The sequence below is a fragment of the Dromaius novaehollandiae genome, chromosome 21, assembly GCF_036370855.1.
Source record: "Dromaius novaehollandiae isolate bDroNov1 chromosome 21, bDroNov1.hap1, whole genome shotgun sequence".
NCBI classification, from domain to species: Eukaryota; Metazoa; Chordata; class Aves; order Casuariiformes; family Dromaiidae; genus Dromaius; species Dromaius novaehollandiae.
The window spans coordinates 12,697,999-12,770,087 of NC_088118.1; positions in this window are offsets into that span (position 1 = coordinate 12,697,999).

The following is a 72,089-nucleotide window of genomic DNA, read 5'->3' on the forward strand; positions in this document are numbered from 1 at the left end:
TAGCTTACACCACATGGATGGAATGGTTACGCAAGCGGACCTGAAGCGCCAAATGGCGAGAAAGAAAGGATGTCAGTGGTGTTACAGGGCCAGGATTAGGAGTTCTAAATAGCATCGATGCTGAGGCATTAGTGAATAAGCAAGTGCCACAAACAGAGATGTGTCTAGATTAGACAAAGCAAAGCCATTACGATCATCTCTGTTACCTCTTGGACGTAATCAACGGTGCTCCTCTCAGATTTCTACCTCAGTGGGAGCTCAAAGAAGGCAAGCTCATCAGCTTCCTTAGTTGCAGCAGGAGGAGCTCAAACTAATGTTTCTTTGGCGGTCCATTGTATCCAAGCCAAATGGACACAATCCGGACCAGTTGCAACAACTCGGGCAGGTGAGAAAGGGCTCCTACCCAGTGAAATTCGCAAAGCAGGACTCCTTCCAAAGGAGTTCAGTGTTAAGGAATCTTGGACTGCCACCATCTAGAGTTAATCAGAGTCAGGCTAGGGCAGCCCCATGACATTGCCTCCCGCACCCCCGGTCGACAATAACACCAGGCCTATTCCCACCTTTCTCCTAAGAGTGCAAAACTGCTCAAACTCTCCCACCTATCAGTTCACATGGATCAGAGGTCTGGGCCCACCAAGCTTGCCTCCGGCAGCCCCACAAGACACGCCCATCTCGCCATCCTCCCCTGTGGACACTTACACCACGTCCACTCACAGCTGCCTCCTAAGAATGGCCGCCTGCTCAGCTGCCTGTCCGAACAGCTGACGCTGACAGGCAAGAGCTGTTGCCAAGCAAGTTTGACCTGCATGCGCAGGGCAGCCCCATAGCACTTTCACAGCTGCCTTCCTCGCCGGTTGACACTTACAGCAGGGCTATTCCCTCCGAACGCCTAGGAGTGCCACACTGCTCCAATGCCTCCACTGACAGTCAGGGCTCACAGGCAGGAGCTAGTCCCAGCCAAGCTTCCCCTGCATGCCTAAGGCAGTCCCACAACAGGATAACGGCTTGCCTTCCTTTCCTGTCGACATTAATAGCACCGCTACTCCCGCCTTCCTCCTAGCAATGCCACGTTGCTCAAATGCCTGTCCAACGAGCGAGGGCTGCTGGGCAAGAGTGCGGGTATGCGAAACTAGCCTTGGGCAGCCCCACAAGATGTACCCATCTCGCCTTCCTCCCCCGTCAACAATTACAGCAGGCGTACTCACAGCTTCCTCCTAAGAATGCTCAGACGCCTGTCCGAACAGCAAGGGCCGCTAGGCAAGAGCTCTGGGCATGCCAAGCTTCCCTTTGCCAGCCCACAACATATTCCCTGCTCTCTTCTAGGTGAGGGCCTTTTGGCCTTTACACCCTGGCTACTCCCAACTTAGTCCTAAGAATGCCAAAATGCTCAGACGCCTTTGCGAGCAAGCAGGGCTCAAAAGCAAGAGCTCATCCCCACCACACAAAACCTGCTAAGCCATAGCAGGCCCACAACACGTTCACAGTTGCCTTCCTCTCCTGTCCACACTTAAAGGATGCGTACTCACGCCTTACTCCGAGGCGTGCCATATTGCGCAAACGCCTCTCTCACCTGTCAGTCCTCACAGGCAAGAATTCTGGACACGAGCTGGAAAAGAGCTTCTGGCAGCCGCACAGGATATGCGCAGCTCACCGTTCACGTGTGTCGCCGATCACACCAGGCGTACTCAGCGCTTCCTCAATGAATGCCAGAATAGTCAGTGGCGCGTCCGAGCAGCCAGGGCTCACAGGCAAGAGCCTTCATCCCTAACGCCACCGCACAATATGTTCCCGAGTGGCCATCCTCTCCTGGCAAAACAGAGGGGCTTGCTCGCTCTAAGTGTGGAGGGAAGAGGCGGGCAAAATGCGAACCTGTTGTAGAGCTGCCTCAGATATGCAGCTCAAGCCTGTGAGCGCTGGCTGTTCGGACAGCCGTCGGAGCAGTCTGTCGTGCTTAGGAAGAAGCTGTGAGTACGCCTGCTGTAACTGTCGACAGGGGAGGATGGTGAGCCCGGCTCGTTTTGTGGCCCTGCCAGAGACAATCTTCTCCTGCCCAGATCTCTTGCCTATGAGTGCCGGCTCTCCGGAGAAGCCTCTGAGCACCCTCTTAAGAGTAAGCATGGTGTAGTTGTTCATGGGGGAGGATGGCAAAATGTGACTACCTGTGGGGCTTCCAGAGACAAGCTTGTTATGCCAAGAACGCTCGCCTGTGAGTAATGACAGGGGAGAAAGGCATCTGAGCAGTGTGCCACTCCTAGCAGTAGGTTGGGAATTGGCGCGCTGTAACTGTCAGCAGGCGAAGAAGGCAAGCAAATGTCGATGGCGGAAGGATGGCGAGACGGGCTCATTTTGTTGTGCTCCCAGAGACAAGCTTGTCGTGCCCAGCGCTCTTGCCCGTGAGTGCCGGCTGCCAGACAGGTGTCTGAGCAGGCGAGCTTTCTAAAGCGTAAGCCTGGTGTAATTGTCGACAGGTCTCACAGGCAAGAGAGCTGGACCCCCCCACCCAGAATTGTTCTGCATGCTTAGGGCAGCCCAACAGCACATTCACGGCTCGCCTCCTTTGCCGGTCGACACTTACGAGCTTTCTTAAGAGTAAGCATGGTAGAATTGTCGGCAGGGGGCACAGGCAGGAGAGCTATCCAACCAAGCTTCCTTTTCATGCTTAGGGCGGCACCGCAACACATTCACAGCTGCCTTCCTCGCCGGTCGACACTTACAGCAGGGCTATTCCTTCCAGACGCCTAGGCTGCCACACTGCTCAAGCGCCTCCACCGACAATCAGGGCTCACAGGCGGGAGCTAGTCCCAGCCAAGCTTCCCCTGCATGCCTAAGGCAGTCCCACAACAGGATAACAGCTTGCCTTCTTCTCCTGTCGACATTAAAAGCACGTCAGCATCCACCTTCCTCCTAGCAATGCCACGTTGCTCAAATGCCTGTCCAACGAGCAAGGGCTGCTAGGCAAGACCCCCGGGTAGCCTTGGGCAGCCCCGCAAGACGTACCCATCTCACCTTCCTCCGCCGTCGACAAATACAGCATGCGTACTCACAGCTTCCTCCTAAGAATGCCAGAGTGCTCAGACGCCTGAGCGAACGACAAGTGCAGAGAGGTAATAGCTCTGGGCATGCCAAGCTTCCCTTTGGCAGCCCACAAAATATTCCCTTGCTCTCTTCCTAGGTGCGCCCCTTTTGGCCCTTTACACCACGGCTGCTCACAAGCCTTATTCCTGAGAATGCCGGCCGGCTCCGACACCCATCGTGGCAGAAGTGGATTCAGAGGGGAGAGCTCTGGGCACCACAGGCTTGCCTCGGGCAGCCTGACCAAAAACGTCCAGGTCTCGCTTTCCTTCCCTGTGGACACTTACAGCAGGACTCTTCCCAGCTCACTCCTGGGATAGGCACAGGTAGCACATGTCTCTCCCACTTGCCAGCACTCACAGGCAAGAGCTCTGGGCACCCCAAATTGGCTTCCGACAGCCTCGCAAAAAGTCCCCCTCTCGCCATCCTTCCCCTCGATAAGAAGACCAGGCCAACTCAAAGCTTCCTCCTATGAATGCCAGAAGACTCAGATACAGCCAAGGCTCACAGGCAAGAGCTCTTCCCAAGCAAGCAGGCCCTTCATCCCTAAGGCCACCGCACAGCACGTTCGCAAGTGGCCTTCCTCTCCTGGCGCCACTTACAGCGGGGCTTGCTTGCACTAAGTGTGGCGAGGAGAGGCAGGCAAAGTGCACATCTGTTGTAGAGCCGCCTTAGATATGCAGCTCAGGTCTGTGAGTTCTAGCTATTCGGAAAGGTGTCAGAGCAGTCTGGCATTCTTAGGAGGAAGTTTTGACTACGCCTGTTGCAATTGTCGAGGGGGAGGAGGGTGAGATGGAGGTTTCTTGTGAGCTTCGAGAGACAAGCTTGTCATGTCTGGAGCGCTTGCCCATGCGTACTGACGAGGAGAGAGCCGTTTGAGCAGTGTGGCACTCCTAGCAGTAAGGTGGAATAGGCCTGCTGTACGTGCCGACAGGCAAAGAAAGGGACCCGGGAACGTATTATTGGGCTGCCCTGAGCATGCGGAGCAAGCTTGCTGGGGCAGTGCTCTTCCTTGTGAGCGCAGTCGACAATTACAGCAGGCTGAATCTTAAGAAAGCAAGCCTGCTCAGACGCCTCTCTGGACTGGCGGCAGTCACAGGCGAGCGCTCTGGACACAACAAGCTTCTTTCTGGCAGCTCCACAAGAAGTCCACATCTCGCCTTCCTCCCCGTCGGCAATTACACCAGGCATACTCAGAGCTGCCTCCTAAGAATGCCAGACTGCTCAGACACCTGTCCGAACAGCCTGGGCTCTGGCCACCGCACAGCACGTTCCCGAGTGGCCGTTCTCTGCTGGCAGCACGTAAAGCGGGGCTTGCTTGTTCTAAGTGTGGAGAGAAGAGGTAGGCAAACTGCGAACCTGTTGGAGAGCCACAGATCAACGTTGTGAGCTCTGGTTGTTCGGCCAGCCGTCTGAGCAGTCTGGCACTCCTAGGCGGAAGCTTTGAGTATGCCTGGTCTTATTCTCGATGGGGAGGATGGCGAGACGGACTCGTCTTGTAGGACTGCCCGAGACAATCTTGGCATGACCAGAGCTCATGGCTGTGGGAAAAGACAAGGGAGAGACGTTTAAACAGTGTGGCACTCCTAGAAATAAGGTGGGCATAGCCCTGTGTAATTGTCAACACAGGAGAAAGGCGAGACGGGGAACTTTTTGCGAGACTGCTCGAAGCAAGCTGGCCTGCCCAGAGCTCTTGCCTGTGAACGCCTGCTGGTCCAAGAGGCATCAGAGCAGCCTGGCATTCTTAGGAAGAAGCTGTGCGTGTACTGTTGCAATTGTCGACGGGCGAGATGGAGGGGCTTCGAGAGACAAGCTTGTCGTGCCTACAGCGCTTGCCTGTGTGTACTGGCGAGGAGAGAGGTGTTTGAGCAGTGTGGCACTCCGAGCAGTAAAGTGGAATCGGCCTGCTGTATGTGTCGACGGGCAAAGAACGCGAGCCGGGAACGTGTTGTGGGACTGGGCTAAGCATGCGGAGCAAGCTTGGTGGGGCAGCTCTCTTGCCTGTGAGTGCAGTCGACAGTTACACCAGGCTGACTCCTAAGAAAACCATCCTCTCGGACGCCTGTCCAGAGAGCCGGCACTCATGGGCAAGAGGTCTGGGCACGCCAAGCTTGTCTCTGGCAGCCCTGCGAGACAACCCGGCTCTCCGTCGACACTTACAGCAGGCGTACTCAATGCCTCCTTCTAAGAATGCCAGACTTCTCAGACAACTGGCCGAACACCCAGGCCTCGCAGACGCTGTCGACACTGCAGTTGCATGGCACTGCTAGGCGTGCAACTCTGCTCAAACGTGTCTCTCGCCCCTGTCAGTACTCACAGTCAAGCGCTCTGGGCACGACAAGCTTGTCTCTCGAAGCTCTCCCCATCTCGCCATCCTCCCCGTGGCCATTTACACCACATCCACTCACAGCTTCCTCCAAAGAATGCCCGCCTGCTCTGCTGCCTGTACGAACAGCCAGCGCTCACAGGCAAGACCTCTGGGCAGGACAAGCTTCCATCTGGAAGCCCAGAAGAAGAGCCAAATTCCCATATTACCCTTGTTTGACAGGTATACAAGCCTTACTGCTGAGAATGCCAGCCTGCTCAGACAACTCTCCGAATAGAAAGGGGTTCAGAGGCAAGAACTCTGGGCACTCCAATTGTGCTTCCGGCAGCCTCGCGAAACGCCCCTTTCTCGCCATCCTCCCCCTCGATTGTAAAACCAGGCAGATTCAAATCTTCCTCTTATGAATGCCAAAATGCTCAGACGCCTGCCCGAACAGCCAGCGTTCACAGGCAAGAGCTCTTCCCCAAGCACGCTAGACCTTCATCCCTAAGGCAGCCGCACATGCCGTTCACGAGGGGGGCCTTCCCTCTCCTGGCGACACTTACAGCGGGGCTTGCTTACGCTGTGTGGAGGTAGGCAAAGTGCAAACGTGTTGTAGAGCCGCCTTCGATATGCAGCTCAAGCCTGTGAGCTCTGGCTGTTCAGACAGGCAGCTGAGCAGGCTGGCATTGTTAGGAGGAAGGCATGAGAACCCCTGGTGCAATTGTCGACGAGGGAGGATGGAGACTCAGCCTTGCCCATGGGCCGTCCCGAGACAAGCTTGTTGTGTCTAGAGCTCTTGCCCATGAGTGCCCGCTCTCCGGACAGGCGTCCAAGCAAGCTTACTTTCTTAGGAGTCAGCCTGGTGTAACTGTCGACTGCGCTCACAGGCAAGAGAGCTGCCCCACCAAACTTGCTCCGCATGCTCAGGGCAGCCCAACAACACGTTCCCGGCTCCCTTTCTTTGCCCGTCGGCACATACAGCAGGCCTATTCCCACCTTACTGCTCGCCGTGCCACACTGCTCAAACGCGTCTCTCCTCGCCAGTACTCACAGGCGAGCGCTCTGGAACTGACAAGCTTGTCTCTGGCCGCTCCACAAGACGAACCCGTCTCGCCATCCTCCCCATCGACAATTACACCAGGTGTCCTCATAGCTTCCTCCTTAGAATGCCAGACTGCTCATCTGCCTGTGCGAACAGCCAGCGCTCACAGACCCGAGCTGCATAGCTAAGCCAGCTCTCCAACAGTTTCGCAGTCTGCCTACCTCGTTTCCCAACACAGAGCAAGCAAGTTCCTCTGTAATCCCGCCAGGAGAGGACGGCCACTCCTGATTGTGTCGTGCGGCTGCCTTAGGGATGGAAGTCAAGCGTGCTTGGGAAAAGCTCTTGCCTTGGAGCCCTGGCTGCTGGGACAGGGGTCTGAGACCAGCAAGCTTTCATAGGAAAGAGCTCTGGGCATGCCACGCTTTCCTCAGGCAGCCCCGCAGAACGTGCCCTTGACTACCACCCCACATCGACCTGGTCGAAACACCACTTCTGCTCGCACCTTATTCTGAAGACTGCTAAAATACTCAGACACCTGTCCGAAAAGCAAAGGCTTACAGGCAAGCGCTCTGGGCCAGGACAGCTTGCTTCAGGCAGTTTCGCCAAAATTCCCAGTCTCGCCTTATTCGCCTGTCGACGATAACACAAGGCCTTTTCCACCTTACGCCTATTTGTTCTACACTGCTTAAACGCCTCTCCCACCTGTCAGAATGCACAGACAGGAGATCTGGGCACGCCAAGCTTGTCTTGCGCAGCCCCATCAGATGAGCCCGTCTCACCATCCTCCCCCTTGACAATTGCACCAGGCGTACTCACAACTTCCTCCTGAGAGTGCCAGACTGCTCTGACACCTTTCCGAATAGCCAGAGCTCACAGACTTGATCTGCATATCTAAGGCGGCTCTACAACAGCTTCGCACTTTGCCTACCCTCTTCTCTCCTCGCCACAGAGCCAGCAAGCCCCGATCTATGTGTCGCCGGGATAGGAAGGCCCGCCCCCCCCCCCCCCGCCAACATGCTGTGCAGTGGCCTTAGGGATGAAGGGCCAGCTTGCTTGGGAAGAGCACTTGCCTGTGAGCCCTGCCTGCTCGTACAGGCATCTGAGTCTTCTGGCATTCATAGGAGGAAGCTTTGAGTTGGCCTGGTCTTATCGAGGGGGAGGATGACGAGAGGGGGACTTTTTGCGAGGCTGTCGAAAGCCAGTTTGGTGTGCCCAGAGCTCTTGCCTGTGCGTGCTGACAAGTGGGAGAGGCGGGTGATACCTGTGGCATGCCGAGGAGTGAGGTGGGAAGAGGCCTGCTATAAGTGTCCACAGGGACGGAAAGCGAGACCTGGATTTTTGGTCAGGCTGCCTGAGGCAAGCCTGTCGTGCCCAGAGCTCTCCCCTCTGAACCCATTTCTGCTCTTTGGACAGGCGTCTGAGCAGGCTGGCATTCTTAGGAGCAAGCCTTGTGTAATTGTCGACTGGGGAGGATGGTGCGATGGTATGTCTTCTGGAGCTGCCAGAAGCTCTTTTCCAGCTGGTGTCCAGAATTCTTGCTTGTGCGTACTGACGCGGAGAGAAGCATTTGAGCAGTGTGGCACTCCGAGCAGTAAGGTGGGAGTAGGCCTGCTGTAAGTGTTGACAGGCAAAGAAGGCGAGACGTGGACGCATTGTGGGCTGCTGTAAGCATGAAAACATGCTTGGTTGGCGTATCTCTTGCCTGTGAGCCCTGCTGACAATTACATCAGTTTTACGCCTTAGAAAGCTCACCGAATTGGAGCCTGTCCGGACAGTGGGCAAGCACAGGCAAGAACACTGGGCACGACAAGCTTGTCTCTGGAAGCACAACAAAATCAGCCCATCTTGCCATCTTCCCCTGTTTCCACAAGACGTACTCACGCTTCCAGATTGCTCAGCTGGCGCTCCGAACAGCCAGGGTTCACAGGCCAGGAAGCTGCCCCCACCAAGCTTGCTTTTCATGCTTATGGCAGTTCCACAACACGATCACAGTTTGCCGTCTTCGCCTGCTGACACAGCCTGCCTGTTCCAACCTACTGCTAGGAAGGCCACACTGTTCAAACGCTTTTCTCTCCATCAGTATTCACAGGCGAGCGTTCTGGGCACAGGACAAGCCTGTCTCTGGCATCCCCACAGGACGTCCACCTTTCGCCATCCTCCCCATGAACAATTACACCAGACTAACTCCTTAGAAACGTCGCCTAATCAGAACCTGCTCCAGAGAGCGAGCACTCACGGGCAAGAGCGCTGGGCACGACAAGCTTGTCTCTGGCAGTGCCACAAGACGAGCCCGTCTCGCCATCCTCCCTCGTCGACAATTACACCAGGCGTATTCACAACTTCTTCCTAAGCACGACAGACTGTTCAGTGGCCCATCCGAACAGCCAGAGCTCATAGGTTCGATCAGCATAGCTAAGGCAGCCCTACCAGAATTTTGCTGTTTGCCTGCCTCTCCTCGCCACAATTAGAGCAAGCAAAGGCCGCTGTAAGTGGCGCCAGGAGAGGAAGGCCCACCTCGTGAACATGCTGTGCGGCGGCCTTAGGGATGAAGATCAAGCTTGCTTGGGAAGAGCACTTGCCTGTGAGCCCTCTCTGTTCGGACAGGTGTCTGAGTCTTCTAGCATTCTTAGGAGGAAGCTTTGAGTTGGCCTGGTCTTCTTATCGATGGAGGAGGATGGCGAGAGGGGACTTTTTGCGAGGCTGTCGGAAGCCAGTTTGGTGTGCCCAGAGCTCTTGCCTGTGAGTGCCGACAAGTGGGAGAGACATGTGCTACCTGTGCCTATCCCAGGAATGAGATGGGAAGATCCTGCTGTAAGTGTCCACAGGGAAGGAAAGCGAGACCTGGACGTTTTTGGTCAGGCTGCCCGAGGCAAGCCTGTGGTGCCCAGAGCTCTCCCCTCTGAATCCACTTCTGCCATGACGGGTGTCGGAGCCGGCCGGCATTCTCAGGAATAAGGCTTGTGAGCAGCCGTGGTGTAAAGGGCCAAAAGGGGCGCACCTAGGAAGAGGGCAAGGGAATATTTTGTGGGCTGCCAAAGGGAAGCTTGGCATGCCCAGAGCTATTACTTCTCTGCACTTGTTGTTCGCTCAGGCGTCTGAGCACGCTGACATTCTTAGGAGGAAGCTGTGAGTACGCATGGTGTATTTGTCGACGGCGGAGGAAGGTGAGATGGGTACGTCTTGCGGGGCTGCCCAAGGCTACCCGGGGGTCTTGCCTAGCAGCCCTTGCTCGTTGGACAGGCATTTGAGCAACGTGGCATTGCTAGGAGGAAGGTGGGAGTAGCGGTGCTGTTAATGTCGACAGGAGAAGGCAAGCCGTTATCCTGTTGTGGGACTGCCTTAGGCATGCAGGGGAAGCATGGCTTGAACTAGCTCCTGCCTGTGAGCCCTGATTGTCGGTGGAGGCGCTTGAGCAGTGTGGCACGCCTAGGCATCTGGAGGGAATAGCCCTGCTGTAAGTGTCGACAGGCGAGGAAGGCAGCTATGAACGCATTGCGGGGCTGCCCTAAGCATGCAGAGCAATTCTGGGGGAGTCCAGCTTTCTTGCCTGTGAGACCTTTCGACAATTACACCAGGCTTACGCTTTAGAAAGCTGTCTGGCAGCCGGCACTCACGGGCAAGAGCGCTGGGCACGACAAGCTTGTCTCTGGGAGCACAACAAAATGAGCCCGTCTCGCCATCCTCCCCCCGTCGACAATTACACCAGGCGTACTCACAGCTTCTGCCTAAGAATGCCAGACTGCTCACACGACTGTCCGAACACCCAGAGCTCACAGGCAAAAAAGATGCCCCAGCAAGCTTGCACTGCATGCTTAGGGCAGCTCCACAACACGTTCACGACTTGCCTTCTTCGCAAGGCGTGAGTACGCATCCTTTAAGTGTGGACAGGAGAGGAAGGCAACCGTGAACGTGTTGTGGGCCTGCTGTGGCTTAGCAGGTTTTGTGTGGTGGGGACGAGCTCTTGCTTTTGAGCCCTGCTTGCTCGCAAAGGCGTCTGAGCATTTTGGCATTCTTAGGACTAAGTTGGGAGTAGCCGTGATGTAAAGGTCCAAAAGGCCCTCACCTAGAAGAGAGCAGGGAATATGTTGTGGGCTGGCAAAGGGAAGCTTGGCATGCCCAGAGCTCTTGCCTAGCGGCCCTTGCTGTTCGGACAGGCGTCTGAGCATTCTTAGGAGGAAGCTGTGAGTACGCCTGCTGTAACTGTTGACGGGGGAGGAAGGCGAGATGGGTACATCTTGTGGGGCTGCCCAAGGCTAGTTTCGCATACCTGCGCTCTTGCCTAGCAGCTCTCGCTCGTTGGACAGGCATTTGAGCAACGTGGCATTGCTAGGAGGAAGGCGGGAGTAGCGGTGCTGTTAATGTCGACAGGAAAGGAAGGCAAGCCGTTATCCTGTTGTGGGACTGCCTTAGGCATGCAGGGGAAGCTTGGCTGGGACTAGCTCCTGCCTGTGAGCCCTGACTGTCAGTGGAGGCATTGGAGCAGTGTGGCACTCCTAGGCGTTCGGAGGGAATAGCCCTGCTGTAAGTGTCAACCGGCGAGGAAGGCAGCTGTGAAAGTGCTATGGGGCTGCCCTGCGCATGCAGGTCAAACTTGCTTGGCAACAGCTCTTGCCTGTCAGCGTCGGCTGTTCGGACAGGCAGCTGAGCAGGCGGCCATTCTTAGGAGGCAGCTGTGAGTGGACGTGGTGTAAGTGTCCACAGGGGAGGATGGCGAGATTGGGCATGTCTTGTGGGATTGCCCGAGGCAAGCCTGGTGTGCCCAGACCTCTGATCCATGTGAACTGATAGGTGGGAGAGTTTGAGCAGTTTCACACTCTTAGGAGAAAGGTGGGAATAGGCCTGGTGTTATTGTCGACTAGGGGCGTGGGAGGCAATGTCATGGGGCTGCCCTAGCCTGACTCTGATTAACTCTAGATGGTGGCAGTCCAAGATTCCTTAACACTGAACTCCTTTGGAAGGAGTCCTGCTTTGCGAATTTCACTGGGTAGGAGCCCTTTCTCACCTGCCCGAGTTGTTGCAACTGGTCCGGATTGTGTCCATTTGGCTTGGATACAATGGACCACCAAAGAAACATTAGTTTGAGCTCCTCCTGCTGCAACTAAGGAAGCTGATGAGCTTGCCTTCTTTGAGCTCCCACTGAGGTAGAAATCTGAGAGGAGCACCGTTGATTACTTCCAAGAGGTAACAGAGATGATCGTAATGGCTTTGCTTTGTCTAATCTAGACACATCTCTGTTTGTGGCACTTGCTTATTCACTAATGCCTCAGCATCGATGCTATTTAGAACTCCTAATCCTGGCCCTGTAACACCACTGACATCCTTTCTTTCTCGCCATTTGGCGCTTCAGGTCCGCTTGCGTAACCATTCCATCCATGTGGTGTAAGCTATATTTAAAAATGGCAGACAGGATGGCTTAATCATAGACATGTTCTCTTGCCTGAGTAACGCTACAGGTTTTAGAGACCACAAAGGGTTCAACAGTAACTTTTGTGTTCCGGTTGATTTAACTGCGTGGGAGCTCTGCGGAGATGGTCGGGCTGTTCCTGCAGTGACCGCAGGGAAAGTTAAAATGGAGAGCATTGGGGAAGTGGTTAAAGCAGGAGAGAGTGTTGAAAGCCTGCTCCTGAGAGTGCAGGGTAGAACTAATGGCGTAGACTTACAAGTTACACTCCCATTACAAGAGCGTTCGTTAGAACGCATCACCGGGGTCTGCCGGGACCCGGGCAATGGAAGGCGGAAGTTTTCAGTGCAATCGTCTCTCCGGCACCAGGCGAGAGTCACTACAATTTGTAGTTAGTGACACACTGGACTTCTCAGTTTGGGTAATGTCTTGGTCCCATTTCTAGCCATATGGGATGCTCCTCCAGGGCTTTTGCCTCACCTTCAACGTGGTAGGCACTGCAACATGCTGTCAACTCTGTGGATGCGCTATTTGATACAAGTAGGAACAATAGCGTTCCTCATTTGCTTCCCAAATTGCTTCTCCTCGATTTTGGCTACAACACATTTTACTCGCAGGTTGGTTTTTTGCTAGGGCGGTTAAACAATACTCCAGTGCAAGCACAAATGTCATGACAACAACTAACAACACAAGCAAGTGTTACACGCCACACTTTGTAACATTTAATGTCCAGTACGGCTTAGCTCATGTGGTGCTTCCAAGAGCTTCCGGTCCACTCAGCCGCTTTACATCTGACTAGAGCCAATTTTCTTTACCTGGAAGTTTAACAGTGAAATAAGAACTCAACAATACAGTGTAGGGGCCTCCCGAGATTTGGTTGCACTTCAGACTTTCAGGTGACTATCTGTACCAACCCCTTATGTCCAGGCTGGATAGCGTGTGCTTGCACGCCACCTGGTACTGAGTGGGCCCACTGAGCTTTTCCCCTGCCTTTTGTAAGTGTAATTCGCTCATCTCCACCCAAGCGGTTGCTTTTAGCCTGAGTTGCCCACTGTGGCTAAAGGTCTCCCCAAAAGAATTTCCACTGGCAATAGTCTTAGAGGCTGTCACGGAGGATTCTGAACATCCCATAGTGCTAAGTTTAGGGCTGCTGGTAAAAATGACCTCACTACCTCAGCAAGCAGCTATTGGCCTGCCACTTGCCAATCAGGCACTGAGGCAGAAGTGAGCTCAGAAGCGCAGGTAGGACTCATGGCGCTCTGAGTGCCTCATCAGGCACTGAGGTCAAAGGGACCTCACAAGCACAGCCAGCAGCTCTGGGCCTGCCATGGCGCATCAAACACGGAGAAAGAAGGGAACACCCAAGCAGACCAGCAGCCATGGGCGTGGCAGTGCATGCCCATGCATGCAATGGCATGCAGGTCAAAGTGACATCATAAGACACAACCAGCAACCATGGGCCTGCCACTGCCCTTTTTGGCATGGAGACACAAGTATCCTCACAAGCAAAGCCAGGAGGCATGGCCCTGCCACTGGCCTATCAAGCACAGAGGCAGAAGCAACCTCACAAGCAGAGCGAGGACTGATGGGCCTGACTGGCCTACCAGGCCGTGAGGCAGAAGTGACATGACTATCTCATCCAGCAGTGGTGGGCCTGACAATATCATTTCAGGCAGTACAGGTAAATACAGGTTGAGTGCTAACACAGAACGTTGAAGGACCATAACAGAAAAAAGGCACTTGGAGGCCTGAGCACTGGAAAAAAGGGCACTAGGAGGACATGCACTGCAAAAAATATGCACATGGAGGACACTATACTGGAAAAAAAGGCACTTTGGGAGCCTGCATCGCAAAAATAGGCACTTGGAGGCTGCTAGACTGGAAAAAAAGGCACTTAGATGCCCCTTCACTGCAAAAAAAGGCACTCAGACAGCAGTGCACCTCAAAAGGAGGCACTCGGAGGCCCCTGCACCACAAAAAAAGGCACCCGGACAACAGTGAATCACAAGAAAAGGCACTCGGAAGCCCCTACATCACAAAAAAAGGCAATTGGAGGCTAGTACACTGCAAAAAAAAGGCACTCGGAGGACCATGCACGGCAAAAAAAGGCACTCGGTGGCCCCTACAGCACAAAAAAAGGCACTCGGGGGCTGCTACAATGTGAAACAAGGCTCTCGGAGGCCCCTGAACCACAAGAAAAGGCACTTGGGGCCACTACACCACAAAAAAAGGTACATGGAGGACCACACACCCCAAAATAACAGCACTCGGAGGTCCCTGAACCACAAGAAAAGGCACTCGGTGGCTCCTACAGCACAAAAAAAGGCACTCGGGGGCTGCTACAATGTGAAACAAGGCACTCGGAGGGCCCTGCACCACCAAAAAAGGCACTCGGAGGCTCCTGCATTGGAAAAAGAGGCACTTGCAGGCCTGTACACTGGAAATAAAGGCACTTGGAGGCCCCTGCACTGGAAAGAGAGGCACTTGGAGGCCTGTACACTGGAAATAAAGGCACTCGGAGTCCCCTGCACCACAAAAAACGCACTTGGAAGCCCCTACATTGCAAAAAAACGCACTTGGAGGCTACTACACTGCAAAAAAGGCACCCTGAGGCCCCTACATTGCAAAAAAAGGCACTCAGTGGCCCCTACAGCACAAAAAAAGGCACTCGGAGGCTGCTACAATGCAAAAAAAGGCACTCGGATCCTGCTACACCAGAAAAAAAGGCACTCGGAGGGCCCTGCACCACAAACAAAGGCACTCGGAGGCTGCTACACCGTAGAGAAAGGCACTAGGAGGGCCCTGCACTGGAAAAAAAGGCACTTGGAGGCCAGTACACTGCAAAAACAGGGCACTTGGAGGCCTCTACACTGGAACAAAAGGCACTCGGAGGCCCCTGAACCACAAGAAAAGGTACTCGGTGGCCCCTACAGCACAAGAAAAGGCACTCGGGGGCTGCTACAATGTGAAACAAGGCACTTGGAGGGCCCTGCACCACCAAAAAAGGCACTCGGAGGCTCCTACACTGGAAAAAGAGGCACTTGCAGGCCTGTACACCAGAAAAAAAGGCACTCGGAGGGCCCTGCACCACAAAAAAAGGCACTCGGAGGCTGCTACACTGTAGAGAAAGGCACTCGGTGGCCCCTGTACTGGAAAAAAAGGCACTCAGAGGCCAGTGCACCACAAAAAAAGGCACTTGGAGGCTGCTACAATGCAAAAAAAGGCACTCGGAGGCTCGTACACCACAAAAAAAGGCACTCAGTGGCCCCTACAGCACAAACAAAGGCTCTTGGGGGCTGCTACAATGTGAAACAAGGCACTTGGAGGGCCTGGCACCACCACAAAAGGCACTCGGAGGCTCCTGGACTGGAAAAAGAGGCACTTGCAGGCCTGTACACCAGAAAAAAAGGCACTCGGAGGCTCCTGCACCACAAAAGAAGGCACTCAGAGGCCCCTACACCACCAAGAAAGGCACTCGGTGGCCCCCACATTGCAAAAAAAGGCACTTGGAGGCTACTGCACTGCAAAGAAATGCACCCTGAGGCCCACGCACAGCAAAAAAAGGCACTTAGTAGCCCCTGCACTGCAAAAAAAGGCACTCGGAGGCCTGCACACCGCAAAAAAAGGCACTCGGAGGCCAGTGCACTGAAAAACAGGGCACTTGGAGGCCAGTGCACCGCAAAAACAAATGCACTCAGAGGCCCCGACACCACAAAAGAAAGGCACTTGGAGGACCACACCACAAAAAAAGGCACTCGGCTGCCCCTACACTGGAAAAAAAGGCACTTGGGGGCCCCTACAGCACAAAAAAAGGCACTTGGGGGCTGCTACAATGCAAAAAAAAGGCACTTGGAGGGCCCTGCACCAGAAAAGAAGGCACTCGGAGGCCCCTGAACCACAAGAAAAGGCACTCGGGGCCACTACACCGCAAAAAAAAAGGTACGTGGAGGACCACACACCCCAAAATAACAGCACTCGGAGGCCCCTGAACCACAAGAAGAGGCACTCAGTGGCTCCTACAGCACAAAAAAAGGCACTCGGGGGCTGCTACAATGTGAAACAAGGCACTCGGAGGGCCCTGCACCACCAAAAAAGGCACTCGGAGGCCCCTGCACTGGAAAAAGAGGCACTTGCAGGCCTGTACACTGGAAAAAAAGGCACTCGGAGGCCCCTGCACCACAAAAGAAGGCACTCGGAGGCCCCTGCACCACAAAAGAAGGCACTCGGAAGCACCTACATTACAAAAAAAAGGCACTTGGAGGCTACTACACTGCAAAAAAATGCACCCTGAGGCCCCTGCACCGCAAAAAAGGGCATTCGGTGGCCCCTACACCACAAAAAAAGGGGAGGGCCCTTTACTGCAAAAAAAGGCACTTGGAGGCTACTACACTGCAAAAAAGGCACCCTGAGGCCCCTACATTGCAAAAAAAAGGCATTTGGTGGCCCCTACACCACAGAAAAAGGCACTCGGGGGCTGCTACAATGCAAAAAAAGGCACTCGGAGGCCCCTACACTGGAATAAAAGGCACTCGGGGGCCAGTGCACCCCAAAAAAAGGCACTTGGAGGCCTCTACACCACAAAGAAAAGGCACTAGGAGGGTCTTATGCTGGAAAAAAAGGCACTCGGAGGCCAGTACACTGCAAAAACAGGGCACTTGGAGGCCTCTACACTGGAACAAAAGGCACTCGGAGGCCCCTGAACCACAAGAAAAGGTACTCGGTGGCCCCTACAGCACAAGAAAAGCTACTCGGGGGCTGCTACAATGTGAAACAAGGCACTTGGAGGGCCCTGCACCACCAAAAAAGGCACTCGGAGGCTCCTACACTGGAAAAAGAGGCACTTGCAGGCCTGTACACCAGGAAAAAAGGCACTCGGAGGGCCCTGCACCACAAAAAAAGGCACTCGGAGGCTGCTACACTGTAGAGAAAGGCACTCGGTGGCCCCTGTACTGGAAAAAAAGGCACTCAGAGGCCAGTGCACCACAAAAAAAGGCACTCGGAGGCTGCTACAATGCAAAAAAAGGCACTCGGAGGCTCGTACACCACAAAAAAAGGCACTCAGTGGCCCCTACAGCACAAACAAAGGCTCTTGGGGGCTGCTACAATGTGAAACAAGTCACTTGGAGGGCCTGGCACCACCACAAAAGGCACTCGGAGGCTCCTGGACTGGAAAAAGAGGCACTTGCAGGCCTGTACACCAGAAAAAAAGGCACTCGGAGGCTCCTGCACCACAAAAGAAGGCACTCAGAGGCCCCTACACCACCAAGAAAGGCACTCGGTGGCCCCCACATTGCAAAAAAAGGCACTTGGAGGCTACTACACTGCAAAGAAATGCACCCTGAGGCCCACGCACAGCAAAAAAAGGCACTTAGTAGCCCCTGCACTGCAAAAAAAGGCACTCGGAGGCCTGCACACCGCAAAAAAAGGCACTCGGAGGCCAGTGCACTGAAAAACAGGGCACTTGGAGGCCAGTGCACCGCAAAAACAAATGCACTCAGAGGCCCCGACACCACAAAAGAAAGGCACTTGGAGGACCACACCACAAAAAAAGGCACTCGGCTGCCCCTACACTGGAAAAAAAGGCACTTGGGGGCCCCTACAGCACAAAAAAAGGCACTTGGGGGCTGCTACAATGCAAAAAAAAGGCACTTGGAGGGCCCTGCACCAGAAAAGAAGGCACTCGGAGGCCCCTGAACCACAAGAAAAGGCACTCGGGGCCACTACACCGCAAAAAAAAAGGTACATGGAGGACCACACACCCCAAAATAACAGCACTCGGAGGCCCCTGAACCACAAGAAGAGGCACTCAGTGGCTCCTACAGCACAAAAAAAGGCACTCGGGGGCTGCTACAATGTGAAACAAGGCACTCGGAGGGCCCTGCACCACCAAAAAAGGCACTCGGAGGCCCCTGCACTGGAAAAAGAGGCACTTGCAGGCCTGTACACTGGAAAAAAAGGCACTCGGAGGCCCCTGCACCACAAAAGAAGGCACTCGGAGGCCCCTGCACCACAAAAGAAGGCACTCGGAAGCACCTACATTACAAAAAAAAGGCACTTGGAGGCTACTACACTGCAAAAAAATGCACCCTGAGGCCCCTGCACCGCAAAAAAGGGCATTCGGTGGCCCCTACACCACAAAAAAAGGGGAGGGCCCTTTACTGCAAAAAAAGGCACTTGGAGGCTACTACACTGCAAAAAAGGCACCCTGAGGCCCCTACATTGCAAAAAAAAGGCATTTGGTGGCCCCTACACCACAGAAAAAGGCACTCGGGGGCTGCTACAATGCAAAAAAAGGCACTCGGAGGCCCCTACACTGGAATAAAAGGCACTCGGGGGCCAGTGCACCCCAAAAAAAGGCACTTGGAGGCCTCTACACCACAAAGAAAAGGCACTAGGAGGGTCTTATGCTGGAAAAAAAGGCACTCGGAGGCCAGTACACTGCAAAAACAGGGCACTTGGAGGCCTCTACACTGGAACAAAAGGCACTCGGAGGCCCCTGAACCACAAGAAAAGGTACTCGGTGGCCCCTACAGCACAAGAAAAGGCACTCGGGGGCTGCTACAATGTGAAACAAGGCACTTGGAGGGCCCTGCACCACCAAAAAAGGCACTCGGAGGCTCCTACACTGGAAAAAGAGGCACTTGCAGGCCTGTACACCAGAAAAAAAGGCACTCGGAGGGCCCTGCACCACAAAAAAAGGCACTCGGAGGCTGCTACACTGTAGAGAAAGGCACTCGGTGGCCCCTGTACTGGAAAAAAAGGCACTCAGAGGCCAGTGCACCACAAAAAAAGGCACTCGGAGGCTGCTACAATGCAAAAAAAGGCACTCGGAGGCTCGTACACCACAAAAAAAGGCACTCAGTGGCCCCTACAGCACAAACAAAGGCTCTTGGGGGCTGCTACAATGTGAAACAAGTCACTTGGAGGGCCTGGCACCACCAAAAAAGGCACTCGGAGCCTCCTGGACTGGAAAAAGAGGCACTTGCAGGCCTGTACACCAGAAAAAAAGGCACTCGGAGGCTCCTGCACCACAAAAGAAGGCACTCAGAGGCCCCTACACCACCAAGAAAGGCACTCGGTGGCCCCCACATTGCAAAAAAAGGCACTTGGAGGCTACTACACTGCAAAGAAATGCACCCTGAGGCCCACGCACAGCAAAAAAAGGCACTTAGTAGCCCCTGCACTGCAAAAAAAGGCACTCGGAGGCCTGCACACCGCAAAAAAAGGCACTCGGAGGCCAGTGCACTGAAAAACAGGGCACTTGGAGGCCAGTGCACCGCAAAAACAAATGCACTCAGAGGCCCCGACACCACAAAAGAAAGGCACTTGGAGGACCACACCACAAAAAAAGGCACTCGGCTGCCCCTACACTGGAAAAAAAGGCACTTGGGGGCCCCTACAGCACAAAAAAAGGCACTTGGGGGCTGCTACAATGCAAAAAAAAGGCACTTGGAGGGCCCTGCACCAGAAAAGAAGGCACTCGGAGGCCCCTGAACCACAAGAAAAGGCACTCGGGGCCACTACACCGCAAAAAAAAAGGTACATGGAGGACCACACACCCCAAAATAACAGCACTCGGAGGCCCCTGAACCACAAGAAGAGGCACTCAGTGGCTCCTACAGCACAAAAAAAGGCACTCGGGGGCTGCTACAATGTGAAACAAGGCACTCGGAGGGCCCTGCACCACCAAAAAAGGCACTCGGAGGCCCCTGCACTGGAAAAAGAGGCACTTGCAGGCCTGTACACTGGAAAAAAAGGCACTCGGAGGCCCCTGCACCACAAAAGAAGGCACTCGGAGGCCCCTGCACCACAAAAGAAGGCACTTGGAAGCACCTACATTACAAAAAAAAGGCACTTGGAGGCTACTACACTGCAAAAAAATGCACCCTGAGGCCCCTGCACCGCAAAAAAGGGCATTCGGTGGCCCCTACACCACAAAAAAAGGGGAGGGCCCTTTACTGCAAAAAAAGGCACTTGGAGGCTACTACACTGCAAAAAAGGCACCCTGAGGCCCCTACATTGCAAAAAAAAGGCATTTGGTGGCCCCTACACCACAGAAAAAGGCACTCGGGGGCTGCTACAATGCAAAAAAAGGCACTCGGAGGCCCCTACACTGGAATAAAAGGCACTCGGAGGCCAGTGCACCCCAAAAAAAGGCACTTGGAGGCCTCTACACCACAAAGAAAAGGCACTAGGAGGGTCTTATGCTGGAGAAAAAGGCACTCGGAGGCCAGTACACTCCAAAAACAGGGCACTTGGAGGCCTCTACACTGGAACAAAAGGCACTCGGAGGCCCCTGAACCATAAGAAAAGGTACTCGGTGGCCCCTACAGCACAAGAAAAGCTACTCGGGGGCTGCTACAATGTGAAACAAGGCACTTGGAGGGCCCTGCACCACCAAAAAAGGCACTCGGAGGCTCCTACACTGGAAAAAGAGGCACTTGCAGGCCTGTACACCAGAAAAAAAGGCACTCGGAGGGCCCTGCACCACAAAAAAAGGCACTCGGAGGCTGCTACACTGTAGAGAAAGGCACTCGGTGGCCCCTGTACTGGAAAAAAAGGCACTCAGAGGCCAGTGCACCACAAAAAAAGGCACTTGGAGGCTGCTACAATGCAAAAAAAGGCACTCGGAGGGCGCTACACCACAAAAAAAGGCACTCAGTGGCCCCTACAGCACAAACAAAGGCTCTTGGGGGCTGCTACAATGTGAAACAAGGCACTTGGAGGGCCTGGCACCACCACAAAAGGCACTCGGAGGCTCCTGGACTGGAAAAAGAGGCACTTGCAGGCCTGTACACCAGAAAAAAAGGCACTCGGAGGCTCCTGCACCACAAAAGAAGGCACTCAGAGGCCCCTACACCACCAAGAAAGGCACTCGGTGGCCCCCACATTGCAAAAAAAGGCACTTGGAGGCTACTACACTGCAAAGAAATGCACCCTGAGGCCCACGCACAGCAAAAAAAGGCACTTAGTAGCCCCTGCACTGCAAAAAAAGGCACTCGGAGGCCTGCACACCGCAAAAAAAGGCACTCGGAGGCCAGTGCACTGAAAAACAGGGCACTTGGAGGCCAGTGCACCGCAAAAACAAATGCACTCAGAGGCCCCGACACCACAAAAGAAAGGCACTTGGAGGACCACACCACAAAAAAAGGCACTCGGCTGCCCCTACACTGGAAAAAAAGGCACTTGGGGGCCCCTACAGCACAAAAAAAGGCACTTGGGGGCTGCTACAATGCAAAAAAAAGGCACTTGGAGGGCCCTGCACCAGAAAAGAAGGCACTCGGAGGCCCCTGAACCACAAGAAAAGGCACTCGGGGCCACTACACCGCAAAAAAAAAGGTACATGGAGGACCACACACCCCAAAATAACAGCACTCGGAGGCCCCTGAACCACAAGAAGAGGCACTCAGTGGCTCCTACAGCACAAAAAAAGGCACTCGGGGGCTGCTACAATGTGAAACAAGGCACTCGGAGGGCCCTGCACCACCAAAAAAGGCACTCGGAGGCCCCTGCACTGGAAAAAGAGGCACTTGCAGGCCTGTACACTGGAAAAAAAGGCACTCGGAGGCCCCTGCACCACAAAAGAAGGCACTCGGAGGCCCCTGCACCACAAAAGAAGGCACTCGGAAGCACCTACATTACAAAAAAAAGGCACTTGGAGGCTACTACACTGCAAAAAAATGCACCCTGAGGCCCCTGCACCGCAAAAAAGGGCATTCGGTGGCCCCTACACCACAAAAAAAGGGGAGGGCCCTTTACTGCAAAAAAAGGCACTTGGAGGCTACTACACTGCAAAAAAGGCACCCTGAGGCCCCTACATTGCAAAAAAAAGGCATTTGGTGGCCCCTACACCACAGAAAAAGGCACTCGGGGGCTGCTACAATGCAAAAAAAGGCACTCGGAGGCCCCTACACTGGAATAAAAGGCACTCGGAGGCCAGTGCACCCCAAAAAAAGGCACTTGGAGGCCTCTACACCACAAAGAAAAGGCACTAGGAGGGTCTTATGCTGGAGAAAAAGGCACTCGGAGGCCAGTACACTGCAAAAACAGGGCACTTGGAGGCCTCTACACTGGAACAAAAGGCACTCGGAGGCCCCTGAACCATAAGAAAAGGTACTCGGTGGCCCCTACAGCACAAGAAAAGGCACTCGGGGGCTGCTACAATGTGAAACAAGGCACTTGGAGGGCCCTGCACCACCAAAAAAGGCACTCGGAGGCTCCTACACTGGAAAAAGAGGCACTTGCAGGCCTGTACACCAGAAAAAAAGGCACTCGGAGGGCCCTGCACCACAAAAAAAGGCACTCGGAGGCTGCTACACTGTAGAGAAAGGCACTCGGTGGCCCCTGTACTGGAAAAAAAGGCACTCAGAGGCCAGTGCACCACAAAAAAAGGCACTTGGAGGCTGCTACAATGCAAAAAAAGGCACTCGGAGGGCGCTACACCACAAAAAAAGGCACTCAGTGGCCCCTACAGCACAAACAAAGGCTCTTGGGGGCTGCTACAATGTGAAACAAGGCACTTGGAGGGCCTGGCACCACCACAAAAGGCACTCGGAGGCTCCTGGACTGGAAAAAGAGGCACTTGCAGGCCTGTACACCAGAAAAAAAGGCACTCGGAGGCTCCTGCACCACAAAAGAAGGCACTCAGAGGCCCCTACACCACCAAGAAAGGCACTCGGTGGCCCCCACATTGCAAAAAAAGGCACTTGGAGGCTACTACACTGCAAAGAAATGCACCCTGAGGCCCACGCACAGCAAAAAAAGGCACTTAGTAGCCCCTGCACTGCAAAAAAAGGCACTCGGAGGCCTGCACACCGCAAAAAAAGGCACTCGGAGGCCAGTGCACTGAAAAACAGGGCACTTGGAGGCCAGTGCACCGCAAAAACAAATGCACTCAGAGGCCCCGACACCACAAAAGAAAGGCACTTGGAGGACCACACCACAAAAAAAGGCACTCGGCTGCCCCTACACTGGAAAAAAAGGCACTTGGGGGCCCCTACAGCACAAAAAAAGGCACTTGGGGGCTGCTACAATGCAAAAAAAAGGCACTTGGAGGGCCCTGCACCAGAAAAGAAGGCACTCGGAGGCCCCTGAACCACAAGAAAAGGCACTCGGGGCCACTACACCGCAAAAAAAAAGGTACATGGAGGACCACACACCCCAAAATAACAGCACTCGGAGGCCCCTGAACCACAAGAAGAGGCACTCAGTGGCTCCTACAGCACAAAAAAAGGCACTCGGGGGCTGCTACAATGTGAAACAAGGCACTCGGAGGGCCCTGCACCACCAAAAAAGGCACTCGGAGGCCCCTGCACTGGAAAAAGAGGCACTTGCAGGCCTGTACACTGGAAAAAAAGGCACTCGGAGGCCCCTGCACCACAAAAGAAGGCACTCGGAGGCCCCTGCACCACAAAAGAAGGCACTCGGAAGCACCTACATTACAAAAAAAAGGCACTTGGAGGCTACTACACTGCAAAAAAATGCACCCTGAGGCCCCTGCACCGCAAAAAAGGGCATTCGGTGGCCCCTACACCACAAAAAAAGGGGAGGGCCCTTTACTGCAAAAAAAGGCACTTGGAGGCTACTACACTGCAAAAAAGGCACCCTGAGGCCCCTACATTGCAAAAAAAAGGCATTTGGTGGCCCCTACACCACAGAAAAAGGCACTCGGGGGCTGCTACAATGCAAAAAAAGGCACTCGGAGGCCCCTACACTGGAATAAAAGGCACTCGGAGGCCAGTGCACCCCAAAAAAAGGCACTTGGAGGCCTCTACACCACAAAGAAAAGGCACTAGGAGGGTCTTATGCTGGAGAAAAAGGCACTCGGAGGCCAGTACACTGCAAAAACAGGGCACTTGGAGGCCTCTACACTGGAACAAAAGGCACTCGGAGGCCCCTGAACCATAAGAAAAGGTACTCGGTGGCCCCTACAGCACAAGAAAAGGCACTCGGGGGCTGCTACAATGTGAAACAAGGCACTTGGAGGGCCCTGCACCACCAAAAAAGGCACTCGGAGGCTCCTACACTGGAAAAAGAGGCACTTGCAGGCCTGTACACCAGAAAAAAAGGCACTCGGAGGGCCCTGCACCACAAAAAAAGGCACTCGGAGGCTGCTACACTGTAGAGAAAGGCACTCGGTGGCCCCTGTACTGGAAAAAAAGGCACTCAGAGGCCAGTGCACCACAAAAAAAGGCACTTGGAGGCTGCTACAATGCAAAAAAAGGCACTCGGAGGGCGCTACACCACAAAAAAAGGCACTCAGTGGCCCCTACAGCACAAACAAAGGCTCTTGGGGGCTGCTACAATGTGAAACAAGGCACTTGGAGGGCCTGGCACCACCACAAAAGGCACTCGGAGGCTCCTGGACTGGAAAAAGAGGCACTTGCAGGCCTGTACACCAGAAAAAAAGGCACTCGGAGGCTCCTGCACCACAAAAGAAGGCACTCAGAGGCCCCTACACCACCAAGAAAGGCACTCGGTGGCCCCCACATTGCAAAAAAAGGCACTTGGAGGCTACTACACTGCAAAGAAATGCACCCTGAGGCCCACGCACAGCAAAAAAAGGCACTTAGTAGCCCCTGCACTGCAAAAAAAGGCACTCGGAGGCCTGCACACCGCAAAAAAAGGCACTCGGAGGCCAGTGCACTGAAAAACAGGGCACTTGGAGGCCAGTGCACCGCAAAAACAAATGCACTCAGAGGCCCCGACACCACAAAAGAAAGGCACTTGGAGGACCACACCACAAAAAAAGGCACTCGGCTGCCCCTACACTGGAAAAAAAGGCACTTGGGGGCCCCTACAGCACAAAAAAAGGCACTTGGGGGCTGCTACAATGCAAAAAAAAGGCACTTGGAGGGCCCTGCACCAGAAAAGAAGGCACTCGGAGGCCCCTGAACCACAAGAAAAGGCACTCGGGGCCACTACACCGCAAAAAAAAAGGTACATGGAGGACCACACACCCCAAAATAACAGCACTCGGAGGCCCCTGAACCACAAGAAGAGGCACTCAGTGGCTCCTACAGCACAAAAAAAGGCACTCGGGGGCTGCTACAATGTGAAACAAGGCACTCGGAGGGCCCTGCACCACCAAAAAAGGCACTCGGAGGCCCCTGCACTGGAAAAAGAGGCACTTGCAGGCCTGTACACTGGGAAAAAAGGCACTCGGAGGCCCCTGCACCACCAAAGAAGGCACTCGGAGGCCCCTGCACCACAAAAGAAGGCACTCGGAAGCACCTACATTACAAAAAAAAGGCACTTGGAGGCTACTACACTGCAAAAAAATGCACCCTGAGGCCCCTGCACCGCAAAAAAGGGCATTCGGTGGCCCCTACACCACAAAAAAAGGGGAGGGCCCTTTACTGCAAAAAAAGGCACTTGGAGGCTACTACACTGCAAAAAAGGCACCCTGAGGCCCCTACATTGCAAAAAAAAGGCATTTGGTGGCCCCTACACCACAGAAAAAGGCACTCGGGGGCTGCTACAATGCAAAAAAAGGCACTCGGAGGCCCCTACACTGGAATAAAAGGCACTCGGAGGCCAGTGCACCCCAAAAAAAGGCACTTGGAGGCCTCTACACCACAAAGAAAAGGCACTAGGAGGGTCTTATGCTGGAGAAAAAGGCACTCGGAGGCCAGTACACTGCAAAAACAGGGCACTTGGAGGCCTCTACACTGGAACAAAAGGCACTCGGAGGCCCCTGAACCACAAGAAAAGGTACTCGGTGGCCCCTACAGCACAAGAAAAGCTACTCGGGGGCTGCTACAATGTGAAACAAGGCACTTGGAGGGCCCTGCACCACCAAAAAAGGCACTCGGAGGCTCCTACACTGGAAAAAGAGGCACTTGCAGGCCTGTACACCAGAAAAAAAGGCACTCGGAGGGCCCTGCACCACAAAAAAAGGCACTCGGAGGCTGCTACACTGTAGAGAAAGGCACTCGGTGGCCCCTGTACTGGAAAAAAAGGCACTCAGAGGCCAGTGCACCACAAAAAAAGGCACTTGGAGGCTGCTACAATGCAAAAAAAGGCACTCGGAGGGCGCTACACCACAAAAAAAGGCACTCAGTGGCCCCTACAGCACAAACAAAGGCTCTTGGGGGCTGCTACAATGTGAAAAAAGTCACTTGGAGGGCCTGGCACCACCACAAAAGGCACTCGGAGGCTCCTGGACTGGAAAAAGAGGCACTTGCAGGCCTGTACACTGGAAAAAAAGGCACTCGGAGGCCCCTGCACCACAAAAGAAGGCACTCGGAGGCTCCTGCACCACAAAAGAAGGCACTCGGAGGCTCCTGCACCACAAAAGAAGGCACTCGGAAGCACCTACATTACAAAAAAAAGGCACTTGGAGGCTACTACACTGCAAAAAAAGGCACCCTGAGGCCCCTGCACCGCAAAAAAGGGCATTCAGTGGCCCCTACACCACAAAAAAAGGGGAGGGCCCTTTACTGCAAAAAAAGGCACTTGGAGGCTACTACACTGCAAAAAAGGCACCCTGAGGCCCCTACATTGCAAAAAAAAAGGCATTTGGTGGCCCCTACACCACAGAAAAAGGCACTCGGGGGCTGCTACAATGCAAAAAAAGGCACTCGGAGGCCCCTACACTGGAATAAAAGGCACTCGGAGGCCAGTGCACCCCAAAAAAAGGCACTTGGAGGCCTCTACACCACAAAGAAAAGGCACTAGGAGGGTCTTATGCTGGAAAAAAAGGCACTCGGAGGCCAGTACACTGCAAAAACAGGGCACTTGGAGGCCTCTACACTGGAACAAAAGGCACTCGGAGGCCCCTGAACCATAAGAAAAGGTACTCGGTGGCCCCTACAGCACAAGAAAAGCTACTCGGGGGCTGCTACAATGTGAAACAAGGCACTTGGAGGGCCCTGCACCACCAAAAAAGGCACTCGGAGGCTCCTACACTGGAAAAAGAGGCACTTGCAGGCCTGTACACCAGAAAAAAAGGCACTCGGAGGGCCCTGCACCACAAAAAAAGGCACTCGGAGGCTGCTACACTGTAGAGAAAGGCACTCGGTGGCCCCTGTACTGGAAAAAAAGGCACTCAGAGGCCAGTGCACCACAAAAAAAGGCACTTGGAGGCTGCTACAATGCAAAAAAAGGCACTCGGAGGGCGCTACACCACAAAAAAAGGCACTCAGTGGCCCCTACAGCACAAACAAAGGCTCTTGGGGGCTGCTACAATGTGAAACAAGGCACTTGGAGGGCCTGGCACCACCACAAAAGGCACTCGGAGGCTCCTGGACTGGAAAAAGAGGCACTTGCAGGCCTGTACACCAGAAAAAAAGGCACTCGGAGGCTCCTGCACCACAAAAGAAGGCACTCAGAGGCCCCTACACCACCAAGAAAGGCACTCGGTGGCCCCCACATTGCAAAAAAAGGCACTTGGAGGCTACTACACTGCAAAGAAATGCACCCTGAGGCCCACGCACAGCAAAAAAAGGCACTTAGTAGCCCCTGCACTGCAAAAAAAGGCACTCGGAGGCCTGCACACCGCAAAAAAAGGCACTCGGAGGCCAGTGCACTGAAAAACAGGGCACTTGGAGGCCAGTGCACCGCAAAAACAAATGCACTCAGAGGCCCCGACACCACAAAAGAAAGGCACTTGGAGGACCACACCACAAAAAAAGGCACTCGGCTGCCCCTACACTGGAAAAAAAGGCACTTGGGGGCCCCTACAGCACAAAAAAAGGCACTTGGGGGCTGCTACAATGCAAAAAAAAGGCACTTGGAGGGCCCTGCACCAGAAAAGAAGGCACTCGGAGGCCCCTGAACCACAAGAAAAGGCACTCGGGGCCACTACACCGCAAAAAAAAAGGTACATGGAGGACCACACACCCCAAAATAACAGCACTCGGAGGCCCCTGAACCACAAGAAGAGGCACTCAGTGGCTCCTACAGCACAAAAAAAGGCACTCGGGGGCTGCTACAATGTGAAACAAGGCACTCGGAGGCCCCTGCACCACAAAAGAAGGCACTCGGAGGCCCCTGCACCACAAAAGAAGGCACTCGGAAGCACCTACATTACAAAAAAAAGGCACTTGGAGGCTACTACACTGCAAAAAAAGGCACCCTGAGGCCCCTGCACCGCAAAAAAGGGCATTCGGTGGCCCCTACACCACAAAAAAAGGGGAGGGCCCTTTACTGCAAAAAAAGGCACTTGGAGGCTACTACACTGCAAAAAAGGCACCCTGAGGCCCCTACATTGCAAAAAAAAAGGCATTTGGTGGCCCCTACACCACAGAAAAAGGCACTCGGGGGCTGCTACAATGCAAAAAAAGGCACTCGGAGGCCCCTACACTGGAATAAAAGGCACTCGGAGGCCAGTGCACCCCAAAAAAAGGCACTTGGAGGCCTCTACACCACAAAGAAAAGGCACTAGGAGGGTCTTATGCTGGAAAAAAAGGCACTCGGAGGCCAGTACACTGCAAAAACAGGGCACTTGGAGGCCTCTACACTGGAACAAAAGGCACTCGGAGGCCCCTGAACCATAAGAAAAGGTACTCGGTGGCCCCTACAGCACAAGAAAAGCTACTCGGGGGCTGCTACAATGTGAAACAAGGCACTTGGAGGGCCCTGCACCACCAAAAAAGGCACTCGGAGGCTCCTACACTGGAAAAAGAGGCACTTGCAGGCCTGTACACCAGAAAAAAAGGCACTCGGAGGGCCCTGCACCACAAAAAAAGGCACTCGGAGGCTGCTACACTGTAGAGAAAGGCACTCGGTGGCCCCTGTACTGGAAAAAAAGGCACTCAGAGGCCAGTGCACCACAAAAAAAGGCACTTGGAGGCTGCTACAATGCAAAAAAAGGCACTCGGAGGGCGCTACACCACAAAAAAAGGCACTCAGTGGCCCCTACAGCACAAACAAAGGCTCTTGGGGGCTGCTACAATGTGAAACAAGGCACTTGGAGGGCCTGGCACCACCACAAAAGGCACTCGGAGGCTCCTGGACTGGAAAAAGAGGCACTTGCAGGCCTGTACACCAGAAAAAAAGGCACTCGGAGGCTCCTGCACCACAAAAGAAGGCACTCAGAGGCCCCTACACCACCAAGAAAGGCACTCGGTGGCCCCCACATTGCAAAAAAAGGCACTTGGAGGCTACTACACTGCAAAGAAATGCACCCTGAGGCCCACGCACAGCAAAAAAAGGCACTTAGTAGCCCCTGCACTGCAAAAAAAGGCACTCGGAGGCCTGCACACCGCAAAAAAAGGCACTCGGAGGCCAGTGCACTGAAAAACAGGGCACTTGGAGGCCAGTGCACCGCAAAAACAAATGCACTCAGAGGCCCCGACACCACAAAAGAAAGGCACTTGGAGGACCACACCACAAAAAAAGGCACTCGGCTGCCCCTACACTGGAAAAAAAGGCACTTGGGGGCCCCTACAGCACAAAAAAAGGCACTTGGGGGCTGCTACAATGCAAAAAAAAGGCACTTGGAGGGCCCTGCACCAGAAAAGAAGGCACTCGGAGGCCCCTGAACCACAAGAAAAGGCACTCGGGGCCACTACACCGCAAAAAAAAAGGTACATGGAGGACCACACACCCCAAAATAACAGCACTCGGAGGCCCCTGAACCACAAGAAGAGGCACTCAGTGGCTCCTACAGCACAAAAAAAGGCACTCGGGGGCTGCTACAATGTGAAACAAGGCACTCGGAGGCCCCTGCACCACAAAAGAAGGCACTCGGAGGCCCCTGCACCACAAAAGAAGGCACTCGGAAGCACCTACATTACAAAAAAAAGGCACTTGGAGGCTACTACACTGCAAAAAAATGCACCCTGAGGCCCCTGCACCGCAAAAAAGGGCATTCGGTGGCCCCTACACCACAAAAAAAGGGGAGGGCCCTTTACTGCAAAAAAAGGCACTTGGAGGCTACTACACTGCAAAAAAGGCACCCTGAGGCCCCTACATTGCAAAAAAAAGGCATTTGGTGGCCCCTACACCACAGAAAAAGGCACTCGGGGGCTGCTACAATGCAAAAAAAGGCACTCGGAGGCCCCTACACTGGAATAAAAGGCACTCGGAGGCCAGTGCACCCCAAAAAAAGGCACTTGGAGGCCTCTACACCACAAAGAAAAGGCACTAGGAGGGTCTTATGCTGGAAAAAAAGGCACTCGGAGGCCAGTACACTGCAAAAACAGGGCACTTGGAGGCCTCTACACTGGAACAAAAGGCACTCGGAGGCCCCTGAACCACAAGAAAAGGTACTCGGTGGCCCCTACAGCACAAGAAAAGGCACTCGGGGGCTGCTACAATGTGAAACAAGGCACTTGGAGGGCCCTGCACCACCAAAAAAGGCACTCGGAGGCTCCTACACTGGAAAAAGAGGCACTTGCAGGCCTGTACACCAGAAAAAAAGGCACTCGGAGGGCCCTGCACCACAAAAAAAGGCACTCGGAGGCTGCTACACTGTAGAGAAAGGCACTCGGTGGCCCCTGTACTGGAAAAAAAGGCACTCAGAGGCCAGTGCACCACAAAAAAAGGCACTCGGAGGCTGCTACAATGCAAAAAAAGGCACTCGGAGGCTCGTACACCACAAAAAAAGGCACTCAGTGGCCCCTACAGCACAAACAAAGGCTCTTGGGGGCTGCTACAATGTGAAACAAGTCACTTGGAGGGCCTGGCACCACCACAAAAGGCACTCGGAGGCTCCTGGACTGGAAAAAGAGGCACTTGCAGGCCTGTACACCAGAAAAAAAGGCACTCGGAGGCCCCTGCACCACAAAAGAAGGCACTCAGAGGCCCCTGCACCACAAAAGAAGGCACTCAGAGGCCCCTGCACCACAAAAGAAGGCACTCGGAGGCCCCTGCACCACAAAAGAAGGCACTCGGAGGCTCCTGCACCACAAAAGAAGGCACTCGGAAGCACCTACATTACAAAAAAAAGGCACTTGGAGGCTACTACACTGCAAAAAAATGCACCCTGAGGCCCCTGCACCGCAAAAAAGGGCATTCGGTGGCCCCTACACCACAAAAAAAGGGGAGGGCCCTTTACTGCAAAAAAAGGCACTTGGAGGCTACTACACTGCAAAAAAGGCACCCTGAGGCCCCTACATTGCAAAAAAAAAGGCATTTGGTGGCCCCTACACCACAGAAAAAGGCACTCGGGGGCTGCTACAATGCAAAAAAAGGCACTCGGAGGCCCCTACACTGGAATAAAAGGCACTCGGAGGCCAGTGCACCCCAAAAAAAGGCACTTGGAGGCCTCTACACCACAAAGAAAAGGCACTAGGAGGGTCTTATGCTGGAAAAAAAGGCACTCGGAGGCCAGTACACTGCAAAAACAGGGCACTTGGAGGCCTCTACACTGGAACAAAAGGCACTCGGAGGCCCCTGAACCATAAGAAAAGGTACTCGGTGGCCCCTACAGCACAAGAAAAGCTACTCGGGGGCTGCTACAATGTGAAACAAGGCACTTGGAGGGCCCTGCACCACCAAAAAAGGCACTCGGAGGCTCCTACACTGGAAAAAGAGGCACTTGCAGGCCTGTACACCAGAAAAAAAGGCACTCGGAGGGCCCTGCACCACAAAAAAAGGCACTCGGAGGCTGCTACACTGTAGAGAAAGGCACTCGGTGGCCCCTGTACTGGAAAAAAAGGCACTCAGAGGCCAGTGCACCACAAAAAAAGGCACTCGGAGGCTGCTACAATGCAAAAAAAGGCACTCGGAGGGCGCTACACCACAAAAAAAGGCACTCAGTGGCCCCTACAGCACAAACAAAGGCTCTTGGGGGCTGCTACAATGTGAAAAAAGTCACTTGGAGGGCCTGGCACCACCACAAAAGGCACTCGGAGGCTCCTGGACTGGAAAAAGAGGCACTTGCAGGCCTGTACACTGGAAAAAAAGGCACTCGGAGGCCCCTGCACCACAAAAGAAGGCACTCGGAGGCTCCTGCACCACAAAAGAAGGCACTCGGAGGCTCCTGCACCACAAAAGAAGGCACTCGGAGGCTCCTGCACCACAAAAGAAGGCACTCGGAAGCACCTACATTACAAAAAAAAGGCACTTGGAGGCTACTACACTGCAAAAAAATGCACCCTGAGGCCCCTGCACCGCAAAAAAGGGCATTCAGTGGCCCCTACACCACAAAAAAAGGGGAGGGCCCTTTACTGCAAAAAAAGGCACTTGGAGGCTACTACACTGCAAAAAAGGCACCCTGAGGCCCCTACATTGCAAAAAAAAAGGCATTTGGTGGCCCCTACACCACAGAAAAAGGCACTCGGGGGCTGCTACAATGCAAAAAAAGGCACTCGGAGGCCCCTACACTGGAATAAAAGGCACTCGGAGGCCAGTGCACCCCAAAAAAAGGCACTTGGAGGCCTCTACACCACAAAGAAAAGGCACTAGGAGGGTCTTATGCTGGAAAAAAAGGCACTCGGAGGCCAGTACACTGCAAAAACAGGGCACTTGGAGGCCTCTACACTGGAACAAAAGGCACTCGGAGGCCCCTGAACCATAAGAAAAGGTACTCGGTGGCCCCTACAGCACAAGAAAAGCTACTCGGGGGCTGCTACAATGTGAAACAAGGCACTTGGAGGGCCCTGCACCACCAAAAAAGGCACTCGGAGGCTCCTACACTGGAAAAAGAGGCACTTGCAGGCCTGTACACCAGAAAAAAAGGCACTCGGAGGGCCCTGCACCACAAAAAAAGGCACTCGGAGGCTGCTACACTGTAGAGAAAGGCACTCGGTGGCCCCTGTACTGGAAAAAAAGGCACTCAGAGGCCAGTGCACCACAAAAAAAGGCACTTGGAGGCTGCTACAATGCAAAAAAAGGCACTCGGAGGGCGCTACACCACAAAAAAAGGCACTCAGTGGCCCCTACAGCACAAACAAAGGCTCTTGGGGGCTGCTACAATGTGAAACAAGGCACTTGGAGGGCCTGGCACCACCACAAAAGGCACTCGGAGGCTCCTGGACTGGAAAAAGAGGCACTTGCAGGCCTGTACACCGGAAAAAAAGGCACTCGGAGGCTCCTGCACCACAAAAGAAGGCACTCAGAGGCCCCTACACCACCAAGAAAGGCACTCGGTGGCCCCCACATTGCAAAAAAAGGCACTTGGAGGCTACTACACTGCAAAGAAATGCACCCTGAGGCCCACGCACAGCAAAAAAAGGCACTTAGTAGCCCCTGCACTGCAAAAAAAGGCACTCGGAGGCCTGCACACCGCAAAAAAAGGCACTCGGAGGCCAGTGCACTGAAAAACAGGGCACTTGGAGGCCAGTGCACCGCAAAAACAAATGCACTCAGAGGCCCCGACACCACAAAAGAAAGGCACTTGGAGGACCACACCACAAAAAAAGGCACTCGGCTGCCCCTACACTGGAAAAAAAGGCACTTGGGGGCCCCTACAGCACAAAAAAAGGCACTTGGGGGCTGCTACAATGCAAAAAAAAGGCACTTGGAGGGCCCTGCACCAGAAAAGAAGGCACTCGGAGGCCCCTGAACCACAAGAAAAGGCACTCGGGGCCACTACACCGCAAAAAAAAAGGTACATGGAGGACCACACACCCCAAAATAACAGCACTCGGAGGCCCCTGAACCACAAGAAGAGGCACTCAGTGGCTCCTACAGCACAAAAAAAGGCACTCGGGGGCTGCTACAATGTGAAACAAGGCACTCGGAGGGCCCTGCACCACCAAAAAAGGCACTCGGAGGCCCCTGCACTGGAAAAAGAGGCACTTGCAGGCCTGTACACTGGAAAAAAAGGCACTCGGAGGCCCCTGCACCACAAAAGAAGGCACTCGGAGGCCCCTGCACCACAAAAGAAGGCACTCGGAAGCACCTACATTACAAAAAAAAGGCACTTGGAGGCTACTACACTGCAAAAAAATGCACCCTGAGGCCCCTGCACCGCAAAAAAGGGCATTCGGTGGCCCCTACACCACAAAAAAAGGGGAGGGCCCTTTACTGCAAAAAAAGGCACTTGGAGGCTACTACACTGCAAAAAAGGCACCCTGAGGCCCCTACATTGCAAAAAAAAGGCATTTGGTGGCCCCTACACCACAGAAAAAGGCACTCGGGGGCTGCTACAATGCAAAAAAAGGCACTCGGAGGCCCCTACACTGGAATAAAAGGCACTCGGGGGCCAGTGCACCCCAAAAAAAGGCACTTGGAGGCCTCTACACCACAAAGAAAAGGCACTAGGAGGGTCTTATGCTGGAAAAAAAGGCACTCGGAGGCCAGTACACTGCAAAAACAGGGCACTTGGAGGCCTCTACACTGGAACAAAAGGCACTCGGAGGCCCCTGAACCACAAGAAAAGGTACTCGGTGGCCCCTACAGCACAAGAAAAGGCACTCGGGGGCTGCTACAATGTGAAACAAGGCACTTGGAGGGCCCTGCACCACCAAAAAAGGCACTCGGAGGCTCCTACACTGGAAAAAGAGGCACTTGCAGGCCTGTACACCAGAAAAAAAGGCACTCGGAGGGCCCTGCACCACAAAAAAAGGCACTCGGAGGCTGCTACACTGTAGAGAAAGGCACTCGGTGGCCCCTGTACTGGAAAAAAAGGCACTCAGAGGCCAGTGCACCACAAAAAAAGGCACTCGGAGGCTGCTACAATGCAAAAAAAGGCACTCGGAGGCTCGTACACCACAAAAAAAGGCACTCAGTGGCCCCTACAGCACAAACAAAGGCTCTTGGGGGCTGCTACAATGTGAAACAAGGCACTTGGAGGGCCTGGCACCACCACAAAAGGCACTCGGAGGCTCCTGGACTGGAAAAAGAGGCACTTGCAGGCCTGTACACCAGAAAAAAAGGCACTCGGAGGCTCCTGCACCACAAAAGAAGGCACTCAGAGGCCCCTACACCACCAAGAAAGGCACTCGGTGGCCCCCACATTGCAAAAAAAGGCACTTGGAGGCTACTACACTGCAAAGAAATGCACCCTGAGGCCCACGCACAGCAAAAAAAGGCACTTAGTAGCCCCTGCACTGCAAAAAAAGGCACTCGGAGGCCTGCACACCGCAAAAAAAGGCACTCGGAGGCCAGTGCACTGAAAAACAGGGCACTTGGAGGCCAGTGCACCGCAAAAACAAATGCACTCAGAGGCCCCGACACCACAAAAGAAAGGCACTTGGAGGACCACACCACAAAAAAAGGCACTCGGCTGCCCCTACACTGGAAAAAAAGGCACTTGGGGGCCCCTACAGCACAAAAAAAGGCACTTGGGGGCTGCTACAATGCAAAAAAAAGGCACTTGGAGGGCCCTGCACCAGAAAAGAAGGCACTCGGAGGCCCCTGAACCACAAGAAAAGGCACTCGGGGCCACTACACCGCAAAAAAAAAGGTACATGGAGGACCACACACCCCAAAATAACAGCACTCGGAGGCCCCTGAACCACAAGAAAAGGCACTCAGTGGCTCCTACAGCACAAAAAAAGGCACTCGGGGGCTGCTACAATGTGAAACAAGGCACTCGGAGGGCCCTGCACCACCAAAAAAGGCACTCGGAGGCCCCTGCACTGGAAAAAGAGGCACTTGCAGGCCTGTACACTGGAAAAAAAGGCACTCGGAGGCCCCTGCACCACAAAAGAAGGCACTCGGAGGCCCCTGCACCACAAAAGAAGGCACTCGGAAGCACCTACATTACAAAAAAAAGGCACTTGGAGGCTACTACACTGCAAAAAAATGCACCCTGAGGCCCCTGCACCGCAAAAAAGGGCATTCGGTGGCCCCTACACCACAAAAAAAGGGGAGGGCCCTTTACTGCAAAAAAAGGCACTTGGAGGCTACTACACTGCAAAAAAGGCACCCTGAGGCCCCTACATTGCAAAAAAAAGGCATTTGGTGGCCCCTACACCACAGAAAAAGGCACTCGGGGGCTGCTACAATGCAAAAAAAGGCACTCGGAGGCCCCTACACTGGAATAAAAGGCACTCGGAGGCCAGTGCACCCCAAAAAAAGGCACTTGGAGGCCTCTACACCACAAAGAAAAGGCACTAGGAGGGTCTTATGCTGGAAAAAAAGGCACTCGGAGGCCAGTACACTGCAAAAACAGGGCACTTGGAGGCCTCTACACTGGAACAAAAGGCACTCGGAGGCCCCTGAACCACAAGAAAAGGTACTCGGTGGCCCCTACAGCACAAGAAAAGGCACTCGGGGGCTGCTACAATGTGAAACAAGGCACTTGGAGGGCCCTGCACCACCAAAAAAGGCACTCGGAGGCTCCTACACTGGAAAAAGAGGCACTTGCAGGCCTGTACACCAGAAAAAAAGGCACTCGGAGGGCCCTGCACCACAAAAAAAGGCACTCGGAGGCTGCTACACTGTAGAGAAAGGCACTCGGTGGCCCCTGTACTGGAAAAAAAGGCACTCAGAGGCCAGTGCACCACAAAAAAAGGCACTCGGAGGCTGCTACAATGCAAAAAAAGGCACTCGGAGGCTCGTACACCACAAAAAAAGGCACTCAGTGGCCCCTACAGCACAAACAAAGGCTCTTGGGGGCTGCTACAATGTGAAAAAAGTCACTTGGAGGGCCTGGCACCACCACAAAAGGCACTCGGAGGCTCCTGGACTGGAAAAAGAGGCACTTGCAGGCCTGTACACTGGAAAAAAAGGCACTCGGAGGCCCCTGCACCACAAAAGAAGGCACTCGGAGGCTCCTGCACCACAAAAGAAGGCACTCGGAGGCTCCTGCACCACAAAAGAAGGCACTCGGAAGCACCTACATTACAAAAAAAAGGCACTTGGAGGCTACTACACTGCAAAAAAATGCACCCTGAGGCCCCTGCACCGCAAAAAAGGGCATTCAGTGGCCCCTACACCACAAAAAAAGGGGAGGGCCCTTTACTGCAAAAAAAGGCACTTGGAGGCTACTACACTGCAAAAAAGGCACCCTGAGGCCCCTACATTGCAAAAAAAAAGGCATTTGGTGGCCCCTACACCACAGAAAAAGGCACTCGGGGGCTGCTACAATGCAAAAAAAGGCACTCGGAGGCCCCTACACTGGAATAAAAGGCACTCGGAGGCCAGTGCACCCCAAAAAAAGGCACTTGGAGGCCTCTACACCACAAAGAAAAGGCACTAGGAGGGTCTTATGCTGGAAAAAAAGGCACTCGGAGGCCAGTACACTGCAAAAACAGGGCACTTGGAGGCCTCTACACTGGAACAAAAGGCACTCGGAGGCCCCTGAACCATAAGAAAAGGTACTCGGTGGCCCCTACAGCACAAGAAAAGCTACTCGGGGGCTGCTACAATGTGAAACAAGGCACTTGGAGGGCCCTGCACCACCAAAAAAGGCACTCGGAGGCTCCTACACTGGAAAAAGAGGCACTTGCAGGCCTGTACACCAGAAAAAAAGGCACTCGGAGGGCCCTGCACCACAAAAAAAGGCACTCGGAGGCTGCTACACTGTAGAGAAAGGCACTCGGTGGCCCCTGTACTGGAAAAAAAGGCACTCAGAGGCCAGTGCACCACAAAAAAAGGCACTCGGAGGCTGCTACAATGCAAAAAAAGGCACTCGGAGGCTCGTACACCACAAAAAAAGGCACTCAGTGGCCCCTACAGCACAAACAAAGGCTCTTGGGGGCTGCTACAATGTGAAACAAGGCACTTGGAGGGCCTGGCACCACCACAAAAGGCACTCGGAGGCTCCTGGACTGGAAAAAGAGGCACTTGCAGGCCTGTACACCAGAAAAAAAGGCACTCGGAGGCTCCTGCACCACAAAAGAAGGCACTCAGAGGCCCCTACACCACCAAGAAAGGCACTCGGTGGCCCCCACATTGCAAAAAAAGGCACTTGGAGGCTACTACACTGCAAAGAAATGCACCCTGAGGCCCACGCACAGCAAAAAAAGGCACTTAGTAGCCCCTGCACTGCAAAAAAAGGCACTCGGAGGCCTGCACACCGCAAAAAAAGGCACTCGGAGGCCAGTGCACTGAAAAACAGGGCACTTGGAGGCCAGTGCACCGCAAAAACAAATGCACTCAGAGGCCCCGACACCACAAAAGAAAGGCACTTGGAGGACCACACCACAAAAAAAGGCACTCGGCTGCCCCTACACTGGAAAAAAAGGCACTTGGGGGCCCCTACAGCACAAAAAAAGGCACTTGGGGGCTGCTACAATGCAAAAAAAAGGCACTTGGAGGGCCCTGCACCAGAAAAGAAGGCACTCGGAGGCCCCTGAACCACAAGAAAAGGCACTCGGGGCCACTACACCGCAAAAAAAAAGGTACATGGAGGACCACACACCCCAAAATAACAGCACTCGGAGGCCCCTGAACCACAAGAAGAGGCACTCAGTGGCTCCTACAGCACAAAAAAAGGCACTCGGGGGCTGCTACAATGTGAAACAAGGCACTCGGAGGGCCCTGCACCACCAAAAAAGGCACTCGGAGGCCCCTGCACTGGAAAAAGAGGCACTTGCAGGCCTGTACACTGGAAAAAAAGGCACTCGGAGGCCCCTGCACCACAAAAGAAGGCACTCGGAGGCCCCTGCACCACAAAAGAAGGCACTCGGAAGCACCTACATTACAAAAAAAAGGCACTTGGAGGCTACTACACTGCAAAAAAATGCACCCTGAGGCCCCTGCACCGCAAAAAAGGGCATTCGGTGGCCCCTACACCACAAAAAAAGGGGAGGGCCCTTTACTGCAAAAAAAGGCACTTGGAGGCTACTACACTGCAAAAAAGGCACCCTGAGGCCCCTACATTGCAAAAAAAAGGCATTTGGTGGCCCCTACACCACAGAAAAAGGCACTCGGGGGCTGCTACAATGCAAAAAAAGGCACTCGGAGGCCCCTACACTGGAATAAAAGGCACTCGGGGGCCAGTGCACCCCAAAAAAAGGCACTTGGAGGCCTCTACACCACAAAGAAAAGGCACTAGGAGGGTCTTATGCTGGAAAAAAAGGCACTCGGAGGCCAGTACACTGCAAAAACAGGGCACTTGGAGGCCTCTACACTGGAACAAAAGGCACTCGGAGGCCCCTGAACCACAAGAAAAGGTACTCGGTGGCCCCTACAGCACAAGAAAAGGCACTCGGGGGCTGCTACAATGTGAAACAAGGCACTTGGAGGGCCCTGCACCACCAAAAAAGGCACTCGGAGGCTCCTACACTGGAAAAAGAGGCACTTGCAGGCCTGTACACCAGAAAAAAAGGCACTCGGAGGGCCCTGCACCACAAAAAAAGGCACTCGGAGGCTGCTACACTGTAGAGAAAGGCACTCGGTGGCCCCTGTACTGGAAAAAAAGGCACTCAGAGGCCAGTGCACCACAAAAAAAGGCACTCGGAGGCTGCTACAATGCAAAAAAAGGCACTCGGAGGCTCGTACACCACAAAAAAAGGCACTCAGTGGCCCCTACAGCACAAACAAAGGCTCTTGGGGGCTGCTACAATGTGAAACAAGGCACTTGGAGGGCCTGGCACCACCACAAAAGGCACTCGGAGGCTCCTGGACTGGAAAAAGAGGCACTTGCAGGCCTGTACACCAGAAAAAAAGGCACTCGGAGGCTCCTGCACCACAAAAGAAGGCACTCAGAGGCCCCTACACCACCAAGAAAGGCACTCGGTGGCCCCCACATTGCAAAAAAAGGCACTTGGAGGCTACTACACTGCAAAGAAATGCACCCTGAGGCCCACGCACAGCAAAAAAAGGCACTTAGTAGCCCCTGCACTGCAAAAAAAGGCACTCGGAGGCCTGCACACCGCAAAAAAAGGCACTCGGAGGCCAGTGCACTGAAAAACAGGGCACTTGGAGGCCAGTGCACCGCAAAAACAAATGCACTCAGAGGCCCCGACACCACAAAAGAAAGGCACTTGGAGGACCACACCACAAAAAAAGGCACTCGGCTGCCCCTACACTGGAAAAAAAGGCACTTGGGGGCCCCTACAGCACAAAAAAAGGCACTTGGGGGCTGCTACAATGCAAAAAAAAGGCACTTGGAGGGCCCTGCACCAGAAAAGAAGGCACTCGGAGGCCCCTGAACCACAAGAAAAGGCACTCGGGGCCACTACACCGCAAAAAAAAAGGTACATGGAGGACCACACACCCCAAAATAACAGCACTCGGAGGCCCCTGAACCACAAGAAAAGGCACTCAGTGGCTCCTACAGCACAAAAAAAGGCACTCGGGGGCTGCTACAATGTGAAACAAGGCACTCGGAGGGCCCTGCACCACCAAAAAAGGCACTCGGAGGCCCCTGCACTGGAAAAAGAGGCACTTGCAGGCCTGTACACTGGAAAAAAAGGCACTCGGAGGCCCCTGCACCACAAAAGAAGGCACTCGGAGGCCCCTGCACCACAAAAGAAGGCACTCGGAAGCACCTACATTACAAAAAAAAGGCACTTGGAGGCTACTACACTGCAAAAAAATGCACCCTGAGGCCCCTGCACCGCAAAAAAGGGCATTCGGTGGCCCCTACACCACAAAAAAAGGGGAGGGCCCTTTACTGCAAAAAAAGGCACTTGGAGGCTACTACACTGCAAAAAAGGCACCCTGAGGCCCCTACATTGCAAAAAAAAGGCATTTGGTGGCCCCTACACCACAGAAAAAGGCACTCGGGGGCTGCTACAATGCAAAAAAAGGCACTCGGAGGCCCCTACACTGGAATAAAAGGCACTCGGAGGCCAGTGCACCCCAAAAAAAGGCACTTGGAGGCCTCTACACCACAAAGAAAAGGCACTAGGAGGGTCTTATGCTGGAAAAAAAGGCACTCGGAGGCCAGTACACTGCAAAAACAGGGCACTTGGAGGCCTCTACACTGGAACAAAAGGCACTCGGAGGCCCCTGAACCACAAGAAAAGGTACTCGGTGGCCCCTACAGCACAAGAAAAGGCACTCGGGGGCTGCTACAATGTGAAACAAGGCACTTGGAGGGCCCTGCACCACCAAAAAAGGCACTCGGAGGCTCCTACACTGGAAAAAGAGGCACTTGCAGGCCTGTACACCAGAAAAAAAGGCACTCGGAGGGCCCTGCACCACAAAAAAAGGCACTCGGAGGCTGCTACACTGTAGAGAAAGGCACTCGGTGGCCCCTGTACTGGAAAAAAAGGCACTCAGAGGCCAGTGCACCACAAAAAAAGGCACTCGGAGGCTGCTACAATGCAAAAAAAGGCACTCGGAGGGCGCTACACCACAAAAAAAGGCACTCAGTGGCCCCTACAGCACAAACAAAGGCTCTTGGGGGCTGCTACAATGTGAAAAAAGTCACTTGGAGGGCCTGGCACCACCACAAAAGGCACTCGGAGGCTCCTGGACTGGAAAAAGAGGCACTTGCAGGCCTGTACACTGGAAAAAAAGGCACTCGGAGGCCCCTGCACCACAAAAGAAGGCACTCGGAGGCTCCTGCACCACAAAAGAAGGCACTCGGAGGCTCCTGCACCACAAAAGAAGGCACTCGGAAGCACCTACATTACAAAAAAAAGGCACTTGGAGGCTACTACACTGCAAAAAAATGCACCCTGAGGCCCCTGCACCGCAAAAAAGGGCATTCAGTGGCCCCTACACCACAAAAAAAGGGGAGGGCCCTTTACTGCAAAAAAAGGCACTTGGAGGCTACTACACTGCAAAAAAGGCACCCTGAGGCCCCTACATTGCAAAAAAAAAGGCATTTGGTGGCCCCTACACCACAGAAAAAGGCACTCGGGGGCTGCTACAATGCAAAAAAAGGCACTCGGAGGCCCCTACACTGGAATAAAAGGCACTCGGAGGCCAGTGCACCCCAAAAAAAGGCACTTGGAGGCCTCTACACCACAAAGAAAAGGCACTAGGAGGGTCTTATGCTGGAAAAAAAGGCACTCGGAGGCCAGTACACTGCAAAAACAGGGCACTTGGAGGCCTCTACACTGGAACAAAAGGCACTCGGAGGCCCCTGAACCATAAGAAAAGGTACTCGGTGGCCCCTACAGCACAAGAAAAGCTACTCGGGGGCTGCTACAATGTGAAACAAGGCACTTGGAGGGCCCTGCACCACCAAAAAAGGCACTCGGAGGCTCCTACACTGGAAAAAGAGGCACTTGCAGGCCTGTACACCAGAAAAAAAGGCACTCGGAGGGCCCTGCACCACAAAAAAAGGCACTCGGAGGCTGCTACACTGTAGAGAAAGGCACTCGGTGGCCCCTGTACTGGAAAAAAAGGCACTCAGAGGCCAGTGCACCACAAAAAAAGGCACTCGGAGGCTGCTACAATGCAAAAAAAGGCACTCGGAGGCTCGTACACCACAAAAAAAGGCACTCAGTGGCCCCTACAGCACAAACAAAGGCTCTTGGGGGCTGCTACAATGTGAAACAAGTCACTTGGAGGGCCTGGCACCACCACAAAAGGCACTCGGAGGCTCCTGGACTGGAAAAAGAGGCACTTGCAGGCCTGTACACCAGAAAAAAAGGCACTCGGAGGCTCCTGCACCACAAAAGAAGGCACTCAGAGGCCCCTACACCACCAAGAAAGGCACTCGGTGGCCCCCACATTGCAAAAAAAGGCACTTGGAGGCTACTACACTGCAAAGAAATGCACCCTGAGGCCCACGCACAGCAAAAAAAGGCACTTAGTAGCCCCTGCACTGCAAAAAAAGGCACTCGGAGGCCTGCACACCGCAAAAAAAGGCACTCGGAGGCCAGTGCACTGAAAAACAGGGCACTTGGAGGCCAGTGCACCGCAAAAACAAATGCACTCAGAGGCCCCGACACCACAAAAGAAAGGCACTTGGAGGACCACACCACAAAAAAAGGCACTCGGCTGCCCCTACACTGGAAAAAAAGGCACTTGGGGGCCCCTACAGCACAAAAAAAGGCACTTGGGGGCTGCTACAATGCAAAAAAAAGGCACTTGGAGGGCCCTGCACCAGAAAAGAAGGCACTCGGAGGCCCCTGAACCACAAGAAAAGGCACTCGGGGCCACTACACCGCAAAAAAAAAGGTACATGGAGGACCACACACCCCAAAATAACAGCACTCGGAGGCCCCTGAACCACAAGAAAAGGCACTCAGTGGCTCCTACAGCACAAAAAAAGGCACTCGGGGGCTGCTACAATGTGAAACAAGGCACTCGGAGGGCCCTGCACCACCAAAAAAGGCACTCGGAGGCCCCTGCACTGGAAAAAGAGGCACTTGCAGGCCTGTACACTGGAAAAAAAGGCACTCGGAGGCCCCTGCACCACAAAAGAAGGCACTCGGAGGCCCCTGCACCACAAAAGAAGGCACTCGGAAGCACCTACATTACAAAAAAAAGGCACTTGGAGGCTACTACACTGCAAAAAAATGCACCCTGAGGCCCCTGCACCGCAAAAAAGGGCATTCGGTGGCCCCTACACCACAAAAAAAGGGGAGGGCCCTTTACTGCAAAAAAAGGCACTTGGAGGCTACTACACTGCAAAAAAGGCACCCTGAGGCCCCTACATTGCAAAAAAAAGGCATTTGGTGGCCCCTACACCACAGAAAAAGGCACTCGGGGGCTGCTACAATGCAAAAAAAGGCACTCGGAGGCCCCTACACTGGAATAAAAGGCACTCGGAGGCCAGTGCACCCCAAAAAAAGGCACTTGGAGGCCTCTACACCACAAAGAAAAGGCACTAGGAGGGTCTTATGCTGGAAAAAAAGGCACTCGGAGGCCAGTACACTGCAAAAACAGGGCACTTGGAGGCCTCTACACTGGAACAAAAGGCACTCGGAGGCCCCTGAACCACAAGAAAAGGTACTCGGTGGCCCCTACAGCACAAGAAAAGGCACTCGGGGGCTGCTACAATGTGAAACAAGGCACTTGGAGGGCCCTGCACCACCAAAAAAGGCACTCGGAGGCTCCTACACTGGAAAAAGAGGCACTTGCAGGCCTGTACACCAGAAAAAAAGGCACTCGGAGGGCCCTGCACCACAAAAAAAGGCACTCGGAGGCTGCTACACTGTAGAGAAAGGCACTCGGTGGCCCCTGTACTGGAAAAAAAGGCACTCAGAGGCCAGTGCACCACAAAAAAAGGCACTCGGAGGCTGCTACAATGCAAAAAAAGGCACTCGGAGGGCGCTACACCACAAAAAAAGGCACTCAGTGGCCCCTACAGCACAAACAAAGGCTCTTGGGGGCTGCTACAATGTGAAAAAAGTCACTTGGAGGGCCTGGCACCACCACAAAAGGCACTCGGAGGCTCCTGGACTGGAAAAAGAGGCACTTGCAGGCCTGTACACTGGAAAAAAAGGCACTCGGAGGCCCCTGCACCACAAAAGAAGGCACTCGGAGGCTCCTGCACCACAAAAGAAGGCACTCGGAGGCTCCTGCACCACAAAAGAAGGCACTCGGAGGCTCCTGCACCACAAAAGAAGGCACTCGGAAGCACCTACATTACAAAAAAAAGGCACTTGGAGGCTACTACACTGCAAAAAAATGCACCCTGAGGCCCCTGCACCGCAAAAAAGGGCATTCAGTGGCCCCTACACCACAAAAAAAGGGGAGGGCCCTTTACTGCAAAAAAAGGCACTTGGAGGCTACTACACTGCAAAAAAGGCACCCTGAGGCCCCTACATTGCAAAAAAAAAGGCATTTGGTGGCCCCTACACCACAGAAAAAGGCACTCGGGGGCTGCTACAATGCAAAAAAAGGCACTCGGAGGCCCCTACACTGGAATAAAAGGCACTCGGAGGCCAGTGCACCCCAAAAAAAGGCACTTGGAGGCCTCTACACCACAAAGAAAAGGCACTAGGAGGGTCTTATGCTGGAAAAAAAGGCACTCGGAGGCCAGTACACTGCAAAAACAGGGCACTTGGAGGCCTCTACACTGGAACAAAAGGCACTCGGAGGCCCCTGAACCATAAGAAAAGGTACTCGGTGGCCCCTACAGCACAAGAAAAGCTACTCGGGGGCTGCTACAATGTGAAACAAGGCACTTGGAGGGCCCTGCACCACCAAAAAAGGCACTCGGAGGCTCCTACACTGGAAAAAGAGGCACTTGCAGGCCTGTACACCAGAAAAAAAGGCACTCGGAGGGCCCTGCACCACAAAAAAAGGCACTCGGAGGCTGCTACACTGTAGAGAAAGGCACTCGGTGGCCCCTGTACTGGAAAAAAAGGCACTCAGAGGCCAGTGCACCACAAAAAAAGGCACTCGGAGGCTGCTACAATGCAAAAAAAGGCACTCGGAGGCTCGTACACCACAAAAAAAGGCACTCAGTGGCCCCTACAGCACAAACAAAGGCTCTTGGGGGCTGCTACAATGTGAAACAAGGCACTTGGAGGGCCTGGCACCACCACAAAAGGCACTCGGAGGCTCCTGGACTGGAAAAAGAGGCACTTGCAGGCCTGTACACCAGAAAAAAAGGCACTCGGAGGCTCCTGCACCACAAAAGAAGGCACTCAGAGGCCCCTACACCACCAAGAAAGGCACTCGGTGGCCCCCACATTGCAAAAAAAGGCACTTGGAGGCTACTACACTGCAAAGAAATGCACCCTGAGGCCCACGCACAGCAAAAAAAGGCACTTAGTAGCCCCTGCACTGCAAAAAAAGGCACTCGGAGGCCTGCACACCGCAAAAAAAGGCACTCGGAGGCCAGTGCACTGAAAAACAGGGCACTTGGAGGCCAGTGCACCGCAAAAACAAATGCACTCAGAGGCCCCGACACCACAAAAGAAAGGCACTTGGAGGACCACACCACAAAAAAAGGCACTCGGCTGCCCCTACACTGGAAAAAAAGGCACTTGGGGGCCCCTACAGCACAAAAAAAGGCACTTGGGGGCTGCTACAATGCAAAAAAAAGGCACTTGGAGGGCCCTGCACCAGAAAAGAAGGCACTCGGAGGCCCCTGAACCACAAGAAAAGGCACTCGGGGCCACTACACCGCAAAAAAAAAGGTACATGGAGGACCACACACCCCAAAATAACAGCACTCGGAGGCCCCTGAACCACAAGAAGAGGCACTCAGTGGCTCCTACAGCACAAAAAAAGGCACTCGGGGGCTGCTACAATGTGAAACAAGGCACTCGGAGGGCCCTGCACCACCAAAAAAGGCACTCGGAGGCCCCTGCACTGGAAAAAGAGGCACTTGCAGGCCTGTACACTGGAAAAAAAGGCACTCGGAGGCCCCTGCACCACAAAAGAAGGCACTCGGAGGCCCCTGCACCACAAAAGAAGGCACTCGGAAGCACCTACATTACAAAAAAAAGGCACTTGGAGGCTACTACACTGCAAAAAAATGCACCCTGAGGCCCCTGCACCGCAAAAAAGGGCATTCGGTGGCCCCTACACCACAAAAAAAGGGGAGGGCCCTTTACTGCAAAAAAAGGCACTTGGAGGCTACTACACTGCAAAAAAGGCACCCTGAGGCCCCTACATTGCAAAAAAAAGGCATTTGGTGGCCCCTACACCACAGAAAAAGGCACTCGGGGGCTGCTACAATGCAAAAAAAGGCACTCGGAGGCCCCTACACTGGAATAAAAGGCACTCGGGGGCCAGTGCACCCCAAAAAAAGGCACTTGGAGGCCTCTACACCACAAAGAAAAGGCACTAGGAGGGTCTTATGCTGGAGAAAAAGGCACTCGGAGGCCAGTACACTGCAAAAACAGGGCACTTGGAGGCCTCTACACTGGAACAAAAGGCACTCGGAGGCCCCTGAACCACAAGAAAAGGTACTCGGTGGCCCCTACAGCACAAGAAAAGGCCCTCGGGGGCTGCTACAATGTGAAACAAGGCACTTGGAGGGCCCTGCACCACCAAAAAAGGCACTCGGAGGCTCCTACACTGGAAAAAGAGGCACTTGCAGGCCTGTACACCAGGAAAAAAGGCACTCGGAGGGCCCTGCACCACAAAAAAAGGCACTCGGAGGCTGCTACACTGTAGAGAAAGGCACTCGGTGGCCCCTGTACTGGAAAAAAAGGCACTCAGAGGCCAGTGCACCACAAAAAAGGCACTTGGAGGCTGCTACAATGCAAAAAAAGGCACTCGGAGGCTCGTACACCACAAAAAAAGGCACTCAGTGGCCCCTACAGCACAAACAAAGGCTCTTGGGGGCTGCTACAATGTGAAACAAGTCACTTGGAGGGCCTGGCACCACCACAAAAGGCACTCGGAGGCTCCTGCACTGGAAAAAGAGGCACTTGCAGGCCTGTACACCAGAAAAAAAGGCACTCGGAGGCTCCTGCACCACAAAAGAAGGCACTCAGAGGCCCCTACACCACCAAGAAAGGCCCCCACATTGCAAAAAAAGGCACTTGGAGGCTACTACACTGCAAATAAACGCACCCTGAGGCCCCTGCACCGCAAAAAAAGGCACTCGATGGCCCCTACACTGGAAAGAAAGGCGCTCGGAGGGCCCTGCAGCACAAAAAAAGGCACTCGGCTGCCCCTACACTGGAAAAAAAGGCACTCGGAGGCCCCTACAGCACAAAAAAAGGCACTTGGGGGCTGCTACAATGCAAAAAAAGGTACTCAGAGGCCCCTACACTGGAATAAAACGTACTCGGAGGCCAGTGCACCACAAGAAAAGGCACTCGGTGGCCCCTGCACTGCCAAAAAAGTCAATCACAGGCCCCTGCACAGCAAAAAAAGGCACTCAGAGGCCTCTACACCACAAAAAAAAGGCACTCGGAGGACCACACCACAAAAAAAGGTACTGGGTGGCCCCGACAGCACAAACAAAGGCACTCGGGGGCTGCTACAATGTGAAACAAGGCACTTGGAGGGCCCTGCACCACCAAAAAAGGCACTCGGAGGCTCCTACACTGGAAAAAGAGGCACTTGCAGGCCTGTACACCAGAAAAAAAAGGCACTCGGAGGCCCCTGCACCACCAAAAAAGGCACTCGGAAGCCCCTACATTGCAAAAAAAGGCACTTGGAGGCTACTACACTGCAAAAAAATGCACCCTGAGGCCCCAGCATCTCAAAAAAAGGCACTCCGGTGCCCCTACACCGGAAAGAAAGGCACTCAGAGGGCCCTGCAGCACAAAAAAAGGCACTCAGCTGCCCTTACAGTGGAAAAACAGGCACTTGGAGGCCTCTACACCCCAGAAAAAGGCACTCAGTGGCCCCTACACTGCAAAAAAAGGCACTCGGCGGCTGCTACAATGTGAAACAAGGCACTCGGAGGGCCCAGCACCACCAAAAGAGGCACTCGGAGGCTCCTGCACTGCAAAAAGACGCACTTGCAGGCCTGTACACCAGAAAAAATGGCACTCGTAGGCCGCTACACCACAGAGAAACGCACTCGGAGGCACCTGCAACAGAAAAAAATGCACTCGGAGGCCCCTACACCACAAGAAAAAGCACTCGGCTGCCCCTACACTGGAAAAAAAGGCACTCGGAGGCCCCTACAGCACAAAAAAAGGCACTTGGGGGCTGCTACAATGCAAAAAAAGGCACTCGGAGGCCCCTACACTGGAAATAAAGGCACTCGGAGGCTCCTGCACCTCAAAAAAATGCACTCAGAGGCCTCCACACCACAAAAAAAGGCACTTGGAGGCCAGTGCACTGAAAAACAGGGCACTTGGAGGCCAGTGCACCGCAAAAGAAAATGCACTCAGAGGCTCCGACACCACAAAAAAAAAAGGCACTCGGAGGCCCGTACACCACAAAAAAAGGCACTCGGCTGCCCCTACACTGGAAAAAAAGGCACTCGGAGGCCCGTACACCACAAAAAAAGGCACTTGGGGGCTGCTACAATGCAAAAAAAGGCACTCGGAGGCCCCTGCAGCAGAAAGAAAGGCACTCGGCGTGCCCTGCACCAGAAGAAAAGGCACTCGGGGCCACTACACCACAAAAAAAAGATACATGGAGGACCACACACCCCAAAATAACAGCACTCGGAGGCCCCTACACCACAAGAAAAGGCACTTGGAGGCCCCTGCGCCACAAAAAAAGGCGGTCAGAGGCCTCTACAACACCTTCCACTTCCCTATCAGACACAGAGGCTGATGTGACCTGACAAGGACAGGAAGCCGCCTGGGGCCTGCCAGTGGCCTATCAGGCACTGGTACTTCTGTGAGCTCACAAGCAGAGTCAGCAGCCATGGGCATCCCACTGCCTGATGAGGCACTGAGACCAAGGTGACCTCAAAATGCAGCCAGCACGCAGAGGCCTGCCACTGGCCTATCAGTCACTCAGACTGCTGTGACCTCAAAAGGAGAGCCAGCAGCCAATGGCCTCGCACTGGCCTATCAGGCAATGGGACTGCTGTGACCTCACGAGCACAGCCAGCAGCTGTGGGTCTGCCACTGGCTATCAGGCACTCAGACTGCTGTGAGCTCAAAAGGACAGCCAGCAGCCAATGGCCTCGCACTGGCCTATCAGGCAATAGGACTGCTGTGAGCTCACAAGCACAGCAAACAGCCATGAGCCTGCCACTGCCCTATAGGGCACAGAGGCTGCTGTGACCTCACGAGCACAGCAAACAGCCTTGGGCATCCCACTGGCATATCAGGCAATGGGACTGCTGTGACCTCACGAGCACAGCCAGCAGCTATGGGCCTGCCACTGGCCTATGAGGCACTGAGGCTGCTATGACCTCACAAGCACAGCCAGCAGCCAGGGGCCTCCCACTGCACTATAAGGTACAGAGACAAATGTGACCTCAAAAGGCAGCCAGCAGACAGAGGCCTCCCACGGGCCTATCAGGAATAGCACTGCTGTGACCTGACAAGCACAGCCAGCAGCTATGGGCCTGCCACTGGCCTATGAGGCACTGAGGCTGCTGTGACCTCACAAGCACAGTCAGCAGCCAGTGGCCTGCTGCTGGCCTATCGGGAACGGAGGCTGCTGTGACCTCACAAGCACAGCCAGCAGCTATGGGCCTGCCACTGGCCTATCGGGCCATGGGACTGCTGTGACCTCACAAGCACAGACAGCAGCTTTGGGCCTGCCACTGAACTATGAGGCACGGAGGCTGATGTCACCTCACAAGCACAGGCAGCAGCCGGGGCCTCCCACTGCCCGATGAGGCGCTGACACTGCTGTCAACTCAGAAGCACAGTAAACAGTCAGGGGCCTGCCACTGCCCTGTAGGGCACTGAGGCTTCTCTGACCTCACAAGCCCACCCAGCAGTCATTGGCCTCAAACTGGCCTATCAGGCACTGAGGCTGCTGTGACCTCACAAGCACGGCCAGCAGGCATGGGCATCCAACTGCCCTATAAGACACTGAGGCTGCTGTGACGTCACAAGCAAAGCCAGCAGCTGTGGGTCTGCCACTGGCCTGTCAGGCAATAGGACTGCTGTGACCTCACAAGCACAGCCAGCAGCTATGGGCCTGCCACGGGCCTATAGGGCACTGAGGCTGCTGTGACCTCACAAGCACAGCGAGGAGCCAGAGGCCTGCCATTGCCCTATAAGGTACAGAGACAAATGTGACCTCAAAAGGCAGCCAGCAGATGGGGCCTCCCACGGGCCTATCAGGAAATAGGACTGCTGTGACCTCACAAGCACAGCCAGCAGCTATGGGCCTGCCACTGGCCTATGAGGCACTGAGGATGCTGTGACCTCACAAGCACAGCCAGCAGCCAGGGGCCTGCTGCTGGCCTATCAGGCTGTAGGAGTGTTGTGACCTGACAAGCACAGCCAGCAGCTATGGGCCTGCCTCTGGCCTACAGGAAAAGGAGGCTGATGGCACCTCACAAGCACAGCCAGCAGCCAAGGGCCTGCCACAAGCCTATCAGGCAATAGGACTGCTGTGACCTCACAAGCACAGCCAGCAGCTATGGGCCTGCCACTGGCCTATACAGCACGGAGGCTGCTGTGACCTCACAAGCACAGGCAGCCGCCATTAGCCTCCCACTGCCCTAGGAGGCGCTGACGCTGCTGTCAACTCAGAAGCACAGCCAGCAGGAGGCCCTGTAGACTAACTTATGAGGCACTGAGGCTGCTGTGACCTCACAAGCACAGCCAGCAGCCAGGAGCCTGACACTGGCCTGAGAGGCACTCAGGCTGCTGTGACATCACAAGCACAGCCAGCAGGGGGCGCTGGACACTAACCTATGAGGCACTGAGGGTGCTGTGACCTCACAAGCACAGCCAGCAACCATGAGCCTGCCACTGGCCTAGGAGGCACTGAGGCTGCTGTGACCTCACAAGCACAGCCAGCAGTCATGAGCATGCCACTGGCCTAGGAGGCACTGAGGCTGCTGTGACCTCACAAGCACAGCCAGCAACCATGAGCCTGCCACTGGCCTTTGAGGCACTGAGGTTGCTGTGACCTCACAAGCTCAGCCAGCAGCCATGAGCTAGCCAGTGGCCTAGGAGGCACTGAGGCTGCTGTGACCTCACAAGCACAGCCAGCAGCCAGGAGCCTGCCACTGCCATAGGAGGCACGGAGGCTGCTTTGACCTCACCAGCACAGCCAGCAGTCAGGGGCCTGCCACTGGCTTATGAGGTACTGAGGTTGCTGTGACCTCACAAGCTCAGCCAGCAGCCATGAGCTTGCCACTGGCCTAGGAGGCATGGAGGCTGCTGTGACCTCACAAGCACAGCGAGCAGCCAGGAGCATGCCACTGGCCTAGGAGGCACTGAGGCTGCTGTGACCTCACAAGCACAGCCAGCAGCCATGAGCCTGACACTGTCCTAGGAGGCACTGAGGCTGCTGTGACCTCACAAGCACAGCCAGCAGCCATGAGCCTGACACTGGCCTCAGGGGCACTGAGGCTGCTGTGACCTCACAAGCACCGCCAGCAGCCAGGGGATGCCCCTGGTGTATGATGCACTGGGACTGCTTTGACTTCACAAGCACAGCCAGCACCCAGGAAGCTGACACTGGCCTATCAGGCCCTGAGGTTATTGTGACCTCACAAGCACAGCCATCATCCATTGGCCTGCCACTGGCGTATAGGGCATGGAGGCTGCTGTGACCTCACAAGCACAGCCAGGGGACTGCCACTGCCTTGTGAAGCACTGAGACAAATGTGACCTCACAAGCACAGAATGCAGCCAGGGCCCTGCCCCTGGTGTATCAGGCACTGGGACTGCTTTGACTTCACAAGCACAGCCAGCAAACAGGGGTCTGCCACTGGCCTATGAGGCAATGAGAGTGCTCTAACCTCACAAAAAAAGCTGGCTTACAGGATCCTGCCACTCGCCTATTAAGCACTGTGGCTGTGAGGCTGCTGTGACCTCACAAGCACAGCCAGCAGGCACTGGCCTGCCCCTCGTATATCAGGCACTGAGGCTGCTGCTGTTGTCCGAAAAGTGGATTCGTTGCCTGGTGTGCAATAAGCCAATAATTACACACTCAGGAGAGACATTTGCTTATTTATTTCAGAGTTGCACAAGCCTGGGTGCTCGGTCGTTTCCCACAAATCAAGCACACACCCCCACCCCCCAACTTTTCAAGTAGCATTTATACAAACAAATTGCCAGATTTGCAATTTTCCCTTTTACACTGATTGGTTAGTGATTTCTTCATTCCCCGAGTCCCACCCCTGTCTCCCAAGGTCCTGATGAGGGGAGATCAATTAACACTGCCCCAGCAGGGACAGTAGGTGTTATCTCCCAAAGTCCTGACAAGGGGGAGATAGTCCAGACCCCTTAATTAACATTGTTTCAGCAGTGAGAGGAGGTTTTGCTTCCCAAGGTCCTGGTGCCCAAGCAGGCCTTATTTCAAAGCCTTGACATCCTCCCTTTCGGAGTGTGGGGCACAGGAATGCAAACTGCTTGTAACTCCCTTATCTTTCCAGCCTGCACCAGCTCTGGGGCCCTTTCTTACTGAACTAGGAGTGTGGCCTAAGGCTTCAGCAAATTTAGCTACTCATGAAGCAAGTTTTACCTAAGTGGCTACCTCTAGACCACTTCAGACTTAATGTTAGAAGTTATCCTAATCTACCTAGTTCACGCATTCCTTCTGAGCTTCCCAGGGTTGTCTTGTAACAATTCCCCCCTTTGAGACTTATATGATCATTTTCATATTAGTCTCACTCTTTTAAAATCTTTCCCATATTAATTTTGTACAACATCTACAAATGCATTGAATCACTACATAAACGCATACAAAAACTACTAACACCATTCCCAAAATTGTTAAACACTTTCTAACCCATGAGCTCACGTCAGGGAACCAGGAAGTCAACCATTTCCATGTTTCCTCAAATCCAAAAGAGGTATCCTCTTTCTGAACCCCATGTAAGATTTCAGTCTGCTTCCAGATTTCATTTAGATCGGTAGAAATTCTCCCGCTTTGATCCACATATACACAGCAACTAGTATTTATTACTGTACATACTCCTCCCTGAGATGCCAATAACATATCTAGAGCCATCCTGTTTTGGGTAGTTATTTTCGCAATTTCTGAAACCTCCTCTTGTAAAGCTGCAGTGGCATCAGAGGTTTTATTCCCTATTTTTTTCAATAACTGCTGAAATATTTACTATTGCTTTTTCAAGTTCACTCACTCCCAGTTGTGGAAACAGCCACCTTACAAATGACTGCAACCTAGTAGGTCGATCTATTAAAGGATTATTGACCCTCTTTTGTCTCCTTATGAATGTTCTTAGCCAGGATTTTTGGTATTTATTACTCAATTCTTTTCTTATAGTAACATTAGGGATTATTGCCCCTAAAGTACATGTCCCTGACCAATTAGGAGGTAGCACTTTTCGTGCCTTGTTTCCACACAACCAATACCATCCACTACCTTTTGGAACACGCCACCCATTTAGTTCCTTACTTGGCCACTTATAACCTATTCAGGTATCCGAGAGCAATCTTTATGACCTCCTACCTTAATGGCTCCAGTACAGTTGATCGGTTGCTTTCCATAAAGTATAGTTTTCTCCCACCATTTATTACTATTATTACATCTTTGGATACATTGATAATAATCTCCTGTCACCCTCTGGACTTCCCATTCCTGTTTGGTTGTTTCATAGGCACTCCAATTAGTGGGAAGCCCTTGTTGGAAAGTTCAGGGAAGTGGGTACACACCCAGCAATCCCTCTGGTTAACTATCTTCATAGATTTCGTAATTACTTCCAAATGGAGATTGTGACTCCAAAATCCTTCCTGATTCCCTTTAATTGTTTGGCTCAGGTAACCTAGAAAAACTAACCACCACATTTCTCCCCTGGTTGTTAAGGAGAACATCATTTTTACACAGATACCGTAACAACAATATTAACCCTATTCCTAACAATCAGATTAAAGCATTTTTTCCCTGAATACAATCTAAATTTAAAACCAATTCGCTTCTAATACATCTCATATATCTTTATATATTTTTAACTTTAGAGGTTGAACTTGTTCAGCTTTCCACGTCTCTCGAGGTACTGCTTTCACTCGGGTGTAATCTAAAAGTATAACTGGATGTACCTACGGAGAGAAGAACCTTTGCCATAGACAAGAGATAATCACTTAAAATTTGATCACCCTTAACGTGCATTTGAATTTCATTTCCAGTTAAATTTACAGTGTAAGGTTTGCCATACAGAATCTCAAATGGACTAACTTTCTCCCTAACCCTTGGGGTTATTCTGGTTCTTAATAATGCCAGAGGTAAAACATCAGTCCATTTCATCTGAGTCTCCTGACACAATTTTCCTACCTGTCTCTTAATTGTTTGATTCATTCTTTCCACTTTTCCACTGGATTGTGGCCTCCAGGGGGTATGTAAGTCCCATTTAATTTGTAGTATTTTTGAGATTTGTTGTACTATTTCTGCTATAAAATGAGGTCCCCTATCTGAAGAAAACCCTTCTGGTACCCTAAATCTTGGTATGATTTCTTTTAATAACATTTTCACTACCTCCCCTGCTTTAGTGGTACGACACGGGAAAGCCTCAGGCCATCCTGAAAAGGTGTCAACAATTACCAACAAATGTTTATATCCATTACATCTTGGTAATTCAGAAAAATCAATTTGCCAGTAATCCCCAGGCATGAAGCCCCTTTTTACTTCCCCTGGGGGGGCTTCTTCTGAATCCTGGGATTATTTCTAAGACAGATTTCACATTTTTGTGTAATACCCTTTGCAATTATTAACATACTAACTCCCACAGCAAATCTTTTAACTGTTTCAACCAATGCCTCAGCTCCCATGTGGGTACTACCATGTATTTGCTTCATCAGCTTCTTCATTATCGGCAAAGTTACCACACACTGTCCAGTAGATGTCACCCACCATCCTTCAGGAGTTTTTATGCATTTCAGTATTTCTGCTAATTTATTTTCTTTTTCAGTGTATACTGGAATTTCCATTTTTAACATTCTCTCTGGAACTAATGCTGCCACTGACATGGATAATGCTGCCCTTTTTGCAGCCTCATCGGCCTGTTACGGAAATTAGGCTTGTCGGCCACCATAACAGGGCTCGACCCTAGGTTCCCCCAAGTAAAGTTCAGAGCCAAATCAAAACAAATTAAATTTTAATCACACATGTGCTGTAATTACCGGTTGCTGGATTCAAAATATTGCATCTTTTGAAAGTCACATTATCTGCATGCAGTATTATCAGTTCATAGCGGTCAGCTCTCTGTGGGGATAGTGCTCGAGTCGCATATTGCTTCATTAACAGTTCTACTTCATGTGGCACATACACAGTCAATGAATGACCCAAAACCACAGGTCGTGTTTTTTTCAGTAAGAGCTGCAGTAGCTGCTATTGCTCTGATGCGTCCTGGAGTGCCTTTAGCTACCTCATCTAGTTGCGTGGAGTAATAGGCCACTGGTCTACGGTGAGGGCCTAGTTTTTGGGTGAGTACCCCACTTGCTACTCCCTGTCGCTCATGGACAAATAATTCAAATAGTTTGCTATAATCTGGTAACCCAAGAGCAGGGGCTGAAACCAACGCTTTTTTCACAGATGTAAAAGCTTTCTCCCTTTCTGGGCCCCAGGCCAAAGGCTCTATCTCCTCCTTTTTTGTTGCCTGTACCAGAGGCTTAGTAAGTTCTGCTAACCCCGGAATCCACGGTCGGCAGAATCCTACAGCTCCTAAAAATCCCCTAAGCTGTTTTTTTGTTACAGGACGAGGCATATCAAGAATTGTCTTTACTCGTTCTGGATCAACTAACCTGTGTCCTTCTCTTAAGATAAAACCCAAATATTTTACCTCTCTTTGACACAGCTGGAGTTTAGACAGAGATGCTCGATGCCCTTTTTCTGCAAGAGCGTTACATAGAGAAACAGTATCTTTCAAACATGTCTCATAATCTTTACTTGCTAATAACATATCATCTACATATTGTATTAATGCAGAATGTCCTGGAAGTTCGATATCTGAGAGGTCATTTTTAAGTATACGCGAAAAAACAGTCGGAGACCCAGTAAATCCCTGTGGCAGCCTTGTCCAAGTTAATTGTTGTCCCTTCCAAGTGAAAGCAAAGAGATCTTGGCTATCTTCAGCTATCGGTATACTAAAAAAGGCTGCTGTTAGGTCAATCACAGTAAAATAAGTTGCCCAGTGGGGTATCTGTAGTAAAATGGTTGATGGGTCGGGGACTACTGGATGTGGAGCAACTACATGTTGGTTTATAGCCCTGAAGTCTTGTACAAAGCGATACTCTGGATCACCATCAGCATCTTGCCTGTTCTTTTTAACTGGCAGAATTGGGGTGTTATATGGGGATTCACAGACTCTAAGGATACCCATTTTCAGATAATGATCAGTTTGTTTTTGGATATTCTTCTCTGCTTCCTTTGGGATAGGATATTGTTTAACTGCAGGAGGCAATCCCCCCTTTGTTTTTATCGAGACTGGACTGGCTGATTTCAGTAGTCCCACATCCATTCCTGAAGAGCTCCATAATTTTTTAGAAACTGATTCTAAACCTGTTGGAATTTGCAGATTAGTTGACTCTGGTTCTGGTGTCTTAGCCAGAACACACGAACCCATAATTATTAGCTTTATCCCTTCCGGCTGTAAGCAGATCTGAGTATCCAAGGCTTGCAGGAGATCTCTCCCCAAAAGGCATATAGGTGCGTCTGTGGAAATTATAAAATGTCCCCACACTGTTTTACCCCCAATAGTGAGTAATAAGGGCTTAGATAACATTCATTCGCCCTTTCCCATCACTCCTTGCATCACTATTTTATCTGATGATTTGCATCCTTTAGGCTCAAAATTTAAAAGGGAAAGGGTGGCTCCAGTATCCACTAGAAAGGGAACTTCTAAACCTTCTGTATTGCCATTACGTGACCCTCAAAATCCAAATCTACATCCCATAAATTTACTCCAATTTCCACAGTATTTTCTGAGTCTCCTGTTTCCTCTCATTGTGGATTGACTGGGAATCGCCTGGTCTCCTCCTTAGTGTTTGATTGTCTCATGCCGGTTCCTCTGTTCCTAACTACACGGGGCCTCACTGGGCACTCCTGCTGCCAGTGTCCTTGTTCCCCACAATAATAACAAACATCATTAACTCCTGACTGTACAGCACGTTCACTTTGGTTCCATCTATCTCTCCTGGCTCTTTCACGTCCCCTCCCCCTGGGTCCTCTAAATCCATCTCTTAACACAGCTGCTAACACACTAACTTCCTCTTTTTTTTTGCTGTCTCTTTTCTTTTGCCCTCTCCTCCTCTCGACTATTATACACAAATGTGGCTAAACGTATTATTTCATCCATTCGCTTTCCTGGCCAGTCAGGAACATGTTTGGAAAACTACTTTCTAATGTCCGGGGCTGCTTGGTCTACAAATGTGGAAATCATTAGCGGCCTGTTAGCCTCGGCTTCTGGGTCTAGTCCTCCCCCATACATTCTGACTTGCTTAATTAGCCTAGCAAAGAAAGCCGAGGGGTGTTCCTCTGCCTGTTGCTGACACTCCCTTACTTTAGACCAATTTGCAGTCTTTTGTCCTGCCAAACGTATAGCTTCTTCTAAGCCCTCTCTGGCTAATTGCAACTGCCTGTAATCTGCATCTACATTATGATTCCATCCGGGGTCCACAGCTGGCCAGGCTGTTTGAGCAGCCCCAACACACCCCTCTGCTGCCCAACGGCGGTTTGCATCCAAAATTGAGCACCTTTCATCTGGAGTGAACACAGATTCAAGGAGCATTTGTACATCTCCCCAGGTAGGGTCATACGCCCGCATAATTCCCCTTATGATTTGTAACACTCTTTCTGGATCATCCCTAAGTCTGGGGAGCCGTTGACTCCATTAATTAAATCTTGGGGTCTCCAGGGTCGGTAAACTCGTGTTGTGGCGACCCCAGGTACCCCTTCCAGACCGGGTGGGGGCACTCCTGGCACAGGAAGGCCTTCCAGAGGAGCTTGAAAGGCGGGGGCGGAAGGCAAGCGGGGGTGTAGGGAAGCTGAAGCAGAGGGTAGCGCATAGGGTGGAATAGTTTCCACAAGTGTTTCAGCAGCTGCGGTACTTACAGCATTCTGAGGAAAGAGTCTCTCTTTCCTAGGCGCCTCCTTTCGTCTAGCAAATGCCCAGTTGTCCCATACATACCAGTAATCCATTTGTCTGGGGAACCTATTCTGCAAATGATGACGCAGGAAAGTTAGTTCCTGGTAACTGAAGGACCCCTGGGGTGGCCATCGCTCTGCCAGATTACCTTCCTTAGTCAGGAACGGCCAATCCTCCTGACATAGTTGGACTAACCTTTTTCTCCCTAAATTTTTGGTACCATCAATCTTACTCCAGTTTACCAAAATTTCGGCTAAGGGCGTTCCCTTTTCTATGCCGAAATTATTTCCCATACTGAGTTCCTGAAAAGTGCGTCTTAAGCAAATCAGGCAGTGCACTTCCTTCCCGGTAACACCAGTCCCTGTAGCTGGTGTGATCACACACACTATTTCTCTCCCTCTCTTTCTCTCGCTCTCTGGGAACTGCACTCACACCACCCGCGTCTTTAACTGCTAGGACTGCTGTCCCTTCGCAGCAGGCGGCTTCTCAGCCGACGGGTGCCCCAATCGGTTCCCAGGCTACACGCACTCACACACACACACACACACACACACACACACAAACACACAGTGCTGTTTACACTCACACCAGTCACGGTGACTCTAGATTTCAGTCTTACAGTTTTGCAGTGCGCCTTATGCTGATCAGGCTGCACAACCCTCCTCCGGCCGGACCGAGCTGGGACTTAAAACCCACTCTAATCCTGGGGATGGGACTCCTACCTGTCCCCCTGGTATGCCTTACAGTGGCCAGCCCGCGTACCCCACACACACACCTGGTACGCCTTACGGTGATCAGTCCGCGTACCCTTTCAGTGCACTGTTACCAGACCAGAATTTAGAATTTAGGCGGGAGTTTAAGACTCACCTTCTCGGTGCCTCTCGGTGCCAAAGATCCCAGGTGAACTCACCCGATGGCGCCAGATGATTGTTTGGAGATGAGAGGCCCCAACAGTGGTCGCCTAGGGTCCCATGTGGGGTGCCAAACTGTTATGGAAATTAGGCCTGTCGGCCACCATAACAGGGCTCGACCCCAGGTTCCCGCAAGTAAAGTTCAGAGCCAAATCAAAACAAATCAGATAATTTTAATCACGCGCGTACCGTAATTACAGCTCGAGCTGGGTGCCTCCTAAGAGGGACCCTAACATAAACAAATCCTGGGTAATTATAGTCTTTTCGACTTCCATTTCCCACCCCTCACGCGGTAGTTAGCCCAATAGTAATTTTTTGGTCTGGGGTCTCCTGCTCCTCATTGGGTCTCATCATCTTTCTGAGGCAAGCTGGTTTTCTCCTTTTTTTTGTTTTTTTGCAGTCTCTGATGATGGTTGTACCTCTGTTTTTGTTGGGTCTGGCGGCTGTTTCCCAAGGTCTTATTTTCCCAATTGTTTTGGCGTCTTCCCTCTCGGAGTCGGAGACACAGGAGCGCAGACTGCGTGTGGCTTCCTTATTTTCCCAGCCTGAATGAGCTCTGAGGCACTATTTTTTATTAAACTAGGTAAAGATTCGTTACTTTTCCCACATGCAGCCTAAGGCTTCAGCAAATCTAGCCACTCATGCTAAGCAAGTTTTATGTAAGTTGTGCTAAGCAGCTATTTCTAGACAGTTTCAATTCACTATTCTTTAACACTCACAAACACAGCCAGCAGCCAGGGGCCTCTCTCTCGCCTATGAGGCACTGAGGCTGCTGTGACCTCACAAGCCCACCCAGCAGTCATTGGCCTCAAACTGGCCTATCAGGCACTGAGGCTGCTGTGACCTCACAAGGACAGCCAGCAGCTATGGGCCTGCCAGTGACCTATCAGACACGTGTCGCGGCCCGAAAGGAGTCGTTCAGGACGACCTCCCTCCCCTTAGGACCAACGACCAAGTTCGTGATGCCCTTGCACTCAATTAAGGTGAAAACGACACCAGCCAACCAGTTTAAGATTTATTAAGGCAAAATGGAATCAACTAACGAGACATGTCCCGCGTCACACGTTTAGGGAAAAAGAGAGGAAAAGGGGAAGAGAGAGAGAAAGATATCACCACCCGTGGATCCAGCGGCGTCCCGTTGGTCCTCTTCTTTTGGGAGTCCTTGCGGCGGGGCGGGGGGGCAGAGGGGGGAAGCTCCCGTCTGGTTCCGCTGACTCTGCTTGAGTTCTTCAGTCGTCGCAAGCAAGCCCCCCCATTCACACAGTCTGCAGTTTTTATAGGTTCTTGCCCGGCCTCTGGGAGGTGCTTCCTCACTTCCCATGCAGATTAACCGTCATGCGCAGTCCGCCCTCTCGGAACCTTCCAGAAATGGGCTGGGGTATCTGGGGGTCTCCTGCTCATGCGCAGATGGCAAATGAGTACGTGCGGTTCGTGCCCTAGAGACGCCCTTCTGCCCTTTTCGCACCCTTTTTACCCCGTGCAGGTGCACGAGGTTGTTTACTTCGCAGACGGCTCCCGGGGGCGCCAGCGCGGCATTGCCTGACACACCTTGGCAGCGGCAGCTTTGCAGCAGCAGCAGCAATGTCAAGACAAAACCGCATTTAGTACCGGTCCTCTACACCACCCCGTGTCTCAACATTGCAGCTTGGCAGCAGGAGAGAGAGAGAGAGAAAGCAAGCAAGCAAGCAAGGAAGGAAAGGAGAGAGAATTAGGGACGGGGGGGAAGTCGTGGGAACAACATGGGTTTGGGTAAAAAATAAAGTGCTTAACAGTGATTAAACAGAGGTCTTGCTCAATGCAAGCTTATTCTTTAACAACTTCAACAACATTTAACTTTACAAAACAGACATCAAAACTGAGTTAATGAGGTAGGATTGTTACAATAGGCATAAAACAGCTGGCAAATGCGCTGTGGATGTCAATATGCAATTTCCTCCTTCAGGAGAAACTGGGAAATGATGGGTACTGTGGTTGGCCACGGCCAATGGATGGCACGGATTTTCTTTATGCCGTCCGGCAAGGTGGTAGGAACAAATTGCATATTTGACACAACATGTCCGATTAATTGAACAAAGCAAGGAATTATACAAGAACATTAAGGCGGCAACTGCACCTAACAAATACAATATTAACTGTTTCACCCACGGTGCCCCCAGTAACCAGGACTACAAATCGCCACTCCAGCCATTCCAGGTTTGGACGAGGACGTGGGCTATTTTTCTGATATCTTTGGTTAACTGGAGAACTACTTCGCCTACATCATCTATTTCCAAACAACAGTTAGGAATATTTAATTTCCCACACACTTCTCCCTCTTCAGCTAACAGGTAATCTAAAAACCATGTGGTGCTGAAGGATTGCCGTGCGCATCTGTTGGGATTGCCAAGTTAGAAGATCTATCGTGTCAGCGGTTTTGTTGGTAATAATTTCTAGAGCCGCTTGTAGTCTGATTATTTCCCCATTTTTGCGTCCCGCCCAAATTTCCCTTAATGGATCGCGTCTTACAGGCAACACTTCTGTCTCCAAGGTTATCATATACCTTTATGCCTAACCGAGGTCCACTTGTTTCTGGCAAAAGGAAAAACAAAGGTCTGATAATCCCTATATAACAAATTCCCAACCACCCCGTGGGTAAAAATGTATATGCTGTGTGCCTGCATATCCAGTAATGCCCCTTCTTAGCTCCAATGCCCTGAGCAAATGGCCCGTTTATCCCTGGTGGGAATTGAAAGTAAGTTGCATCTCTGTTGCCCAGAGGGCTGAAGAAGGTGGTTGCCCCATCACCTATTCGGCCGGCACAATACCAAGCCCCAGAAGTGTATTCTGGTGGTAGGTTTGCCATAGCACATATAAGCACATTAAGACAAGAAGTATCTTTCCAACACAGGTTAAGAATGCCATTCTTGGCTGTTGTGTTTTCAACAATAAAGCTAATTATGATCGCAGCACACAATTACAAAAAATGATAAAAATAACTGTTATAACTACCACAGGTAGTATCGTTGAGGACACTCAAGCTCAACATAAGACAAGTCTTCTTCCCCAGTGCCCTCTTCCTTTTACATTGTTGACCTAAAAGGAAGGGAGGATCCACCTGGCATGGATTCTATGATCTTTCCCATGGGCATCAGTAGCTACCCATGCATACAGATTTTTTGAAGCTTTTAGTACTAGAGGTATTTGTCCCACAGTGGGTAAGTCCACTAGAACCGGTTGTCCTGGGTAATACAAGGGATTCCTCGGTTTCTTATTCTCCCCAGTCCCAGGTAAGAGGGATGGAGGATTAGGGCAAAAAGCAGCGAGTCTGGGGCAGCCATTTACTCCCCATCGTCCATTGACTTTAGTTACTGCATCAGATATTCGTCGCGCCCATCCGGGATTGTGCGGTCTCAGGGTTCGTTTTAAGAGTCCTGGGGTGCAGACGGGGTCTTGGGATAAGGGAGGAGGAACTCTGGGGTTTGAGGAAGATGGGGTTCCCCTTATCCTGTCCCAACTTCTTACCAAACCTTCCAGGTTGGGAGTTGGTAACCTATCCATGACTTCTCTGGGAATTCCCTTTGAAATGCCTTCTGCCCATAATAATTGTCTCCTGCTATCCAACACCCGTACCGGTTTCCCAGGATGTGGGTGTTGCAGTGATTTATATTGCCTCCCACTTTCCTCAACTCTTCTTATTTCTGCTTTATGCTTTGTTTCCCCCTGGCCAGTGAATCCTATACGCCTTCCGTAATTAATTAGCTCCTGTGCCACCTCCCCCCAAGTCATGTTGGGGGGGCCTCCCCTTCGTCTCGGTCGGGGAGTTCGTAATCGGTCTTGCAGCTGAACAGCATATAGTTTTAAAGCATCAGGAAGTCCCCTGATCAGAGGATGTGACCTCTCGGGGTCTGCCACACACTGCATGGGGGAGGGCTGCTGCAGAAGCAGCAAACGGTCATGCATCAATTGGAGGCAAGCAGTTTTCTGCACGCTTTCCAGAATGTGGCCCGCTGTGGGTGTTTTAATAGAAAAAGGGTCTCCTCTTTCCATTGGGTCTAATCCTCCTGCCCAGTAGGCTACCCTCTGGGTCAAGGACCATGGTTCCCTGTTATCATTTGTGGTTAGAAAGACTCTGGGTCCCCAATATCCTCTAGCTTCATCTTCGCTCAGCAGAATGCGATTCCCCCCGGTGAGGGAGACTCTCCACACATACTCAGTTTCAGTTTCCCGGGAGCCCCGGGAGTATTTTTCCTGTATTTTAGCCAAGTCCTGAGGGGAATAGGGGATAATACGCGTGGTACGTCGTTGAATACCCCCCTGACCATTATCAGTGGTTTCCGTTTTAATCAAGGGTCTCATTACTACATTCCCATCTCCAGGATAAAAGCAGTTCCTGCTGTCTTCTAATTCTTTAATTGGATATATGGATTTTAGATCAGATGCCTGTTTTCCGTCTAGTTCGGCCAAATTCGAGAATCCCGGTTCACTATCATCAACGCCCCGCCTGTTTTCTTCCAATTCAGACCGCAGGATTCTCTCTCGGTCTAGTGAGTCTGATAAGATTATGTGAAGCCGCTGAGTATGGTTGCGCTCCGCAGTGAGTTGACTTTGCAAGTTTCTTACCTGTTCTTGCAAAGACTCAACTGTCTCTTTGGCTCGACTCCGGGAGTCTTGCAAGAACTCGATTGTCTCTTTGGCTTGACTCTGGGAGTTTCTTATGTGTTCTCCCAAGGACTCAATGGTCTTTTTATCACCTTGCCTCCCGCACCGGGCAGCAATTAGTGCCGCCCCTAAAAAACCACAAACTGTTGCCCGAGCCATGCCAAGAGAGAGCAGGTCTTTATAGCCCTTCAGATTCGCAAAAAGAGGATTATCCTTCATTGTCGGATCCTCTGTACTACAAATTATTCACAAGCACAGCACACTGTCACGGGCCTGCCACTGCCATAAAGGGCACGGAGGCTGCTGTGACCTCACAAGCACAGCCAGCAGCCATGAGCCTGACAATGTCCTCGGAGGCACTGAGGCTGCTGTGACCTCACAAACACAGCCAGCAGGGGGCGCTGTAGACTAACCTATGAGTCACTGAGGCTGCTGTGACCTCACAAGCACAGCCAGCAGCCATGAGCCTGCCACTGGCCTAGGAGGCACTGAGGCTGCTGTGACCTCACAAGCACAGGAGCAACCATGAGCCTGCCACTGGCCTTGGAGGCACGGAGGCTGCTGTGGCGTCCCAAGCACAGCCAGCAGCCAGGAGCCTGCCACTGCCATAGGAGGCACTGAGGCTGCTGTGACCTCAAAAGCACAACCAGCAGCCAGGGGACTGCCACTGCCTAGGAGGCACAGAGGCTGCTTTGACCTCACAAGCACAGCCAGCAGTCAGGGGCCTGCCACTGGCTTATGAGGCACTGAGGCTGCTGTGACCTCACAAGCTCAGCCAGCAGCCATGAGCTAGCCAGTGGCCTAGGAGGCACAGAGGCTGCTGTGACCTCACAAGCACAGGAGCAGCCAGGAGCATGCCACTGGCCTAGGAGGCACGGAGGCTGCTGTCACCTGACAAGCCCAGCCAGCAGCCAGGAGCCTGCCACTGCCCTGAGAAGCACTGAGGCTGCTGTGACCTCACAAGCACAGCCAGCAGCCAGGAGCCTGCCACTGCCCTGAGAAGCACTGAGGCTGCTGTGACCTCACAAGCACAGCGAGCAGCCAGGAGCCTGCCCCTGGCCTAGTAGGCACTCAGGCTGCTGTGACCTCACAAGCACAGAAAGCAGCCATGAGCCTGACACTGGCCTAGGAGGCACTGAGGCTGCTGTGACCTCACAAGCACCGCCAGCAGCCAGGGGATGCCCCTGGTGTATGATGCACTGGGACTGCTTTGACTTCACAAGCACAGCCAGCACCCAGGAAGCTGACACTGGCCTATCAGGCCCTGAGGTTATTGTGACCTCACAAGCACAGCCATCATCCATTGGCCTGCCACTGGCGTATAGGGCATGGAGGCTGCTGTGACCTCACAAGCACAGCCAGGGGACTGCCACTGCCTTGTGAAGCACTGAGACAAATGTGACCTCACAAGCACAGAATGCAGCCAGGGCCCTGCCCCTGGTGTATCAGGCACTGGGACTGCTTTGACTTCACAAGCACAGCCAGCAAACAGGGGTCTGCCACTGGCCTATGAGGCAATGAGAGTGCTCTAACCTCACAAAAAAAGCTGGCTTACAGGATCCTGCCACTCGCCTATTAAGCACTGTGGCTGTGAGGCTGCTGTGACCTCACAAGCACAGCCAGCAGGCACTGGCCTGCCCCTCGTATATCAGGCACTGAGGCTGCTGCTGTTGTCCGAAAAGTGGATTCGTTGCCTGGTGTGCAATAAGCCAATAATTACACACTCAGGAGAGACATTTGCTTATTTATTTCAGAGTTGCACAAGCCTGGGTGCTCGGTCGTTTCCCACAAATCAAGCACACACAACCCCCCCCCAACTTTTCAAGTAGCATTTATACAAACAAATTGCCAGATTTGCAATTTTCCCTTTTACACTGATTGGTTAGTGATTTCTTCATTCCCCGGGTCCCACCCCTGTCTCCCAAGGTCCTGATGAGGGGAGATCAATTAACACTGCCCCAGCAGGGACAGTAGGTGTTATCTCCCAAAGTCCTGACAAGGGGGAGATAGTCCAGACCCCTTAATTAACATTGTTTCAGCAGTGAGAGGAGGTTTTGCTTCCCAAGGTCCTGGTGCCCAAGCAGGCCTTATTTCAAAGCCTTGACATCCTCCCTTTCGGAGTGTGGGGCACAGGAATGCAAACTGCTTGTAACTCCCTTATCTTTCCAGCCTGCACCAGCTCTGGGGCCCTTTCTTACTGAACTAGGAGTGTGGCCTAAGGCTTCAGCAAATTTAGCTACTCATGAAGCAAGTTTTACCTAAGTGGCTACCTCTAGACCACTTCAGACTTAATGTTAGAAGTTATCCTAATCTACCTAGTTCACGCATTCCTTCTGAGCTTCCCAGGGTTGTCTTGTAACAATTCCCCCCTTTGAGACTTATATGATCATTTTCATATTAGTCTCACTCTTTTAAAATCTTTCCCATATTAATTTTGTACAACATCTACAAATGCATTGAATCACTACATAAACGCATACAAAAACTACTAACACCATTCCCAAAATTGTTAAACACTTTCTAACCCATGAGCTCACGTCAGGGAACCAGGAAGTCAACCATTTCCATGTTTCCTCAAATCCAAAAGAGGTATCCTCTTTCTGAACCCCATGTAAGATTTCAGTCTGCTTCCAGATTTCATTTAGATCGGTAGAAATTCTCCCGCTTTGATCCACATATACACAGCAACTAGTATTTATTATTGTACATACTCCTCCCTGAGATGCCAATAACATATCTAGAGCCATCCTGTTTTGGGTAGTTATTTTCGCAATTTCTGAAACCTCCTCTTGTAAAGCTGCAGTGGCATCAGAGGTTTTATTCCCTATTTTTTTCAATAACTGCTGAAATATTTACTATTGCTTTTTCAAGTTCACTCACTCCCAGTTGTGGAAACAGCCACCTTACGAATGACTGCAACCTAGTAGGTCGATCTATTAAAGGATTATTGACCCTCTTTTGTCTCCTTATGAATGTTCTTAGCCAGGATTTTTGGTATTTATTACTCAATTCTTTTCTTATAGTAACATTAGGGATTATTGCCCCTAAAGTACATGTCCCTGACCAATTAGGAGGTAGCACTTTTCGTGCCTTGTTTCCACACAACCAATACCATCCACTACCTTTTGGAACACGCCACCCATTTAGTTCCTTACTTGGCCACTTATAACCTATTCAGGTATCCGAGAGCAATCTTTATGACCTCCTACCTTAATGGCTCCAGTACAGTTGATCGGTTGCTTTCCATAAAGTATAGTTTTCTCCCACCATTTATTACTATTATTACATCTTTGGATACATTGATAATAATCTCCTGTCACCCTCTGGACTTCCCATTCCTGTTTGGTTGTTTCATAGGCACTCCAATTAGTGGGAAGCCCTTGTTGGAAAGTTCAGGGAAGTGGGTACACACCCAGCAATCCCTCTGGTTAACTATCTTCATAGATTTCGTAATTACTTCCAAATGGAGATTGTGACTCCAAAATCCTTCCTGATTCCCTTTAATTGTTTGGCTCAGGTAACCTAGAAAAACTAACCACCACATTTCTCCCCTGGTTGTTAAGGAGAACATCATTTTTACACAGATACCGTAACAACAATATTAACCCTATTCCTAACAAACAGATTAAAGCATTTTTTCCCTGAATACAATCTAAATTTAAAATCGATTCGCATCTAATACATCTCATATTCGGCCGGTACAATACCAAGCCCCAGAAGTGTATTCTGGTGGTAGGTTTGCCATAGCACATGTAAGCACATTAAGACAAGAAGTATCTTTCCAACACAGGTTAAGAATGCCATTCTTGGCTGTTGTGTTTTCAACAATAAAGCTAATTATGATCGCAGCACACAATTACAAAAAATGATAAAAATAACTGTTATAACTACCACAGGTAGTATCGTTGAGGACACTCAAGCTCAACATAAGACAAGTCTTCCCCAGTGCCCTCTTCCTTTTACATTGTTGACCTAAAAGGAAGGGAGGATCCACCTGGCATGGATTCTATGATCTTTCCCATGGGCATCAGTAGCTACCCATGCATACAGATTTTTTGAAGCTTTTAGTACTAGAGGTATTTGTCCCACAGTGGGTAAGTCCACTAGAACCGGTTGTCCTGGGTAATACAAGGGATTCCTCGGTTTCTTATTCTCCCCAGTCCCAGGTAAGAGGGATGGAGGATTAGGGCAAAAAGCAGCGAGTCTGGGGCAGCCATTTACTCCCCATCGTCCATTGACTTTAGTTACTGCATCAGATATTCGTCGCGCCCATCCGGGATTGTGCGGTCTCAGGGTTCGTTTTAAGAGTCCTGGGGTGCAGACGGGGTCTTGGGATAAGGGAGGAGGAACTCTGGGGTTTGAGGAAGATGGGGTTCCCCTTATCCTGTCCCAACTTCTTACCAAACCTTCCAGGTTGGGAGTTGGTAACCTATCCATGACTTCTCTGGGAATTCCCTTTGAAATGCCTTCTGCCCATAATAATTGTCTCCTGCTATCCAACACCCGTACCGGTTTCCCAGGATGTGGGTGTTGCAGTGATTTATATTGCCTCCCACTTTCCTCAACTCTTCTTATTTCTGCTTTATGCTTTGTTTCCCCCGGCCAGTGAATCCCATACGCCTTCCGTAATTAATTAGCTCCTGTGCCACCTCCCCCCAAGTCATGTCGGGGGGGCCTCCCCTTCGTCTCGGTCGGGGAGTTCGTAATCGGTCTTGCAGCTGAACAGCATATAGTTTTAAAGCATCAGGAAGTCCCCTGATCAGAGGATGTGACCTCTCGGGGTCTGCCACACACTGCATGGGGGAGGGCTGCTGCGGAAGCAGCAAACGGTCATGCATCAATTGGAGGCAAGCAGTTTTCTGCACGCTTTCCAGAATGTGGCCCGCTGTGGGTGTTTTAATAGAAAAAGGGTCTCCTCTTTCCATTGGGTCTAATCCTCCTGCCCAGTAGGCTACCCTCTGGGTCAAGGACCATGGTTCCCTGTTATCATTTGTGGTTAGAAAGACTCTGGGTCCCCAATATCCTCTAGCTTCATCTTCGCTCAGCAGAATGCGATCCCCCCCGGTGAGGGAGACTCTCCACACATACTCAGTTTCAGTTTCCCGGGAGCCCCGGGAGTATTTTTCCTGTATTTTAGCCAAGTCCTGAGGGGAATAGGGGATAATACGCGTGGTACGTCGTTGAATACCCCCCTGACCATTATCAGTGGTTTCCGTTTTAATCAAGGGTCTCATTACTACATTCCCATCTCCAGGATAAAAGCAGTTCCTGCTGTCTTCTAATTCTTTAATTGGATATATGGATTTTAGATCAGATGCCTGTTTTCCGTCTAGTTCGGCCAAATTCGAGAATCCCGGTTCACTATCATTAACCCCCCGCCTGTTTTCTTCCAATTCAGACCGCAGGATTCTCTCTCGGTCTAGTGAGTCTGATAAGATTATGTGAAGCCGCTGAGTATGGTTGCGCTCCGCAGTGAGTTGACTTTGCAAGTTTCTTACCTGTTCTTGCAAAGACTCAACTGTCTCTTTGGCTCGACTCCGGGAGTCTTGCAAGAACTCGATTGTCTCTTTGGCTTGACTCTGGGAGTTTCTTATGTGTTCTCCCAAGGACTCAATGGTCTTTTTATCACCTTGCCTCCCGCACCGGGCAGCAATTAGTGCCGCCCCTAAAAAACCACAAACTGTTGCCCGAGCCATGCCAAGAGAGAGCAGGTCTTTATAGCCCTTCAGATTCGCAAAAAGAGGATTATCCTTCATTGTCGGATCCTCTGTACTACAAATTATTCACAAGCACAGCACACTGTCACGGGCCTGCCACTGCCATAAAGGGCACGGAGGCTGCTGTGACCTCACAAGCACAGCCAGCAGCCATGAGCCTGCCACTGCCCTATGAGGCACTGAGGCTGCTGTGACGTCCCAAGCACAGCCAGCAACCAGGGGCCTGCCACTGCCCTGTCAGGCTCTGAGGCTGCTGTGACCTCACAAGCACAGCCAGCAGCCATGAGCCTGCCACTGGCCTCAGAGGCACTCAGGCTGCTGTGATGTCCCAAGCACAGCCAGCAGCCAGGAGCCTGCCACTGGCCTAGTAGGCACTCAGGCTGCTGTGACGTCACAAGCACAGCCAGCAGCCATGAGCCTGCCACTGGCCTAGGAGGCACTGAGGCTGCTGTGACATCCCAAGCACAGCCAGCAACCATGAGCCTGCCACTGGCCTAGGAGGAAGTGAGGCTGCTGTGACCTCACAAGCTCAGCCAGCAGCCATGAGCCTGCCACTGGCCTAGGAGGCACTGACGCTGCTGTCAACTCAGAAGCACAGCCAGCAGCCAGGAGCCTGCCGCTGGCCTCACAGGCAGTCAGGCTGCTGTGACCTCACAAGCACAGACAGCAGTCATGAGCATGCCACTGGCCTAGGAGGCACTGAGGCTGCTGTGACCTCACAAGCACAGCCAGCAACCATGAGCCTGCCACTGGCCTCAGAGGCACTCAGGCTGCTGTGACCTCACCAGCACAGCCAGCAGTCAGGGGCCTGCCACTGGCTTATGAGGCACTGAGGCTGCTGTGACCTCACAAGCACAGCGAGCAGCCAGGAGCCTGCCCCTGGCCTAGTAGGCACTCAGGCTGCTGTGACCTCACCAGCACAGCCAGCAGTCAGGGGCCTGCCACTGGCTTATGAGGCACTGAGGCTGCTGTGACCTCAAAAGCACAGCCAGGAGCCAGGAGCCTGCCACTGGCCTTTGAGGCACGGAGGCTGCTGTGACGTCACAAGCACAGAAAGCAGCCATGAGCCTGACACTGGCCTAGTAGGCACTGAGGCTGCTGTGACCTCACAAGCACAGCCTGGAGCTGTGGGTCTGCCACTGGCCTAGGAAGCTCTGAGGCTGCTGTGACCTCACAAGCATAGCCAGCAGTCTTTGGCCTTTCCCTGGCCTGTCAGCCACTGAGAGAAATGTGACCTCACAAGCACAGCCAGCAGCCAGGGGCCTGCCACTGGCCAATCACGCACTGCGTCTGCTGTGATCTCACATGCACAGCCAGCAGTCATGGGTCTGCTGCTGGCCTATAAGGCACTGGGACTGCTGTGACCTCACAAGCACAGCCAGCAGCCTTAGTCCTGCCACTGGCCTAGCCAGCTCTCAGGCTGCTGTGACCTCACAAGCACAGCCTGGAGCTGTGGGTCTGCCACTGGCCTATCAGGCTCTGAGGCTCTTGTGGCCTCAGAAGCATAGCCAGCAGCCATAGGCCTGTCCCTGGCCTATAGGACACTGAGGCTGTTGCCACCTCACGAGTACATCCAGCAGCCAGGGGCCTGCCACTGGCCTATGAAGCACTGAGGGTGCTGTGACCTCACAAGCACAGCCAGCAGCCAGGGGCCTGCCACTGGCCTGTGAAGCAGTGAGGCTGCTGTGACTTCACAAGCACAGCCAGCACCCAGGGGCCTGCCACTGGCCTGTAGGGCACAGAGGTCGATGTGACCTCACAAGCACAGCCAGCAGTCATTGGCCTCCCACTGGCCTATGAGGCACTGGTACTTCTTCCACCCCACAAGCACAACTTGCAGCCAGGGGCCTCCCACTGCCCTGTGAACCACTGAGACAAATGTGACCTCACAAGCACAGCCAGCAGCTGTGGGCCTGCCACTGACCTGTGAAGCACTGAGGCTGCTGTGACCTCAGAAGCACAGCCAGCAGCCATGGCCCTGCCACTGGCCTTTCAGGCAATGGCACTAGTAAATATCTGCATATATATATCTCATACACAGACACACATATATATCATACATATATATATATATATATATCAAATATACATCATATATATCATATATGTATATCATATATGCATATCATATATATATCATACATATATATATAAAATAGTAAATATCTACATCCAAGCTAATCATATTATGCCCTTTTTATGCACAGTAAAAGACTGAAGTAATTTTAAGTTGCTGCTTATCTGACCTGTTTTAAACCTCTACTTTGGGATAAGATGAACTGAGCCAACGAAAGTCCTTTTGCTCTTTTCTGAATATAAAGGGAGCCTAAGACGACTAGACCAGATCTAGATACCTATGTTTCATCAAATACATCCTCCTTATAATAGCTGAAAAAGATGCTTGACAAAGAATGAAAACATGCATATAGGCAAACAGGTTGGAGCAGGAAAAGTTCATGTACCCATCAGGTGGCAACACCAGTCTGGCAATGTCAACCACCACACTTGGATATTCACAGTCAGAAGACGAAATAGCAGTGGTGCAATGATGACCAGATAGCCTGTAATATGTAACGCCAACCCTGGGACATAAAACATAGAGGACATTGTGTGGATGTTCTCTCAGGGGATCAAAGAGATGCACAAGATATTCATTAACACAGAAGCCGTAAAAATAAAACAGAGTGAATGATATTGCCTAGGTCCAAAGCCTAATTAATCCATCTTCTTCTTCTATTTTTACAATAAGAA